Source organism: Pongo pygmaeus, chromosome Y (assembly GCF_028885625.2).
Source record: "Pongo pygmaeus isolate AG05252 chromosome Y, NHGRI_mPonPyg2-v2.0_pri, whole genome shotgun sequence".
NCBI lineage: Eukaryota > Metazoa > Chordata > Mammalia > Primates > Hominidae > Pongo > Pongo pygmaeus.
This window is the reverse complement of record NC_072397.2, coordinates 26,306,405-26,378,493: the sequence shown is the minus strand read 5'-3', so window position 1 is coordinate 26,378,493 and position 72,089 is coordinate 26,306,405. Positions and strand designations below refer to the sequence as shown.

Here is a 72,089-nt window from a genome sequence, read left to right as displayed (position 1 = left end):
GAAAATGGAATCTCCTCTCAGTTGCTGTATGTAGAACCTCTTTTGTAAGCAAGTGGCAGCCAATGTTAACACTTCTCACACTGACCTTAACAGTTCTTAGAATATTAAAAAAATTCTGCACAGAAATTAAGTATTATGTACTTATTTCTAATAATTCCAAGGAGGTAAACATTATTGTACAATTTCAAAGTCTTTTTATAGTGCACATTTAATAGCAAATAAGAGAATATTTTACAGTTTGATTACATAATTTTACATGTGAGTTTTGTAGGGTTTATAGGCCATATTATTTTTTACCCATCTACTATACTTATTTAATAGGCTTCTGGAGAGGATTTTATAATGTTACACTAATTTGTCTTATTTTTATTAGAATACGCTTTTTATTGAAGATTTCCTATATCAAAGAAACAAAGGAGAAAAATAAAATACAAAAATTAGAAATCAGCCATAGCCTCTATGGAGTGCAGTCACCAATATGCCAATTCCAGAGGCAAAGTATTTTTGTTTTATTTATATTGTTATGGCTCATGTGGTGACTTCATTTAAAGACACTGTTCCCAAAGCTGAATTATGTATGAAAGCAAATAAGGGAGACAGGAAGCAGGGAAGGAAAAGAGTAAAATCAAGAAAGCAACATCTCAAATACCATGAATGATCCCGTTACTTTTTCCCCCTCATCAGGACTGACTCAAGGCCAGGGCTGCAAAATACTGAGAAAGACCAATTAAAAACTAAACTGTCTGAAATGACTGTGGTCACACAGGTGAAATTTTGTTTTCTTAAGAGAAAAAAGAAATTTGTCAGCTTCTTGAGGGCAGAAATATTGTTGTAGATCTCTATGTTGCCGACACTTAGTAAAGAGCTAGTATAGTTCTTTTTGAATAAATGAATGGGTAAGAAAAAAATGATGCACAAATGAAAATATGTCATTATTTAAATACCTGGGACTTGTCTGTCTAGTCTTGCTCAGTGGTTCTCGGTGGTTCTCAACATTGACTGCACATTACAATCGTTTAGAGAGTTATTTTTTCTTCACTTTGTACTATGTATTATAAACAGAGAAGTACACATTTCTAGGGGAGCTTTTAGAAACCGCTAATGACCCCTATAATGGTTTAAATTTAAAATACTGACAATATTGGTGTTGTGGCAAAAATGTAGGACAACTGAACACTCACACATCACTGGTGGATGTGCGAAACAGTACAACTACTTTGAAAAATGGTTTGGTGGTTAGGCACAGTGGCTCGTGGCTGTAATCCCAGCACTGTGGTAGGCCGGAGAAGGTAGATTATGAGGTTAGGAGTTGGAGACCAGCCTGGCCAACATGGTGAAACCAACGCCTCTACTAAAAACACAAACATTACCTGGGCATGGTGGCATGTGCCTGTAATCCCAGCTATTCAGAAGACTGAGGCAGGAGAATTGCTTGAACCTGGGAGGCCGAGGTTGCAGTGAACCGAGATCACGCCATTGCACTCTAGTCTGGGAGAAAGAGCAAGACTCTGTCTTGGAAAAAAAGAAAAATGATTTGTAAGTTTCTTATAAAGTTAAACAGACACTTACCATAAGACTCAGCAATTCTACTCCTACACATTTACCCAAGAGAAATGAAAACATATCTCCACACAAAGACTTATATGAACGTACACAGAAGCTCTATTCACGACAGTCAACACGTGGAAACAGCCCAGATATCCATCAACAGGTGAATGGATAAACAAAATGTGGTACCTCCATACAATGAAATACTAATCAGTAGTGAAAAAGAATAAACTATGGACATATGTAACTATATGATGACTCCGAGCCAGACTGTTAGATTCTGTGTATACAAAATTCTCAAATAATCACCATTAATCTATAGTAACAAGCCAGATCAGGGGTTGCCTGAGGTGAAATGTGGGGTATTTGAAGATGATGGAAATATTGTATACTTGATTAGAGTGGTGTTTATACGGAGGATATATACTTGTCAAAACTCATTGAACTGTACACTTAAAATAAATGCATTTTGTTGTATGTAAATCACTACCTTTGAAAGATTGATTTAAGAAAAAAAAAAAAAAAAAAAAAAAACTATTGACACCCAGACTCCACCTCAGACCAATTAAATTAAAATCTCTAATGGAATCCAGACATTAGACCTTATTTAAAAGAGCTTCCTGAGTAGTCTGATGTGTAGGAAGAGTTGAGAACTAGTGGCCTTAACTTTAAGAGAATACTGGAGAGAAAATAAAACAACAAAATAATTTTTTAAAGAGTGACATGAAGGATCATGGATGATTTTTATTTTCTTCTTTAAGCTACTCTTTATTTTTGGATTTGTTTCCATCATGAATTACGTGCATAATTTTCAAAGACAGTGTTATTTTATTTATTTACCTATTCTACTCCTTTCATCCTCTCCAATTTTGCCCTCTCATTCATTTTGGTTCAGATAAGCCATTATCTGACATTCGTTCATCCAAAGCTGATTAGCCATCCTTTTATGCAAAGGACTGTTTTAGGAATTGAAGGTGCAAAAAAGAACAAATAAATCTACTCCAGGCAATCAAACGCATGGGCGACAAAGATGTACACATTTATTTTTAAAAGAACCTCCAAATATTACAGTAGCAACAAAGATGACAAGAGATAAGATTATGTTAATTTATTCTTGTGTGTTTCCAGAAAACAGTGTGGAAATTTCTTTAAAAGCTTAAAATGCACCTAACATAGGACCTTGCTGTTCAATTCCTGGGTGTTTGCCCAGAAGAAATAAAAGCATACATCTACACAAAGACTTACACACTAATGTTAGTAGCAACTTTATTTGCAATAGCCCCAAACTTGAAATAGCCCAAATGCCCATCAGCATAAGAATGGAAGCACAAATTGTGTAAAATCCTTATTATGAAATACTACTCAGCAATAAAAATGAAGAAACTATTGATACATGCAACAACACAGACAAATCTAAAAATCATTATGAGAAATGAAAGAAGTCACAGATCAAAGGGTATATACTGTATGATTCCATTTATATAAACTTCTAGAAAGCTTGAAGTAATTCACAGTGACAGAAAACAGATTATTAGTTGAGGGTGGGTTGGAGAATGAATTACAATGAGATGATGGGAATGTTTCTTATCTTCACTGTTGTGATGGTTTCACAGTTGTATACATATGTCAAAACTCAGCAAGGTGTACAATTTTAATATGTGCAGTCTATGTACTGCACATATTAAATAACAGCAATGAAGCTGTTAAAATTAAAAGGAGGAAGGAAGAAAAAGTGAAACCAACAAGGCTGTGAATGGGCCTGAATGAGACCCATGGCATCCAATTTGTATCCTTGCTAACAACAAAGAACCATTTTGTGGGTCTGGACTAGGGAGAAGAATCTGGTGACTTCCTAAACTTTAGAGTCTGTTACTAATAGGAGAAGCAGCCAGTGGAGAGGAGGACACTTGGGATGGGCCTTCTTTGAACCTTGAGAAGAACCTGCATGGATGACAGACATATCAAGAAAACATGGGGCAGAGTCCCAGCCCTTCCTTGTCTCATTGATTCTTTGGATTAAGCTAAAGTGATTTCAATCACTATTCAACAAACAAAAAGGTACCAAGACCTTTTAGTGGGGGAAAGAATTGTTTTTAATGATGCTGGGACCACTGAATATCCAAATGCAAAAGAAGAAAGACAAGACCCTACTTCATACTATATAAAACGTTAACTCAAGATGAATCAATAACCTAAATATAAAAGCTAAAACTATACCCCTTAGAAGAAACCATAGGTGTAAATCTTCTTGAAAGTGGATTTAGCAATAGATTATTACATATGACACCAAAAGCATGAAAACAAAAATAGATAAATTATATTTTGTCAAAATTTTAAAATTTTATGCATCAAAGCAAGGACATTACCAAGAAAGTAAAAATCCAGCCTACAAAATGGGTGAAAATAATTGCAAATCACATTTTTGATAAAGATCTGGTATTGAGAACATACATATAAACAGCTTTTAACAACTCAACTACAAAAATACCTAACAATCCAATTTAAAAATGAGCAAAGGACTGAATAGGTATTTCTATAAAGAATATATACAAATGGCAAACAAACATGATTTACAAATGTTCAATATCATTAGTCATTAGGGAAATGCAAATAAAAGCCACAACAAAGTATCATTTCACAGCCTCTAGGATAGCCATACTTTTTTTAAACGGAAAATTAACAAGTGCTGGTGAGAAATTAGAACTTGTACATTGCTGGTTATAATGCAATATGGTTCGGCTGCTGTGGAAAACAGTTTGGCAATCTCTCAAAGGATTAAATACAGAATTACCATGTGACCCCCAAGTTCATTTCTGTGTATACACCCAGGAGAATTAAAAATCGGAACTCAATAAAAAATAATAGATGCTAGTGAGGTTGCAGAGAAAAGGGAACCCTTATACACCATTGGTGGAGCGTAAATTCATTCAACCCTTATGAAAAGCGGTATGGCAATTCCTCAAACAGCTAAAAGCAGAACTACCATTCCACCCAACAATCCTATTACTGGGTATATACCCAGAGAAATACAAATCATTCTGCCTTAAAGACAAATGCACACAAATGTTCATTGCAGCAGTATTCACAATAGCAACAACAAGGAATCAACCTAAATACCCATCAATGACAAATTGGATAAAGCAAATGCGGTACACATACACTATCAAATACTATGTAGCCATACGAAAAGAACAAGATCATGTCTTTTGCAGGAACGTGGATGGAGCTGGAAGCCATTATCCTCAGCAAACTAGTGCAGGAACAGAAAACCAAATACTGCATGTTCTCACTTATAAGCGGGAGCTAAATGATGAGGACTTATGAATACAAAGAAGGAAACAACAGGCACTGAGGGGCACTTGAGGCAGGAGGGTGGGAGGAGAGAGAGGAGCAGAAAAGGTAACTGTTGGCTACTGGGTTTAACTCCTGGGTGACGAAATAATCTGTACAACAAACACTCCCATGACACGAGTTTATCTATGTAACACACCTTCACATGTGCCACCAAGCCTAAAATAAAAGTATTAAAAAAGAAGAAAATAGGGACTCATAAATAAGTACATGTGCACACATGTTTATAGCAGCACTATTTATAATAATCAAAAAGTAGAAACAGCCCAAAAGTCCAGCAGGGGGAATGGATAAACATAATGTGGTATATTCATGGAAAGGAATATTATTCAACCATGAAAAGGAATGAAGTATTTGATACCTGCTACAATGTATGCTAAGTGAACAAAACATACTAAGTGAAAGCAGATAAAAGGTCACATACTGCATGATTCAATTTATACAAAATATCCAGAAAAGGTAAGAGTGCACATTGGTGGTTTCCAATGATTGCAGTTGTAGTGGGATGGGGAAAAATTGCTTAAAGGTATTTTTACTTTGGCATGATGAAAACATTTTAGAACTAAGATAGAGGTGCTGTTTGTATGACATTATTAATCTACTTGGTGCTACTTTAAAATGGTTAATTTCATTATTTTAATTTCACCTCAACAAATTATTTTTTAAAAAGATTCTCCATATTCTAAACAAATCAGATCTGTTCTATGTAAACCACTGCCTTCTAAGAAAAGGGCATGGAGTGAGAAAGGATTGAAGTTTAAGTGACAGAGGAATTTAGGGTGGTAAACTGGGGGGCTCTGCAGTCAGACCCCTGACTCTGTAGCTAACTACCTCTGTGACATCAGCTAAGATATTTTATAGTATAAGTATTTGTGTTCTCACATACAAAAAATAAGAATAATATCTAACTTCACTAGGGTGTTGTAAGGATTAAATGAGGGGAGTTACTGAACGCAATTTCGTACAGAGCCTGCTGACACATGGTAAATTTTAGCTCAACCTATTCTAAGTAAATTTTTTTCTCCCTCAAATTTTAAGTTGTCCATTTCACATTATAGTCCTGGTTATAGCTTTTATAAAGCCCAGTCAAAAATATTTCTGTCTCTTGGATTAATTAAGAGCAAGGCTGACTAGAAGCCCCTAGAGCTTGTCTCCACCACAGATGCCAGAAAGACTAAAAAAACACGACATTTTAATGAGAGTAACTGAAGGAGAGTTCCAGAGAAACTCAGAGGAATAGCAGGAACCCTGATGAGCACAGAAACAGAACAGCCACAAAGAGAATGGAAGGAAATTCCAGGCCTTCACCACTCCATCCCCAAATTGAGATAAGCTAGGAACAAAGAGGAACTTCTTCATACAGTGAGGAGGTAAGCAAGAGAACACCAGCAACCCCGATCAACACCTTGGACATCCACAGACCTCACCATGGCAGAGGTGCCCTACGGTCCTCACAGGCACTACCTAAGCCCACCTGAAGGAGCTGTCTAGAGTTCACAAAGCTGTGCTCCCTTCAGAGAAGTAGCTAAAACTATGTTCTCCTCTGTGGCCCACATGTCTACTGTGCTATATACCATCTTGCAGCTAGACCTATGGCTGGAGTGTGTTGTGCTCAGGGTTCAAGTAGGCACAGGTCCCCTTCACCCCTGAGGCTAAACTGCCACCACAACACCCCCAGCCTAGTGACTGAACATCCCCAAGGTGAGCTATAAGCAGCTGTTACACACTTCTCCTGGGGCCAAGTGGAGGTGGAGCTGATCCACCTACTCTTCCCCTGACTCCTCAGGCCAGATCTGAAACAGTACCCTGTCTCCAAGAAAACAATACCTTAGTCACTTTGAGCAGTCATGCCTCCCTGTGCCTAAGTTTTAGCAGTGCCCTGTGTCCCAGAAAATGGTGTCTGGGCCACCTGGGGAATCAGTGCCCTGGCCAAGCTGAACTAAACTGCTGTAGTACCTTGCATCCCAGAGAAGCAAAACCGTGGCTGAACTGAGATAGTCAGCCCTACAGGCCAGACAACTCTAGTATCCTAATTCCCTGGAGAGCTGGACTAGCCACCTAGAGCTGGAGCTGCTGAGACACCCCTCTCCCTGGAAAGTAAAATCATCACGGTGCTGTTTCCTGCCTAACACGGCCCAAAGGACAGCTGTGCTCCACTTGCTACTTGCTACTGCTACACCTGGCCTCAGGGTACTTGCTACTGCTACACCTGGCCTCAGAGAATCTGGAATACTGCTGACTCCACCATCACAATGTCTAGAGTCACTACTACTGCCACTACAACAACTACTACTACTACTACAACTACAACAACTACAACTACAACTACTACTACAACTACTTCTACGACAGCTACAACTACTACCACTACTACTACTACTACTACTACTACTACAATGGGACCCACATTGCCACTGATACCTATGGGCTTAGGTTCCCGAATTGCAGCACTACCCTGCCATCCCTAGGTCCAAACATCCAGAGCACCCCTTCTTCACCAGAGTTCGTCCAGTGCTGCTCCCTGGCCACTAGGGATAGAATCACAGCTGCAACCCAAATCCCTGTAAACAAGCTGCTAGGGGGTACCTCAGAGTCACACATCTTTGGGCAACCTGCATTCAACCTCACCACAGAGAATAAACAAGCACCCCAAGATCCAAGTGCCACAAACAGTTCATGAGACCTTGAGCCTAGGAACCTAGCACCACAGCCATTTGGAACACCTAAACCTGGAACCCAGCACTGCTATAGCTACTTATAGGCCATGTCAGACTTGAATCCAGAAAGGATACTCTAGTCTAAATCTACCCAGTGTGTGGAAAATGAGAATGAAGAAAACCCCCAAAGCCTTTGATACGGAGGATATTAACAACTTATGCTACCATCACTACCACAAATTTTTATGGTCTAGGCAACTGAGGTACCCACAGCTACTGCTGATATTGAATGAAGCCAAAGAAGCTGCATGAGGCCATACCATTTCACCTATCTTGAAAAAGAGTCACTACACCCTTCTCAACTGGCACACTAAAACTCAGATGCACATGAAAGTCTTTCTCTACAAAGGCAAGAGAAAAGCATCAAGTCACATTTAAGGGAATCTCCATTAGACTAGCAGTGGATTTCTCTGCAGAAATCTTACAGGCCAGGAGAAAATGAGATGATATAATTCAAAGTGCTAAAAAAAAAAAAATCAGTCAAGAATGCTATTCCCAGCAAAGCAATCCTTCATAAATGAGGGAGAAATAAAGTCTGCGTAAGGCAAGCAAAAACTGAGGGAGTCCATCACTGCTAGATTGGCCTTACAAGAAATGGTTAAGGAAGTCCTACATCTGGAAGTAAAAAGATGTGTCACTATTTTTTTTCTGTTTTTTTGTTTTGTTTTTATTATTATTATTATTATTATTATTATTATTATTATTATTGAGACATAGACAAGTGTAAAGATCATTGGTAGAGCAGATATACAAAAAAAGGAATAATAATCAAATCTTATCACTATGGAAATGACCAAACTGCAATGATAAACAATGAGACAGAAATAAATGAACAAAGAATATACAAAACAACCAGAAAATAATTAACAAAATGACAGGAGTAAGTCCTCACCTGTCAGTAATACCTTGAATGTAAGCAGATTAAATTCCTCACATAAAAGACTTAGGCTAGCAGAATGGACTGAGAAAAAAAAAAAAAATGACCCAACCGGATGCTGCCTACAAGTAACTGACTTCATCTGTAAAGACACTTGTGTGATTACATAGACTGAAAGTGAAGGAACAGAAAAAGATATTCCATGTGAACAAAAACCAAAAGTGAATTAGAGTAGCTATGCATATCAGATGAAACAGACTTAAAGTCAAAAACTGTAAAAAGAGACCAAAAAGGTCATTATGTAATGATAAAGGGTCCAATTGAACCAGAAGACATAACAATTGTGAATATATATTCACCCAACATCAGAGCACCCAGATATATAAAAACCAAATATTATTAAATCTAAAGGGTGAGACAGACTTCAATATAGTAATTGTTGGGGACTTCAACACTCACTCTCTGCATTAGACAGATATATATATACAGAAACCAACAAAGAAATGTTGAACAGGAAATGAATCTCAGACCAGACAGACCTAACAGACATTTCTAGAACATTTCATCCTATAGTTGCAGAATACACATGCTTTTCATCAGTAAATTTTGCACATGGAATGTTCTTGAGGATAGACCACATGTTCATCCACAAAATGAAGTTCCAACAAATTTAAATAAACTGAAAACATGGTAAGTATCTTCTCTTACCACAATGGAATAAAACTAGAAATCGATAACAAGAGTAACTTTTGAAATTATACAAATACATGGAAATTAAACAGCATGCTCCTGAATGAGAAGTAAGTCAATGAAAAAATTAAAAAGCTAATTTAAAAATTTCTGGAAACAGATGAAAATAGCAACATCTGAAAACCTACGCAATACAACAAAGCCATTTTAGGAAGGAAACTTACAGCAATAAATACCTATATCTGAAAAGTGGAAATAAAATTAAAAACCTAACAATGTATATCAAGGAACTAGAAAAGTAAGAGCAAACCATGACCAAAATTAGTAGAAGAAAAAAATAATGAAGATCAGAGCAGAAATAAAATGGGAGCTACAAAAATACAAAAGATCAACAAAAGAAAAAGTTGGTTTTGTGAAAAGATAAAATTTGCAAATGGTTAGCTACACAAACCAAGAATAAAAGAGAAAAACACCCAAATAAATAAAATCAGAAATGAAATAGGAGACTACCAGAGAAATATAAAGGATCATTAGAGACTATTCTGAACAACTATACACCGAAAAGTTAGAAAACCTAGCAGAAAGAAATAGACAAATTCCTGGACACATAAAACCTACCAAGATTGAACCAGTGAGAAACAGAAAACCTGGGCCGGGCGCGGTGGCTCATGGCTCTAATCCCAGCACTTTGAGAGGCCGAGGCGGGCGGATAATGAGGTCACGAAATCGAGACCTTCCTGGCTAACATGGTGAAACCGCATCTCTACTAAAACTACATAAAATTAGCTGGGCATCGTGACAGGTGCCTGTAGTCCCAGCTGCTCAGGAGGCTGAGGCAAGAGAATGGCATGAACCTGGGAGGAGGAGTTTGCAGTGAGCCAAGATCGCACCACTGCACTCCAGCCTGGGTGACAGAGAGAGACTCCGTCTCAAAGAAAGAAATAGAAAACCTGAACAGACCAATTATGAGTAACAAGACTGAATCTGTAATAAACAGCCTCTCATCAAATAACTGAGGAGCTGAGGGCTTCAATGCTGAATTACACCACAAATTTAAATAAATAATAGCAATTCTTCTCAAACCCTTCCAGAAAGTTGAAGAGGAGAGAATTCTTCAAAGTTCATTATTTCAGGTCAGCATTACTCTAATACCAAATCCAGACAAGGACACAACAAAAAAACAAAACTATAGACCAGTATCTCTGATTAACATAAACGCAAAAAACCTCAACCAAATACTAAGAAACTGAAACCAAATACTAAGCACATTAAAAAGATCATTCCCCATGACCTCAAGTGGGATTTATCCCAGAGATGCAAGGGATTCATCCCAATAGAGCAGATATACAAGGGAGAAAGGAAAAAGAATCAAACTTTGTCACCACAGGAAAATACTAAACTGCAATGATAAACAATAAGAAAGAAATCAACAAACGTTATACAAAACAACCAGAAAATAATTAACAAAATGACAGGATATTTCAACATATGCAAGCCACCTTAAATATGATACATCACATTGACAGAGTGAAGAACAAAAACCATTTGATCATCTCAATAGATGCAGAAAATGCATTTGATAAAATTCAACAGGACTTCATGATAAAAACTCTCCACAGGTCAGAGGTAAAAGGAATATATCTGAACACAATAAAGGCCATATATAACAAACCCACAACCAACATCACACTGAACAGGGAAAAATTCAAAGGTTTTCCTCTAACATATGGAACAGACAAAAATATCCACTTTCACAACTTTTATTCAGCATAGTACCAGAAGTTCTAGCCACAGCAATTAGGCAAGGGGGAAAAAAAAAGAGCATCCAAATTGGAAAGGAAGAAGTCAAATTGTCCCTGTTTGCAGATGACATTATCTTATACACACAAAACCCTTAAAACTCTACCAAAAAACTTTCAGAGGTGATAAATGAATTCTGTAAATTTGCAGTACACAAAATTAATATACAAAACCAGTAGAATTTCTGTGTACCAACAACAAGCCAGCAGGAAAAAATAATCAAGAAAGCGATCCCATTTACAATAGGTACAAAAAATAAAATAAAGTATCTGGGAATAAATTTAACCAATGAGATAAAAACCTCTACAAGGAAAACTATTAAAAAAACTTATGAAATAAATTAAAGATTACACAAAAAAGTAGAAAGACACCCCAACCTCATGTTCACAGGTTGGAAGAATTAATATTGTTAAAATAACCAATTCTGCCAAAAGTGATCTACAGATTTCATGCAATCCCCGTGAAAATACCAAATACTTCTTCATAGAAATTAGAACAAAAAAAAAACTCATAAAATTCTATGGAACCACAAAAGGCTCCAAGCAGTGAAAGCGATCCTGAGTCAAAAGAATAAAGCTGAAGGCATCACACTAGCAAATTTCAAAATGTACTGCAAAACTGTAGGAGTAACCAAAACAGCATGGCGTGTTGAAGGGATCTCTGCACTCTCATGTTCATTGCAGTACTATTCACAATACCCAAGATTTGGAACCAACCTAAGTATCCATCAACAGATGAATGGATAAAGAAAATGTGGTACATCTACACAATGGAGTACGACTGAGCCATTAAAAAGGATGAGATCCTGTCATTTGCAGCAACATGGATGGAACCGAGGACATTATTTTAAGAGAAATAAACCAGGCACAGAAAGACAAATGTCGTTATTCTCACACATATGTGGGAGCCAAAATAATTGATCTCATGGAGGTAAAGTGTAGAACAGTAGTTAACAGAGCCTATAGAGAGGGAGTGTTGGGGTTGGGGGAGGGGAATTAAGAGAGGTTGTTTACTGGATACAAAAATACAGTTAGAAGGAATAAGTTCTAGTGTTTGACAGCACAGGAGGGTGACTATAGTTAACAATAATTTATTGTGTAGTTCCAAATAGGTAGAAAATGCTCCCCACACAAAGAAATGATAAATGTTTGAGGTGATGGATATCCCAATTACCCTGTTTTGATCACCACACATTGTATGGAAGTATGAAATTGTCAGAGATATCCCATAAATGTGTATAATTATTATGTATTAGTGAAAATATTTCTGTATTTTGATTTGGAGAGTCTGCTATCTATGAGATAGTATAAAAAGCAATGGCCCAGATGTAAAGTCTCAGTTTCTTATTGTATAAAAAGCAATGGCCCAGATGTAAAGTCTCAGTTTCTTATTTATCTGAATCCCAGGGTGTGTAAATTTAAGAAAATCACACCTAAAACCTAGACATGTCAAGCACTTCAAAGGAGTTGATGAAGACTGAACAAAATCATATATATGAAGCAGCTCTGAAAACCCTAAAATCCTATACAAATATCAGGGAGTATGCATGTGATGAGAAGAATGGGATATGAAATCCTGCCTGCCACCTCCAGCATTCCATGAAGGAAAAACAGAAATTGGGCTTAGGGAATGCTGGCCTATGTACCGTTATTTCACCCATTTGTTAGTGTTCTACTCATTCAAGGCCCTCTCAGAAAAAGGGAACTATTCTAGAAAATATCCTGAAGAGCCTAGCATAATGAGCTGCTTCCTACCACCAAAGAAGATACACAAAAGACTACATTTCAGGACACAGTCATTCACCAAACCATGGCTGCTCTGTACATAGACCACTTGTGAAGTTCTAGTTACTGAAATGTAAAGGCTACAGAAAACTTAGGTGGGTTTGAGTGGGAGGCAGGTGGGTAGATTTGTGGATGGGAAGCTAACCACATTGATGCGTTGCCCAATATAATCTCATAGTAACACTATAAAGAAGATATTAGTATCGTTGTTTTAAAAAGGAGGAAACCAAGACTCAGGGAGAAGCTCATCCAAGCTTACTCAGGAAGTATTTGGGGCTGGGATTTAAAGTTCACTCTTTATTGTGACATTCAAGTACCTAAGTGATCAGAGGCATTTAACAATGTTCGTAGGAGCATAGTTTGTAACAGCAGTCAACGAATCAACACAATTTACATTTAAAATTTTATAATGAAGAATAAAATTCAATTGTCCCCCAGCAAGGGAAATAATAAGCCATAAAATATTCAACTGATACAACTAAAAAGCAGTGAAAATAAATACAACCTCCAAGTCAACACGGATGAGTCTAACAATGTGCCAAAAAAAAAAAAAAATTCAGTATATGTTCTCTTAAAGTTCAAAATCTTGTGAAAAGAAACATTTTATTCAGTAGATGATTAAACCAAAATTCAATTTAGTGGTTTCTTCTTCTTGGGGAGGAAGAGGGTGTGATCAGGGAGGGCACTTTTTTTAATTAATGAAATTTTCTATTTCTCAAGCCAACTTGGGTATTTATTATTCTTTAAATAAATATTTTTATACTTTTGAGTGAATTTAATGTGAAATTTTAAAACACAAAGACACATACAAAAAGAATATGGGTATCAAATGCCTAAGGCTGTCTCTGGAACTTGATCTCAACATATTTTTTGATACTGATTTGTTATTATCATTCTTGCTTAAAGATGTAAAAGGTAGTAGTTAATTCCACAGCAGGAAAAGGAGCAATGACAGGCCATACTTTTCTAAGAACCATGGGTAATACTATTTGTAAAGTTTGTCAAGTGAGTCAAAGGCATAGTTCTTCACTCCAGGAGGCAGTGTTTCTGTCCTCACGATATCCACTCTGCCCCCTCCCACTGGAGCCTAGTCCCTCACCCTTGGCTTGCCTGCTCTTGGCCTTGGAACCCAGCTTTGCCTCTGTAGTCACTCCCTCCTGTCACTGATTTCTGGCCACAAGTCTTGGTTTTCAAACTTTTTGTTCCATCTATTTCAGCCCACTCATGAATTACTCTTGCCTGTGGACAGATGGCATTCCCAGGCACGGGCTTGGCAGGGAAAGATGAATTCGGTGAATTAAGCCAACGGAATCCTTTCTGAAAGTCATAATTGACCTGACAGGGCCGTTTCTATCCTAAATCCAGGGGTAGCTTGAGATGATATAATGAGAGCTCCACAACTGAGGCCATATTTCTCAAAGTATGTTACACTGGTCAGAATCACCTGGGGCACATGTTAAAAATGCAGATTACTGGGCCCATCCAGAGCATTAGCACAGGAGCATCTGAGAATGGGGCCCAGGATTTGGCCTCTGAAAAACACCCCTTATGATAGCTCTGATGCTCTTTGACTTCCCTGTAAAATTGGTATCTTGAGGAAACCTGCCCTATCAAATATTGAACTGATCTAAACATGGACACAACTTTGGATGGTGAGCATATGGGTTTGTGAAAGACACATCACCAACCAAAATGATGAGCAACAACCAAGTCATGTTCAGGGGGGAAAAAAAAAAGTGCAGGTCACGCTTTTCTCAATATAGCCATTTTACTGCTTAAACACTGTTCAGATTTTACTCACAGTGAAGCTGCTCCAACACTAGGTAGGGGATCAGCATAGGTAAAAACGAAGAGAAAATGTCCTGTGCCTTTTAAATTACCTCTCTCCATTCTTATTGGCCTAGTCAGATTTATGGAGGATGTGAAGGAGGCAGGGAGAGTCATATCAAAATTTTTAAACAAATGTAGAAGGGCAGAGGGGACATGTCCACTTAAAAGAGCTGGCCTGGTTGTATCATTATCAACTGCCTTTCTTCTGAAGTTTCATCTAAGATTGAGCCAGAACGGAGTGTGTCTCTATCCATTTTATTTTGGGCAAAGATAATAGATGTGATTAGAACCTTAGTGTATTTTTGCTAGATTTTTCTATAAAAAGATCTGATTGAGGATTATGAAACCTCCAGTTTTCCAAAGTGCTTAAAACGTTATACTATTGCTTCAAATTTATAAGGAGTGTTCATGACCTGAATATCCCAGTCATGCAAGTATTTCTTCTATTGTTAAAGACCTAGTGAACTGGTTGGTATCTTGAAGTTTCATGTGGAAAAAGGCACATTCCTGGCATACAGCATTAATGAAGGTGCACATAAGATACAAAGCCTTGTCTTGGGAAAACGAACTAGAGACTTTAACTAGAAAACTGTTTCAGATCAGTTAAAAATGTAAAACATAGCGACCATAGAGTTTAATTGTACAGTGGTAGTTTCAACTTCTGTACCAAGAGACAATTTTTTTTTTTTTTTGCATTTTCTTGGGATTGGCCCACAGCTACAGCCATATTGGACAGATGTTTTTAACTCTAAATGCAATGTTGAATTACCTATTATTTATTTGCTATGCAGATTGAATATTTTGCATGAGCATTCAAAAACATCGGTTCGTAGTTTGAACTTATGTCTATTGTTTTCTACTACAAAATGTACTGTCTAAAGATGGAAAGTCCTGTCTTTAATGAGTGGTAAGGAATTGCTCACAACCACCAGTTACATACAGAGACATACTACCCATGTTGGGAAGGGATAGATTACAGTTATCAAAATATGTACATGCTACTTTTCTCTCCCTTATGTTTCCCCACTTTCTCTACTGGCATCTTTGTGAAAGCAGGGTGGCATGCTGCCTTATCGTTGCTGCTCCTTATTACCCTCAACTGACAGCAAGGAAAGTAGGCAAGGCGATTAAGCAATGTGGCAGCCCATTTTTATCAGTTTACCTTTAAAAAAAGCCAAGAAAAATTTCGTGAAGAAGGGCTAGAGGTGCTTTATAACGAGGGAAGTGCTGTGGAGTATTTATTTTTAAGAGTCAATGACTTCCCTGCAAGACAGGTACTATCAATTTTGAAGTTATTTTGAATTAAAGGTAATCTGATTTTACATGAAGAAAAAACCAACACGCAGAATACACTCTTGGAGGTGACCAACCTTTTTAGAGCTGCTTGATTTCGCCATAACTTGAACTTTTTACAAAAAAGTGCTCAACTGTTATTTTTCAATTCCAAAGATTTTTGTGTTAATAATTTAATACGAAACTAGAAACAAGCTGGTGTAAAGCAACTATCTTAACGCATATGTAATCTAGTTTTGGGGTCTGAAAATACTGAAAACTTACTAGCTTCATCAGCTAGAACCAAATATTCTGGATAATCGGTAGTATGTATGTAACCACAGATATATGCAATCATAGATATATGCATATATAGACACATGTATACATATAGACACATATGCACATAAAAGAATTACCAATTTTTAGCCTATTATTGGACACTAAACATCACAATTTAATCTTTGGTGATGCACAAAGCACTGTTTGCTATCCTGCAGATCCTTGGAGTCAACTTTATGGTTATGAATCAGCAAGCTTACTAAGTAATGAAATACGAGAGTGTCTGAGGAGAGTTTCCTCTCCATTGGACTCAGCTTATAGAACTGAGTACCAACACTAGAGCTAGAAGAAGTGGTACTGATTTTTTTGATTGTATCCACATGAAGTACATGCAATATAAAAAATTTAAGCTCCATTAGGCAACTGCAATACCCCGAAATAAATGATCTAGAGACTAGGCCCAAAGTGTACAGTAGACAAAATGCTTCATAGCATCCAAAATGTGAGGGACCTTAGCCGTGAGATAGCAGAGTTGGATGTGTTCATCGGCATTCCTATTCCGCACTGCTGTGGATGCACCTCTTAAATTTATCTTTGTACCTACATTTGATTTTATGGGCTAACTCAGACAGATTAGTAAATTGAACTTTATACTTCTGCATTTTAAGAATTTAAGCTTGTTATACGAATTTAAACCTTGTTACACAGTTCCCACACAACTCCCCACCATTTTAGATTATTACATCAGAAAGCCAGAAACACTTTTGAAGAAAAAAAGTTTATTTTTATTCATTTATGCAAAGACAGTATCAGCAACAGGTAGCAGAAACATTTTTCTAAGTTCAGAATTAATTTTCCATTTTGAAAGGTTTAGGACTTAGTTATCTCTTTTACCTTACGCTTTTAAATACTTCACTCCAACAAAGACAAAAATTTATTCCCTTACTTTTCCTTAAGGTCATATCGGAATAATCCAAATTAGCTCTTTAGAATATAGGTATCATTTATAGAAATCTGGAGATTTAATCACAGAATGATGTACATCAGAATGTTAAAGCACTAAAAAAACTATGGGTGATTTTTAATGGACAAATTCATGGTGCTTTTGATTTCTCAGGTGTAATAAAGCCCTCTTGAGAATTCTAAAGTTAAAATACTCTCTCCTTCAGATTCAGAATGAAAATTTTGAGAAATCATAGACCCCAGTGGGCATTACTAATATGGCCCATAGTAACTACATTAACTTAAGAGTCTCCATGTTTTAGGGAAGAAGCCATTGAAAGAAGGGCCAGAAAGCCACTTTAAACTCATGTCCATGGCAGATCAAATGATACTGACACAAATGTTTCCCTCAGAAAGGTATTATATCCCATTGCTACCATTCCACGGCTTGGCCCTTGAACTGCTCATACAGCTACTTCCATTCTTTACATCACCAGTCCTAAGAGCAAACCTCCTGAAAGACTAGTAAAAGAGGCTGGGAAAAAAAGACTGTGAGTATAGCAAAAGGGCTCTGGTGCTCTAGCTGTGTGGTCACAATATAAAATGAGGACACTACCTAATCTAGAAACAACGTTAACTTTAACTCTAGCAGATTCTTAAGATATACTTACTAAACAACTTTCGTGATTTAGAAATATCAAAACTACCTATTTTGTCTCCTCTGGACATATTTTATTTTACAAAATGAAATATAACAGGCTAAACAACAAAAATAAAAATCTATTTATAGCAAGTAACTAATACTTCAATGTTTTTATAAAAGCAATTCCTGATTAATCTTTGAGTGACATAAAAAAGTTGCAGCGTTCTTTAATACCAGTTATTTTGCAAATTTCACATACAGCCATTAAGTTTAGCATTTCAAGGAACAATTTTTTTTTTTTTAATAAAAACGAAGAATGGTAACTAATTGAGAAGGTTATATACCTAGTAAAGTTTAGTTTGTCTTGGATCCCTTAAAAAAGTAGGCCCAGAATTTTAGTTACCTAATTACTATCCCAATCGAATTGGATATATATATATATATATATACATATATATATATATATATATGTATATATATATATATATATGTGGATTCTAGATAAAAGATAACATACTTTGAACAAACATTATGATTCACTGACTGGACTGTTTGCTTAGAATCTGTTTTACTGGGTTTGGATAAGAAGACTTCAATAAAGCTAATTATACATTGAGTTCCACTGATTAAAAATGCAGTTTTAAAAATTCTGCTTTTCAGGTAAATTTCTAGATAAATCATAAATGCAAAGCTCAATACTGAAATACTGTACTGTTCACAGGTACTTCTTGGAGAAGTGAAATGCTTGTGTTCGGACTATCAAAATTCTTAGCTTTCAAATCAGGTTTTAAAAACTTGTTTTTGAAAATCAGTATTTGCTTTTAAACACTTAAAATGCAAATTTCATTTTTTTAAAAATCCTTGCAGATAAATCTTAACATTCTTTCAGTCTCAATTATTTTTTACTTTAAACTATATATTAAACACAGAACCAGGTTCTAAATAAACATCTAAGGAAGAACAGTTTCAATGTAAGATAAAACTAGAGAGTCTAATAATACAACTTATACAGAAAGTTTCAGTGTGATTTACCAAAATTCAGAATTTCTGGAACAGTGGAAAACTTTTAGCTTAATATTCAAAACCACCAACTTCCCACAAAACTAGACAGCTGAGAGGATCAAACAGATTTAAATACTGTCAAACTTCTTCTGAAGCGATGCACTCTTTTATCCTGGAAAAGACAGAAATAGTCCTTTTATTTTACCGAAAATTTCTGATGACTACTATGGGTCTGAAAGTCGTCAAAACTTAAACCGTTTGTTTTGAGTTTAAACATTACAAATAATAAGAAAAAAAGATGATTCTTTTCAGGAAGCATATTTGAACACTGGGATGATAAATGTACCAAGATGGCTAGTTTTATTAAACAGTTAAAAAAGAAATCAATAATTAAAGAAAACAAATTCCAGTAAACTCAGAAATAACAGGACTTAAACTCAGTATCATTTTATGTACTTCTTAGTTAATAATTTTGCAGTGATGTCCCAAAGACAGCTGGTAGAAAATGTAATTGTAAAAAATCCTTTTTTTCACTAATTGAACTGCATTTAATAGCAACTACAGCTTGCGAACAGCTCTCCAATCTGAAAGTTCACGTTTTTAGATTAAAATATGTAAGTTTTGGCATTTAAAGACGTATCATTAACCTGTGAAGACGTGCCATTCTTTAGAAAGGAAGATAAAACTTTAAAATACATGCAAAACTTTATTTTCACTCTATGTTGCCTACAGACATGCAAAGAGAAGTGAGAGGCCTTACAAGGAGGAATGGGAATGAGTAAACAAGTAATAACATTTCCTTTTCTACAAAGCTGTGCCCTTTTTTTAAGACTTCAGTTTCATTTTCAGCCTTCATTTTTAAGGCTTCAGTTTCATTTCAAGCCATAAAAGTGGCTTCTGGAAGTTACCTCATCTGTCAAAAGAGTGATAATCTATTTAGGTTAAAATCTAGAAAACTGGACACCAACATGTATCTTCAGAGGTCATGTAGGAAGCAAGATTGTGAAAGGGCTGGATAATTAAGACAATGAAGAGTGAAATCAGCTATGGAAATTGTAAATACATTCAAAAATATCTCAGGCATTCTAATTCAATATAACAACATGCAGTCAATCAAAATAGGTCTAGATGTTAGACAACTGCAGGATGCCAACTTCTGATTCCTCTCCCAAATAAGCAGAAAACTCTGCAAGTTTCAAAGGGAGTCTTTTGTCTAACACCAGACTTGAGTTCTCAAGTTTTAAACTTGAGAACTCAAGTTTAAAAAAATATTTTCTGGGCCGGACATGGTGGCACACGCCTGTAATCCCAGCACTTCGGGAGGCTGAGGCAGGAGGATCACTTGAGCCCAGGAGTTGGGCACGGTGGCTCACGCCTGTAATCCCAGCATTTTGGGAGGCCAGGCAGGCATGTCACAAGGTCAGAAGATCGAGACCATCCTGGCTAACAGGATGGAACCCCATCTTTACTAAAAACACAAAAAATTAGTTGGGCGTGGTGGCAGGTCCTTATAGTCCCAGCTACTCGCGAGGCTGAGGCAGGAGAACGGCATGAACCTGGGAGGGAGCAGAGCTTGCAGTGAGCCAAGATTGCACCACTGCACTCCAGCCTGGGTGACAGAGTGGGACTCTATCTCAAAAACAAAAACAAACAAACAAAAAAAACTTTTTAACTAGCTAAGTGTGGTGGTGCATGTCTGTAGTCCTAACTATTCGGGACGCTGAGGCAGAAGGATCCCTTGAGTGCAGGAGTATGAGGTTGTAGTAAGCTGTGATTGCGACACTGCACTCCAGCCTGGATGACCAAATGAGGTCACCTCAAAAAAAACAAAAAAACAAAAAAACACAATCTTTTTAACCAGCTAAGTGTGGTGGTGCAAGTCTGCAGTCCTAACTATTTGGGACGCTGAGGCAGAAGGATCCCTTGAGTGCAGGAGTTTGAGGTTGTAGTAAGCTGTGATTGCGACACTGCACTCCAGCCTGGATGACCAAATGAGGTCAACTCAAAAAGAAAACAAAACAAAAAAACAAAACAAAAACAAAAACAAAAACAAAACAAAACAAAAAAAAAACACACGAAAGACTGTTTTCTGCTTTGAACATCATTTAAGTACTACTGCAGACACCAATGTAATCAGAACTTTGGGCAAGGTAAGCTGATGTACAATTCCAGTTCTTTCTTTTCTAAATTATACTATCTATGTAGAATGAAGCAACAAGAGAACAAATGTCAAATTTAAATATGTTTACTCCCTGTTGCAAAGATGTTAAGAACTTAATTCTGCTATGTGCCTCTACTCTTCTACATTATACAGATGATCCATAATACAACCTTTTAAAAAGTCTTAAGCTTCATCCCATATCCATTCACAGATGAAAAAAAGCTGGTTGTGTTTTAAGACACAAAGCGATGGTTAAACATTTTCTTTCTAATGTAAAGTGTGTAGCCAGTTTTGACAAATCTGGCAGTTCCACTAAAGGTTGAATGTGACTTAGGAATTCCATTCCCAAGTATATACGCAAGAGAAGCAAGCACGTATGTCCACACAATAACTTGTACGTGAATGTTCACAGCATTATTTATAACAGCTAAAAAATGGAAATAATCCAAATGTCTTTAACAGATGAATGCATAAACAGAATAAAGTAATATCTACAAATGAAAAGAAATGATGAAGTTCTGATAAGTGCTAGAATACTGATGAACCTTACAAACATTAAGCTGAGTGAAAACATCCAGTCACAAAATGCCACATCATTATGTGTGATTCCATATACAAGAAATGTCCGCCACAGGAAAATCCTTAGAGGAAAAAAGTAAATTAGTGGTTGCCTGGGGATACACAAGTTCTGGGAAAATAGCAGGTGACTGCTAAGGTAGTGGGGTGATTTTTGGGGTGATTTAAATATTCTAAAATTGATTGTGGACATGGTTGCACAACCTTGAATATACGAAAAAACAGTGAAGTGCACACTTTAAATACATAAATTGTATTACTGCTATTATTTCAATAAAATTGTTACTTAAAAAACACCTTCCCTTTATTAACCATAGTATTTTTCTCCCACTGGGCTGACCAGGTTAGTTCTTTTTCATATTTATAGACTTAAAACCACAAGAACCCAGAAACCTTTAGTCCTGTACCTTCTCATTCTAGACTTGTAAAAACTAGAACCTTAATAAAAGATTTATCTATCCAACATGGATAGAAAGTGGGATCAGAAATCAGATCTTTCTGGAATTCAACTAGCCACATTCTCTTCCACTTCACCAACTCTGAATCAACCTTTCTTTCTTTCTACTGAACTTTTTACTGCTTCATTTTACCCCTTTTCTCCCTTCACACTGTTCAGGTGTATCATCTGAATAAACCATTTCTTTTCTTCTCTTTAGTCCAATACGCATGTATTAAGTTCTACTTTTCTTCTCTTTTTTTTATTTTTATTTTTTTTGAGAGAAAGGTCTCTCACTCTGTTGCCCAGGCTGGACTACAATGGCACGATCACGGCTCGGTGCAGCCTCAACTTTCCAGGCTCAAGCAATCCTCCTGCCTCAGACTCCTCTGGAGTAGTTGGGACTACAGGCATGTACTATCACAACTGGATGATTTTTGTATTTTTTTGTAGAGATGGTGTTTTGCCATGTTACCCAGGGTGGTCTCAAACTCCTGAGCTCAAGCAATCCACCCACCTCAGCCCCCAAGTGTTGGGATTACAGGCGTGAGCCACTGTACCCGGCCAAGATCTGCTTTCTGTATCTAAAATTTTATTTTACTATTTGGTCATGGTAGTCAACTAACTCTCTTCTCTAGTAAACCCTTTCAATTACAAATTTCTGCTGCAGGGTTCTTCCCTAAATTCGACTACATATATATATCAAGGTTTGGCAGCAGAAAATATACTGCCAAGTAAAACCCACACTGGTTTACTGGGTTACAGTCAAATGCCAACAGTTCAATTAAATGCTCTAGGCCGAGCGCGGTGGCTCACGCCTGTTATCCCAGCACTTTGGGAGGCTGAGGCGGGCAGATCACGAGGTCAGGAGATAGAGAACATCCTGGCTAACACGGTGAAACCCCGTCTCTACTAAAAATAGAAAAAAATTAGCTGGGCGTGGTGGTGGGCGCCTGTAGCCCCAGCTACTTGGAAGGCTGAGGCAGGAGAATGGCATTAAGTAAACCCACGAGGCTGAGCTTGCAGCTTGCAGTGAGCCTAGATGGTGCCACCGCACTCCAGCCTGGGTGACAGAACGAGACTCCGTCTCAAAAAAAAAAAAAAAAAAAAAAAAAAAATTCCTCTAAGAAATCTCAAAATACATGTACCACAAGGAAAACAGCTAACTTGAGAGGGAACAAGTGGGCTTTTTAATTATGCATACCATTCCTTTCATACCTTGAAGTAGTCATCTTGAGTAACAACAGAATTTATCAGTCTGCTCTCTGGATTAAACAGACAAGATACCACCATCTGTATGCTTCGGTCCACAGATTTCTGAAACACACAAGTTTTCAGTAATGTAAAGACAACTCGTTCTTTCACTCGCTCTTAATAAGGGTGTGTGTTTCTTTTATTTTGATGGTTTACTGAACATATTAGTTTATTTCTAAAGAAACGCAAAAAATGCTAAAAGAGGCTGGCAACAGTGGCTCACACCTGTAATGCCAGCATTTTGGGAGGCCGAGGCAGACAGATCACCTGAGATCAGGAGTTCAAGACCATCCTGGCCAACACGGCGAAACCCCTTCTCCACTAAAAAATACAAAAATTAGCTGGGTGGCGGGCGCCTGTAATTCCACCTATTCAGGAGGCTGAGGTAGGGAGAATTACTGGAACCAAGGAGACGGAAGTTGCAGTGAGCCGAGATCACACCACTGCACTCCCAGCCTGGGTGACACCGGAAGACCCTGTCTCAAAAAAAAAAAAAAAAAAAAATTTTCATAAAAATGTGATTTGTAATTCCTACCACATATCCTCAGTATGTAAGTTTTCTGACAAATCAAAGAATTATTTTAGAACCTTAGTGATACAATACTGGTTTAAAAAGCTCAGTTTGTTAAATCCCTAAGTGAACTCCAATGTTTCAAGAAAAAAAAAAAAAAAAAAAAAAAAAAAACTCAGGACAAAACCTGCCAATTACACTGTAAGAGTATGTTTTAATATTTATTCACTATTTAAAATCCAATATCAAATAAAGGAATTTACACTCCAATGGGATTTCTTGGGTATTATACCTATTACCAGTATATCAACTACTTCCACACTCCCACCTATTTAACAGAACATATGTGATGCAAGAGTGACAGTATTGTTATTACAGAAATTTGCAGCAATGATAAAAAACAGAAACAACGCTGTCTATTTCAGTATTTGAATAATTACTCCTGACTTCACCACTGTTGGAAACTTCTGCCACATATAATGTTATGGAGAGAATGCTTATTTAAATAATATTTTTCACTGCTTAAGATCAAAACTGTGGTAAAAGAAAAGGGACATATAATTCATACGAATTCTTCTTTTGAGTAGAATTCTAGAGGAAACCCTCCCATAGCATTCTTCCAAATCATATTAATACAGTATTTATTAAAGAATGGCTTTTTAAAATTAGTGGAACTGAAATACAGGAAACGACTGCTGAATCAGAAACTTTATGTATATACTGAATATTTGAGGTATCTGAAATTTCAACAACCTTCACATTAACTTCTGAGTATCGGTCCATTATTTAAGCTCCATGATTTATGGCTAACATCTTAAAATTTGGGCAAAAATGTTTGCTTCTCAAAAAAAGTTATTAAAACTAGAAAAAAACACAAAATACATATTTAAAAAAAATTCAAAGTTAGATGTTTGCCTTCTGTGGGCCATTTCCAGAGAGTGTGGTAGCTTCATGAATTGAGCATTCATTTGGCACAACATCACCTCCTGTATCAACTTCTCCACAGTGATAGTTAAGCGCTGAATAAGGCCTATATTTAAAATAATGAAAGTGTAATTAAACAGATACACAGATACGTTTAAAAGCTACTTATTTATTCCTCAAAAAGGTGAGCTGGTATCAAAAGTTTCAACGTAGGTTGTGTTGAAATTCAATTGTGCTACTTCAGAAACCTTGTTTTAAACGAAAAGTCGAAATACATTAAGGCAGCCTTTGGTTTTAAAATCTCTTCCAGGCATCAACATAATCAGAGGTAGAAGGATTCTAAGAAACAAAGGTAGTACGGGAGTGTTTGAGAATTTTAACACTTATTATATCCTTCAAATATCCGGTCGTGATGTAAGACAGCAGCTCTGGTGTATTCGAGGTAATACTCTAATTCCTCTTTAAGAGGAATTAATAGCAAAACATTTTATTCCGATTCCTCTTTAAGAGAAATTAATAGCAAAACATTTCGGTTTCTCTTCAACAAATTTTTTATGGCTAGTAAAGCCAGAGGCATATTCTAGGCAGATACATGCTAATTCTAAAGCCAAGTTAATACTACCATTCCTGGATTATATGGTCTATCAACAAGTAACTGAACACTTATCATTATGTGGACCAGCTACTGTTTCAGCACACAAAAACCTGAGAGACAAAAAGGCACTGTTGCTCCCATGGGAGTTTACAATTGGGTTAAAGTAACAAAACATAAAACATTAATATAAAGAACCATTTAAAAATATCTATAGGCATATATGGCATAGAAAAAAAAGTCAAGAAAGATGAGGAAGTATATGTTTCATTAATTTCACTTTACTCCATAACCCCTTTTGCTCCCCAACAGGCCACTGTGGTGGCATCTTAAAAAAAAAAAAAAAAAAAAGAAGGAAACCAAAACTATTAAAATATTCTTACACATTTTAAAACACTCATGAGATACACAATATTGAAGCACTTATCATGCTGGCTCCTTTGTTACTAAAATGAAAGAAACAGAGTAGAAAAAAGAAGTACTTTATGTTTCTAACCCCTGACGTTCTTGTTACTTTTATATGTAAAACCTCGCCATTTTCCCAATTTTCTGGAGTTGGCATTGTGGAAATCTCAAGGATACGAGTTCTTTCAATTTATTACTTATCACCATAGATATGATTATGGGTCACAGATATAGTCACATCTATGAAAAGAGGCCCAGAGAACTACTATCATGAAGCAGCAAGCTAAAATAGAAATATAATTGGAATTCTGTGCTCTAAGAATGGGATGATAATTTTATTTCACTCTATCTCCCTAAACAATTGATGAAAGTCAGTCTGGATGTTTCAGCTATTTGACAGTGAAGATGAAAAACTACATGCTGAAATACAGAAGGGGACAATGAATCTCAGAAAACTGTTTCACAGAGAATCTCAGAAAACTGTTTTACAGAAAAGTTATCGCTAACTATATTCCTGTCACAATGTTAATCCATTACTTCTAAATAATACAGAGGGCTTCATTCTAGACCAATTGCAAGTGTTTTCCTAAATTTTAGGTACACTTCACTAGTTTAAAATGACACACTATTCAGGAAATTTGTATAAACAACTTAAAGGGCTCAACAGTATCTGAAAATAAACCATTTTACTCCCTCTTCAGTTACCTGATAATTATATACAGGCAACTGATACCCAGTGGTGACCTGACCTGGTGAATCTGGGTAAGATATGTCTGAAAGTAAGTTTACAGAAAGAATGAATACGGTAAAACATCTTTTTAAATTAGAAAGAAATATTATTCCCAAAATTTAAAAAAAAAATGAAAAACTTTAAAATATTTGTTACTTTTCTAAATACAACAATGCGGAATTCTAAATGAATGAATCACTTTAGGAAGAAAGAAATATTCTCTATCAAGTGCTAAGCCCCTTTGGGTGGGGCAGGGGAACACACAAATGACAAAAGTAGTGACTATTTCACCAGGCAAAGTTTACCTAACTTACACTGTGTACTTACGCCCACCCAGAAGTTATTTCTTACGCTGCTGCTAAGGCTCCATTAAGACAGATGTCAATGTAAGTTAAGTTAATACATTTGCTATTTCTTTGTCAATATACTTCCAGATAGTTTTGTTGTTTGACAATACTACACGGTAATATGTAGTTCTCCTACAGATGTTATGTTTTTTTCTGTACTTCATTTCAAAAAACTAAGGGCAGTATACAATCCAAAACTGGAGAAGGACAGTACAATGTCTTATATGTTTCAATAAATACTTATTGTTTGAAAACATACAGGAAGCAGCATACATGAATACACCCAGATTCAGTAACGGCTCACTGTAAATGTTAGAAACAAGTAGGGCTTTTTCTCTAGCCATTGTTCAGAGAAGAAAAAAGAAGAAGAGGTATAATCCTACACATTTCAAGTACATGCAGAATGTCAATAAATGAGAGACACTGAAGAACTATTTCACTACTATTTTGTTACTTTATTTTCCATCAAAGAAAATGTCTTTTCAACTAACACATAAAGAGAATGGACTAAGAAGAAAATAAACGTTATTTATCACCAATAAGTGATAGAGTATGTCAAATCCTACTTTAAATATCAAAGTAATCAGGATCGGAGAAATTACATGCCAGAAATTCACAGGATTTATAGGTATAGTAAACGACATCAGAAATCTATACATTCCAGAACCAGAATATACCCAGAAGTCAGCAGTTTATATGAGGTGGCATCTGGAAATCATTGCAAGTAAAGAAGAGCTAGATTAATCGCTATCCTTAAAGAATAAACTAGGCAGAAACATCAGAACAGCTGCTTTCTAATATTTTCGGAACTAGGTATAAGGGGGGAAAGAAGCTCAGGTGTTTTAGAGGTAATACTCTTTTTTATTCCTACTCTTATTTAAGAGTAATTAACAGCAAAACATTTCTGTTTCTCTTCAACAAGTTTTTTGTGGCTGGTAAAGCCAGAGGCAGACCCTAGGCAGATACATGCTAATTCTAAAGTAACATTAATACTATCTTTCTTAGATTACACAGTCTATCAACAAGTAACTGAACACTTATTATGTGGACCAGCCACTGCTTAAGCACACAAAAACCTGAGAGAGAAAAAGGCACTGTTGTGCCCATGGGAGACTGCAACTGGGTTAAAAAGAAAGTAACAAAATGTAACACATTAATATAAAGAACCATTTAAAAATACTTATAGGCATATATGATATGGAAAATAATCCAGAAAGAACAGGAAGTGCATGGTAGGCTAATTCACTTTACCCGAGGTACAACCTACCTCCTTTGCTCCGCAACAGGCCACTGCAGTGGCATCTTAAAAAAAAACAAAACAAAAAAAACAAAACAAAAAAAAAACAGGAAATCAAAATTACTCAAATATTCCTAAACATTTTCAAAAACACATGATATATATAATATTGAAGTACTTATACTGCCTCCTTTGTTATTATAATAAAAGACACGGAATGGAAAAAAGAAGTGCTTTATGGTTCTAATCCCTGATATTCTTGTTACTTCCACATATAAATATAAAACCTCACCTTTTCCCCAATTTTTTGGATTTGGCATTGTGGAAATCTCAAAGATGTTACTACTTTCAATTTATTATGACAGATATGATTATTGGTCATAGATAGAGTCCTATCTACTATGAAAAGAGAACCAGACAACAACTGTGGTGAAGCAGCCTGCTAAAATGAAACTATAATTTGAATTACGTGCTCTAAGAATTGGGTAATAATTTTATTCACTCTATATCCCTAAAAAATTCATGAAGGTCATTCTGGATGTTTCATTCAGCTATTTGACAGCAAAGATGAAAACTATATCCTGAAATATAGAAGGGCCAAATCTCAGAAAACTCTTCTACAGAAAAGTTATTGCCAAGTATAGTCCTGTCAAAATATTATTCCATTACTTCTAAGTAATACATAGGTCTTCATTCTAGACTTATTCTAAGTGTTTTCTTAAATTTTACCTATACTTCACTAGTTTAAAATGACAAACTATTCAGGAAATTTGTATCAACAACTTTAAGGCCTCGATAATATCTGAAAGCAAATATTTTACTCCTTACATTACCTGATAATTATATACAGGCAACTGATATCCAGTGGTGACCTGAATTGGTGAATTTGGATAAGCAGGAAATGCCTGAAAATAAAGGTTACAGAAAAAAATGAATACGGTAAACCGTTTTTTAAAATTAGAAAGAAATACAATTCCCAATATAACAAAAATATGAAAAACTTTGAAACAGTAATTGTTTTTCTACGTACAGCAATGCAGATTTCTAAATGACTGACTTTATGAAGAAATAAAAATTCTCTTGTCAAGTGCTACCCTTTGGGTGGGGAGGGGGAAGAGACAAATGACAAAAGAAGTGACTATTTCACCAGCCAAAGTTTACCTTATATATACCGGGTACTTATGCCCACCCAGAAGTTATTTCTTACACTGGTGATAAGGCTCCACTTAGACAGATTGCAATGTAAGTTAAATTAACACATTTGCTATCTCCCTGTAAAAATATTGCTAGACTGTTTTGTATTAGACAATATTATAGGGTAACATGTAGTTCTATAGATGTTATGGCTTTTATTGTACTTCATTCCGAAAAACTAAGTGCAGTCTATAATCCAATAGTGCAGAAGAGAAAGTATGTCTTGTATGTTTCAATAAATTCTTATTGTTTGAAAACATACAGGCAGCAGCATACATGAATACACCCAGATTCAGTAATGGCTCACAGTCAATGACACAAACAAGTAGGGCTTTTTTTCTAGCCACTGTTCAGAGAAGGAAAAAGAAGAGGTATACCATACATGTTTCAAGCACGTGGAAAATGTCAACAAATTAGAGACACTGCACAACTGGTTCACTATTATTTTGTTACTTTATTTTCCATCAAAGAATATGTCTTTTAAACTAACACATAAATAAAATAGACTAAGAAGAATACAAACGCTATTTATCAACAGTAAGTGATAGAGTATGTCAAATCCTACTTTAAATATCAATGTAAGCAGGATCAGAGAAATCAGATGCCAGAAGCTCACGCGATTTATATACATATATCAAACCACATCGGAAATCTACCCATTCCAGAACCAGAATATATCCAGAAGTCAGCAATTTACATGAGGAGGCATCTGGAAATCATTTCAAATAAAGAGTAGCTAGATGAACTGCTAAACTTACGGAAGAATAAAGTGGGCAGACACGTAAGGAGAGCTGCTTTCATGCACTTTAGGAACTGGTTATAAGGGGGGAAAGCAGCTCAGGTGGTTTAGAGGTAATACTCTTGTTTATTCCTATTCTTATTTAAGAGTAATTAACAGCAAAGCATTTCTGTTTCTCTTCTACAAATGTTCTATTGCTGGTAAAGCCAGAGGCAGATTCTACGCAGATACATACTAATTCTAAAGCCACGTGAATACTACCTTTCTTTGATTATATAGTCTATCACTATGTGGACCTGCCATTGCTTAAGCACATAAAAACCTGAGAGCAAAAAAGGCACTGTTGCTCCCATTGGAGTTTATAATCGGGTTAACAAGAAAGTAAAAAAACAAATAAATAAAACATTAATATAAAGAATCATTTAAACATATTTATAGGCACACATGACATGGAAAAAAATCAAGAATGAACAGGAAGTGTACGTTTGGCTAATTCACTTAATGTCAAGTACAACACAATCCCTTTGCTCTCCAACAGGCCACTATGGTGGCATCTTTAAAAAACAAACAAACAAACAAAAAAAACGGACACCAAAACTATTAAAATATTCCTACACATTTTCAAAAACACATGAGAAACACAATATTGAAGTACTTATCCTGCTGTCTCCTTTTCATTATAATAAAAGTAACACAATGGAAAACTTAAGTACTTTATGTTTTTAGTCCATGACATTCTTGTTACTTTTATATATGAAACTTCACCTTTCTCCAAATTTTCTGGAGTTGGCAATGTGGAAACTTCAAAGATAGTAGCTCTTTCAGTTTATCACCATAGATATAATTATGGGTCATAGACATAGTCCTATCTATGAAAAGAGATCCAGAGAATTACCACCGTGAAACAGCCAGCTAAAATGAAAATATAATTGGAATTCTGTGCTCTAAAAAGTGGATCATAATTTTACTTCACTCTATCTCCCTAACAAAATTCAGCAAAGTCAACTTTGGATGTTTCATTCAGTTATTTGACAGCAAAGATGAAAACTACAATCCAGAAATGAAGAAGGGGACACCAAATCTCAGAAATCTGTTCTACAGAAAAGTTACTGCCAAGTATATTCCTGTCAAAATATTACTTCATTACTTCTAAATAAGACAGAGGTCTTCATTCTACACTAATTCTAAGTGTTGCCTTAAATTTTAGGTACACTTCACTAGTTTAAAATGACAAATTATTCAGGAAATTTGTATAAACAAGTTAAAGGCCTCTATAATATCGGAAAGCAAATCATTTTACTTCCTCTTACATTACCTGATAATTATATACAGGCAACTGATATCTAGTGATGACCTGAACTGGTGCATTTGAATAAGTACGATATGCCTGAAAATAAATTATACAGAAAGAATGAAATAATAAGGTAAAACTTTTTTTTTAATTAGAAAGAAATATTCCCAGCAGAACAAAAATATGAAAAACATTGAAATACTAATTATTTTTCTATATACAACAATGCAGAATTGTAAATGACTGACTGATTTATGAAGAACGTATTATTCTCGGTCAAGTCCTACGGTTGGGCGTGGAGGGGGAACAGACAAATGACAAAAGAATTGGCTATTTCACCAGGCAAAGTTAACTTTACTTACATTGTGTACTTATGCCCACCCAGAAGTTATTTCTTACACTGGTGATAAGGCTGCATTAAGACAGAGTTCAATGTAAGTTAAATTAATACATTTCCTATTTCCCTGTAAAAATGCTTCCGGACTGATTTGTGTTTGACAATACTATAAGGTAATATGTAGTTCTACAGAATTTATGGCGTTTTCCGTACTTTACGTTGAAAAACTAAGTGCAGTATATAATCCAATACTGGAAAAGAGACAGTATAAAGTCTCATATGTTTCAATAAATACTAATTGTTTGAACACATATAGGTACGCAGCAGGCATGAATACACCCAGATTCGGTAATGGCTCACAGTAAATGTTAGAAGTAGGGCTTTTATTCTAGCCATTGATGAGGTATACCGTACATGTTTCAAGCACAGGGAAAACATCAACAAATGAGAAACACTGAATAACTATTTCACTACTATTCTGTTACTTTATTTTCCATCAAAGAAAATGTCTTTTCAACTAAGATATAAATAAAATGAACTAAGAAGGAAATAAACGTTATTTATCACCAATACCCGACAGAATATGTCAAATCTACTTTAAATAGCAAAGTAACAAGGATCAGAGACACTACCCGCTAGAAACTGATGGGATTTACAGATATCTAAAACTATCAGAAATCTACCCATTCCAGAATCAGAATATATCCAGAAGTCAGCAATTTATATGCAGAGGCATCTGGAAATCATTTCAAATAAAGAATAGCTGGATTAATTGCTAAACTTAGAGAAGAATAAAGTAGGCAGACACATGAGAAGAACTGCTTTCAAATATTTTAGTTACATGGGGGAAAGCAGCTCAGGTGTTATAGAGGTAATGCTCTTTTTAATCCTATTCTTCTTTAAGGGTAATTAACAGAAAAACATTTCTGTTTCTCTTTATCAAATTTTTTATGCTTGGTAAATCCAGACGCAGATTCTAATCAGATACATGCTCTTCTAAAGCCAAATTAATACTACCGTTCTTAGGTAAAGCCACATTAGGACTACCTTTCTTACATTAAATAATCTACCAACAAGTAACTGAACACTTGTCATTACGTGGATAAGCCATTGCTTAAGCATACAAAACCTGAGAGAGAAAAAGGCACTGTTGCTGCCATGGCAGGTTAAAAAGAAAGTAACAAAACGTAACACATTAATATAAAGGATGATTTAAAATATTTATAGGCACATATGACACACAAAAAGTCAAGAAAGAAGAGGAAGTATATGTTTCACTAATTCGCTTTACCAGAGGAACAACATGACTCCTTTGCGCCCCAACAGGCCAGTGCAGTGGAATCTTTTTTTTAAAAAAAAAAAAAAGTAACCAAAATTATGTAAATACTCCTACACATTTTCAAAAACCCGTGAGTTACATAATATTGAAGTATTTATCATGATGGCTCCTTTGTTATAACGAAAGAAACAGAATAGTAAAAAGAAGTACTTTAGGTTTCCAATCCCTGAAGTTCTTGTTGTTACTTCTACATGGAAAACCTCAATCTTCCCAATTTTCTGGAAATAGAATTGTAGCATCCTCAAAGATATTAATTCTTTGAATTTGTTACCACACATATGATTACGGGTCATAGATAAGAGTTGTATCGTTGAAAACAGACCCAGAGAACTACTACCATGAAGCAGCAAGCTAAAATAAAAATACAATTGGAATTCTGTGCTCTAAGAATTGGGTAAAGCTTTTATTTCACTTTATATCTCTGCAAGATTCATGAAAGTCAGCCTGGATGTTTCAGCTCTTTGACAGCAAAGATAACAAAATACATGCTGAAACAAAGACGGAAACACAAATCTCAGAAATTGTTCTACACAAAAGTTATTGCTGAGTACACTCCTGTCAAAATCTTATTTCATCACTTCTAAGTAACACAGAGGTCCTCATTACACGAATTCTAAGTGATTTCTTAAATTTTAGGTACATTTCACTACTTTAAAATGACAAATTATTCAAGCAAGTTGTATAAACAAGTTGGAAGGCCTCAATAGTAGCTGAAAGTAAAACATTTTACTCCCTCTTCAATTACCTGATAATTATATACAGGCAACTGATATCCAGGGATGACAGAATTTATAGATGTAAATTGACCTGGTGAATCTGGATAAGTAGAATAAGCCTGAAAATAAAGTTGACAGAAAGAATGAATTAATACGGTAAAACGTTTTTTTAAATAGAAAGAAATACAATTCCCAATATAACAAAAATATGAAAAACCTTGAAACAGTAATTGTTTTTCTACGTACAGCAATGCAGATTTCTAAATGACTGACTTTATGAAGAAATAAAAATTCTCTTGTCAAGTGCTACCCTTTGGGTGGGGAGAGGGAAGAGACAAATGACAAAAGAAGTGACTATTTCACCAGCCAAAGTTTACCTTATATATACCGGGTACTTATGCCCACCCAGAAGTTATTTCTTACACTGGTGATAAGGCTCCACTTAGACAGATTGCAATGTAAGTTAAATTAACACATTTGCTATTTCTTTGGCAAAATACTTCTAGATTGTTTGGTATTTGACAACATTATAGGGTAATACTGTAGTTCTTCGACAGATGTTACGGCTTTCTCTATACTTCATTTCCACAAATTAAGGGCAGTATATAGCCGTAACTGGAAAAGAGACAGTATAACGTCTTCTACGTTTCAATAAATTCTTACTGATTAAAAACATACAGGTAGCAGCATTCATGAATATACCCAGATTCAGTAATGGCTCACCGTAAATGCTAGAAACACGTAGGGCTTTTCTTCTAGTCATTGCTCAGAGAAGGAAAAAAGAAGAAGAGGTGTACCCTACACGTTTCAACTACATGGAAAATGTCAACATATGAGAGACACTGAAGAACTATTTCACTACTATTTTGTTACTTTATTTTCCATCAAAGAAAAGGTGTTTTAAACACACACTGAAATAAGAGGAACGAAGAACAAAATAAATGTTATTTATCACCAGTAAGTGACAAACGATGTCAAATCTCACTTTAAACATCAAAGCAACCAGCATCAGAGAAATGACATGCCAGAAACTCACGGGATTTACAGATAGAGTAAAAGAGATCAGAAATCTACCCATCCCAGAACCAGAATATATCCAGAAGTCAGCAATTTATATGACGAGGCATCTGGAAAGCACTGCAAGTAAAGAATAGCTAGGTTAACCGCTAACCTTAGAGAACAATAAACTAGGCAGACACATAAGGAGAGCTGCTTCCAAATACTTTAGCAACTAGTTACATAGGGTGAAAAAGGAAGAGACAGGAAGAGATTTGTTCATGTGTCTAAAGAGGTCATTTCTGAGAGAAAGCCTTGCAAAGTATATAGAAGATTTTTAGCTCAAATAACCAACACTAAGAGTAAGAAATTTCTAACAAAAGTAACAAATTTCCCATTACTCACACTGTTTAAACAGGGATTCCATTGCCACTTACTATGGAAAGTGTAGATACAATTCCACAGACGCAAGGATGACTACAATAAACAAGAGAACAGGACCATAAGCACTTCTTACCTGAACATACTGAGTTATAGGATTCAGCGTGATTAGGGGCTGCAGGCAAGTTTCAGTGTTTGCATTCCTCCAGGTGTTCTGAAACTGTGGTGGAGGAGGAGGATTTAATACCAAAGGACGTGGCTGCACAAGACGAGCGCCTTTTTGAAAAGCAAGAAGAAAAAAGCCTATTTTTAGTTATTTGAAAAGCTACCCGGGTCAAAAAAGAACAATTTCTTTTCCTACTCACAGAACTTTTGTTTCCTGATTGCAGTGCCCAGCTTCAGCTTTTTACCCTGCAGATGTATCTGTGACTGAAAAGAGAACAGTAACAAAACTAGAATCCATTTTCAAGTCTTAGCTTCCAAGACTTGGGTAAACACCTAAAGCTTTCTAAGGTTCCTATCATCATAGACGATCAGTGACAACTACGCACCAAATTAAATGTTGTCATCATGAAGCCACCTTATTTACCCTTGCCACTCTAATCAGTGTCAAGAGGCATCAAGTGAAAGTTGATCAAAAACTTTTCATCACCCTGTCTCCAACCTTTCCTGTCTGTAGTTCATGAACCTAGGTGTGCACTCAAAAATAAACATGATCTATCAAGTTATGGGAGGTTACTCTGAGTTTGGATTTTGCACAGGAAGTCTAACTTTCTCAAAATTTTACACAAGTCTGAGTATATCACTAACACTAAACGTCGTATCAGTAAGATAAATAAGAGACTTTTCCATTGAATTACTTACCTCTACTATCTTCTGGACATCCACGTCATCAACAAATGAAACAAATCCATAGCTATAAAGGCAGACAAATGAAGCATAAAATCACCATCATACAGTACATGGTTCAGAACTTCTACTATTCTATATACAGACGTGATCATGACCAAAGATGAATAATATACCATGATAAGTATTTGCTAACATGCACATGACAGATCCTCTACAAATACTACTTTTTCTTAAGTAGAACTATGTCAAAATGTGCTAGGATTAGGGTACTGTGAAAACTTCACTGATTAACAAAGAATTCACATCTGTGAACCTGAATTTAACTTACTATCTAAGACAAGGTGGTTAAAATTAAAGATGCTGTGCAGTGTATGAAGAAAACAACTATTTGAGAAAACTGATTAACTCACCTGTATGAAATAAAAATTGCAGACATTTCAAAGGAAACATTAGAAAAATGATTAAATAAAAGAACTGGTAATAACCTTTTATCCCCTACGTGAAAGAAATTAACACCGCAAACAGTTTCATTTATACAAGGGTCAGAATATCAGTTTTGAAGTCTTGTCTCATACCTATAGAACAGGGGACTAGAGTTCAGATATTTTTGATAAAATTACTCACCCTTTGGACACACCACTTCGATTTGTGATTATCTTCACTTCTTTCACTGAACCGTATCTACCAAAGCAGCTTCTGATCTCAGTTTCATCCGTCTATGGAACAGAATGGAACGTCAGAGTAAAAATTCAGCATTCAAAAATTTCAACTTTACTACAATTTTACTACCATGAGAGGGAAATTTCTTCCCCATTTATCCCCAAATGACCAGTAGCTCTTTGTCAAAGATATTTTTAGTACCTATGGTTCAAACCTGAAAGCAATTCTAAACCTCCATGAAGTACAAAAACACATTAAGTTTGTAACAGGGCCCAAATCCCACTGTTCATGATGTACTTTAAGGTAACAATGAGGTATGAATACAATACCCTATCATCAATTCCACCAACAAAAACAGTGTTTGGCATGATTTTGCCTTCTGGTAAGACCCAGCCTTGGCTAGCGGCAGCTGATGAAGACTGGGTGCTGGCCTCTCTGCAGATGGTTGAGTTGGGAGTCTCAGGATTTGCAGCAGACTGTAATTTGGAAAGTAGACATCATAATTACGTATGCAGGCAAAACCCATACACAATGTGAAATATCATTTTTGTATTTTAAGTATAATATATTTTATATAAGTTATTTTCATTGGAAATTAGTCACCAGTGCAGCTCAGTTCAGGCTCAGGATTTAAACTAATCAGAGGACATCAGCATGGAATTTTAACCAAAGGATATACTACTTTCTTAAACCTAGTGTCGCTCATCACCGTGTCTTGTATAATGCTGTGGAAGAATACTCATTCAGTATTTGTGAAAATACTCTGTGAAGTAGTTAAAAAAGACACCCAAAACTAGAAAGTTTAGATTTGTAAAAATTAAAGTTTTAAAATCATCCTGTTCTACATTCATAAGCAACTTTTCACTTTACTGAGTAGACTAAAGATAAACCTTAAAAAAAAAAAAGAAGCCGCACCAAAAACAAAATAAACCTCAATGTTTTAAACCAATTTCTTATAATCTTCTTCCCTAACGCTAGGGTGTTCAAAGCATCTTCTGAAATAACATTTTTCTTCCTGAGTAACACGAAATCAGTCCAAGTGATAATTCTAATTTTCACAGTGGCCTGATAGATATAAATGAGTGAATTCATTTTGTACGTATAAAGTGGTAAAAGTGGAAAAGTGGTATGCCAATGTAAGTTAGTGTCCTGTTATTTGAATTTATTTTCAGCAGATTTGTTTTCAAGTTTCTTTTTTGGCTCCACTATTTAGCTGACTTATTTTGAAAAAAAGTTTAATTAAGAACTAATCGAAACACCAGGAAACTATGACACATCATTAATTTAAAAATCACTGGTGAAGTGCTGTTGACTCTGAAAGCACAAAAAGCTGCCTAAGAGAAAGCTATTACACATACAGCTGTCTGAAAGAAAACAAAAGACGAAAGAAACTGTGTATCTTTTTGAACAACACAATAACCTTATAGTAGTAAGAAAGGAGTTCCTACTTTGTTAATTAGATGCTAGAAGTTACTGATTCTACACAGCTTTACTATACATGAAATCTAAATTGTGAAATCAACTGAAGCCGAGGTTACTGCACTTCTCTTTTCTTTCCTGCCTGTACTTGCTATTTTGGGTTTGTAACTAATGCCTAATGCTTTCCTTTAACAGCTTTATTTCATGACAGTGTTGTGGAAGAAAAATTTAAAACACTATTTTTAAGTTTTTCCTTTCTAAAAATGTCTTCCATTATTGTTTTTTCCAAATGACATTAAGCTGCATTATCTTGAACTATTAGGAACCTGATTAGATTTCCCTTCCCTATACACAATTCACCAATTCCTTCTCAGTTCATTCAGAAATCCCAAACAGAATAAAACAAAAGAAATTCTGAAATTCTTGTAGTTCTTCTCTTTTTCAATTCCCCCTTGATTTGTGGATGAACTTTGGCTATGTTTTTCTTTGATAAACAAGCTACATTACAGTATTGTCTCTGCACCATAGTGTTTGGATGTATTTTAATTTAGAAATCTAACATCTGGCAGAAACCTGTATCAGATTATGAGAGGTTATGGAAATGCACTGATTCTCAACTGGGCAAGATTTTTGAGCCCCAGGGGCATTTAGCGACGTTTAGAGATTGGCTGTCACAGCTAAGATGTATTCCTGCAATCTGATGGGCTGAAGCCCAGCCATGCTACTGCACATCCTACAATGCAAAGACAGCCTCCTACAATAAAGAATTATTTGGTGCCAAATTTGCAAAGGGTCTGGTTAAGAAACCTTGTGACAGTGACACAAGAATTGAAGAGGAAAATTCTTGTTTGGGAAGAACCTGATTTCCATTGCTCACGAAAGTGAATCTTTTCATGACCTCAGTTTCAGTTTCCTTGCTTCAAAACAAATGGCTGGAAAAGATCTCTGGTGCCTCTTCTGATTCTCATACTCATTTGGATACCCGAAACAACCGTAGTTTGGTAAAGAAGAAAAAAAAGGCATTTGGTTTTATAAGAAGTTTGACTTTAGCTTGGATCTTATAAACTGGCTGCCTGCTTAACTGGAATCGTACATATAAAATTCACCGAATCTCTTTAATAGAGTCATCATATTTTAAATTAAGGAAGTAATGATCATGTCCTAGTCCTCGGCCAGCAGGTGGCGATCAAAGCAAACAAAGTAAGCAATGTACTTCATTTTTTGCAATGTACTTCATTTTTGCCATGGCTCGATTAGCAGGGATTGTTCAATTCCCACTGTGTGTGTATTTATACATAATTATATAATGTATATATAAAAATCCACAATCAACAGACAACCTTTGGTTACTTCTAAACTATGGCCAAAAATATAAATCAATGCTTAGGATAAGAAAAGTTTAAGTTTAAAGAAAGTGCCAACGTAACCGTCAATGGCATCCTGAAAACAAACTGCATTAAAGAAGTAATTTTCTTAATCATATCTTCAAGCGAGTTGTTGAATTTTGAAATGAGAAATGTTGGAATAGTAAACAGGAGTGAGCTTCAAGACCATCATATACACAACTCTCATTGCCACATAGAGCAAATACATTCCTTGTTACATGTGGACAACCAAGTGACGACGACAGCTAAAAGCTGCAAAAAAATTATCGTTATTTAAACTCCTGGGAGGTCAGCTCCTTTGCCAGTATTATCTAATTCAATTACTGTGTCAACATGTAAGCAAACTGGTATTTATATAAACTGACCAGGAAAAAGCCTATCATCTGTAGTCAGCAAAGTTACATTGGCAGCAAAAGAGGAGGAGCAAATAAAGAGAGTGATAAAATTTAGAAAATACGACGTGAAAATCAGAATGAAAACTTTAGTAAATCAAAGCGCAGATTCTCGGGGAGTGGTGCGTGGGGAGGATGAAATTCAAGCAATAAACAATCCTGGCAAAACAAAGCAAGAAAACACAAGAAAGCAAAAGTATATATGAGACCTGAAAAATGGGTTGTGGCCACAGATAATAAAAGAATGCTATGCCGAAACTCTGTTTTCAAAGAGGAAGAAAGTATTTCTCAAAGCATTTTACAAAGCTAAAAGCATATAAGCAACAAAGCCTCACCCAGATGATCCATCCCTGCCCTCAACACAAATGGGAAATTCCAGCAGTATATAAAGAGTCTAAGTTTATATTGGGAATGCAAGAATACTCAATTTGCAGGACACATTACTTTAATTCATCACTGAAAATCATTTGACAAAATACAGCACTCATTTTTAAATTTTTTTAAAACCCAAGTAAAATAGAGATAAAGGAATCTTCTTTTCGATCAATCTCATTCTACCCTATCATCAAGCTTACAAGTGAACTAGCTGAGTCAACTGAACTGAAAACAGGAATAAGGTAAGGGCACCAGGGCACCTCCTTATTACTCCTATATATTTTTTCCACTATGTATGACAAAAGTGAATACCAATACAAAGTCTTCTATGAATCAGTAAGAAAAATGAAATTAAAAACCTAATTTAAAAAGCTAAAGATCAATGATCAACTTCAATGATGATTTTAAAAAGTGGGCATCAACACAATGTAATATTTTCCAGCTATTAGGCTGACAATTTAAAAAATACTAGTAACTTTCACTGGAATGGGTGTGGAAAAGAGAGCGCTCTACACACCGTCAATGAGAAAATACCAATACGTGATTTACCAAGAGTACTGTGGAAAAGGTGCATCATGATTTGATAAGCGGGGATACTCACCAGTATACTAAAAAGGAGAAGTAGTTATAAAATCGTTATAAAAGGGGCAAAGTGCTTTCACCTAGCTATTTCACTGATAGCAATTCATCTCAAGAAATTAATAGCAGAAGCGTGCCAAGATATTTACACAAAGATATTCATGGCATCGCTTTTTTTAAGACTGAGTCTCTCTTTGCTGCCTAGGCTGGAGTGCAGTGGCACAATCTCAGCTCACAGCAACCTGCGTCCCAGGATCAAGTGATTCTGCTGCCTCAGCCTCCCGAGTAGTTGGGATTACAAGTGTGCACCACCACGCCTGGCTAATCTTTTTGTGTTTTTAGTAGAGACAGGAAACAAAAATCATTCAAATATTCCTTCACATTTTCAAAAATACATGAGATAACACAATATTGAAGTACATACGCTGGCTCCTTTAATTTGTTATTATAATAAAAGAAACGGAACAGAAAAAAGAATTACTTTAGGTTTCTAATCTCTGACGTTCTTGTTGTTAACTCTATTATGTAAAACCTCAACTTTTTCCCAATTTTCTGGGGTTGGTATTGTGGAAATCTCAAGGATATTAGTTCTTGGAATTTATTACCACAGATATGATTATGGGTCATATACACAGTCATATCTATGAAAAGAGACGCAGAGGACTATTATTGTGAAGCAGCCAGCTAAAATACAAATATAATTCAAATTCTGTGCTCTAAAAGGTGGGTAGTAATTTTATTTCACTCTGTCTTTCTAAAAAATTGATAAAAGTCAGTCTGAATGTTTCAGCTATTTGACGGCAAAGATGAAAAAAAACCACGCTACAATATAGAAGGGGACACCAAGTCTCAAAAAACTGTTCTACAGTGAAGTTTTTGCGAAGTACATTCCTGTCAAAATATTATGCAATTACTTCTAAATAATACGGAGGCCTTCATTCTAGACTAATTCTAAGTGTTGTCTTAAATTTTAGGTACATTTCACTACTTTAAAATGGCAAACTATTCAAGCAATTTGTATAACAAAGGGCTCAATAATATCTGAAAGTAAATGATTTTACTCCCTCTTAAATTACCTGACAATTATATACAAGCAAATGACATCCAGTGATGACGTGAACTGCTGAATTTGGATAAGTAGGATATGCCTATAAATAAAGTTTACAGCAAGAATGTATGAATACGGTAAAACATTTTGTTAATTAGAAATACTATTCCCAATATAAAAAACTATGAAAAAGTTTTAAAACATTACTTTTCTATATACAGCACCGCAGATTCTAAATGAGTGACTGATTTTATGAGAAAGAAATATTCTGTCAAGTGAGGCCCTTTGGCTGGGGAGGAGGAACAGACTAATGAAAAAAGAAGTGACTATTTCACCAGACAAGTTGACCTTATTTATACTGTGTACTTATGCCCACCCAGAAGTTATTTTTTACGCTGGTGATAAGGCTCTATTAAGACAGACTTCAATGTAAGTTAAATTAATGCATTTGCTTTCTTTCTTTCTTAAAATACTTCCAAAGGGTTTTGTATTTGACAAGACCACAGGGTAATATGAAGTTCTCCTATAAATGTTACGGCTTTTTCTGTACTTCATTTCAAAAAACTAAGGGCGGTATATAATCCGCAACTGGAAAAGAGACAGTATAATGTCTTCTACGATTCAATAAATACTTAGTGATTGAAAACATATACATAGCATCACACATGAATACACCCAGATTACGTAATGGCTCACAGTAAATGTGAGAAACAGGGCTTTTTTTCTAGCCATCGTTCACAGGACGAAAAAGAAGCAGAGGTATACCCTACCCGTTTCAAGTACATGGAAAATGTCAACAAACGAGAGACACTGAAGAACTATTTCACCACTATTTTCTTACTTTATTTTCCATCAAAGAAAATGTCTTTTAAACTAAGACATGAATAAAACAAACTAAAAAGAAAATAAACGTTAGTTATCACCAGTAAGTGACAGAGTATGTCAAATCCTACTTTAAATATCAAGGTAACCAGGATCAGAGAAATTACATGCCAGACACTCACGGGATTTATAAATATAGTAAAACACATCAGAAATCTCCCCATTCCAGAACCAGAATATACCCAGAAGTCAGCAATCTATATGAGGAGGCATCTGGAAAACACTGCAAGTAAAGAATAGCTGGATGAATTGCTAACCTTAGAGAAGAATAAACTAGGCAGACACATGAAGACAGCTGCTTTCAAATACTTTTGGAACTAGTTATTTGGCGGGAAAGCAGTTCGGGTGTTTTAGAGGTAGTATTCTTTTTTCTTCCTATTCTTATTTAAGAGTAATTAATAGCAAAACATTTCTGTTTCTCTTGAACACATTTTTTTTTTTTTTTTTTACGGAGCGTAAGGCCAGAGGCAGATTCCAGGCAGATACACGCTCATTCTAAGGCCACATTAATATTACCTTTCATGGACTGTATAGTCAATCAAAAAGTAACTGAATTCTTATCATTATGTGGACCAGCCATTGCTTAAGCATGCAAAAACCTGGGAGAGAAAAAGGCACTGTTGCTCCCATAGGAGTTTAAAATTGGGTTAAAAAGAAAGTAACAAAATGTGCCACATTAATACAAAGAACGATTTAAAAAAACTACAGGCACGTATGAAATAGAAAAAAATCAAGAAAGAACAGGGAGTGTACGTTTGGCGCATTCACTTTACCTGAGGTACAGCATAACTCCTTTGCTCCCCAACAGGCCGCTGTGGTGGCATCTTGGGGGGGGGAAAAAAAAAAAAAAGGAAACCAAAATTATTCAAATATTACTACACATTTTCAAAAACACGTGAGACAGACAACATCGAAGTACTTCTCATGCTGGCTCCTTGGTTAATAGAACAAAAGAAACAGAATAGAAAAAATAAGTACTTTAGGTTTCTAATCCCTCAACTTCTTGTTCTTCCTTCTACATAGAAAATCTCACCTTTTTCCCAATTTTCTGCAAATCGCATTGTGAAACTCTCAAAGATACTAATTCTTTGAATTTGGTACCACACATATGATTATCGGTCACAGATATAGTTGTATCATTGAAAAGAGACCCAGAGAACTACTATCATGAAGCAGCAAGCTAAAATAAGAACACAATTGGAATTCTGTGCTCTAAGAATTGGGTAAAGCTTTTACTTCACTCTGTATCTCTAAATTCATGAAAGACAGTCTGCATGTTTCAGCTCTTTGACGGCAAACATAACAAAATACATGCTAAAACAAAGATGGGAACACCAAATCTCAGAAATTGTTCTACAGAAAAGTTATTGCCAAGTACCCTCCTGTCAAAATATTATTTCATCACTTCTAAATACTACAGAGGCCTTCATTACGCTAATTCTAAGCGTTTTCTAAAATTTCAGGTACACTTCACTAGTTTAAAATGACAACCCATTCAGGCAATTTGTATAAACAAGTAGAAGGCCTCAATGGTAGCTGAAAGTAAATCATTTTACTCCCTGTTCAATTAACTGATTATTATATAAAGGCAACTGATATCGAGTGATGACCTGACCTGGTGAATTTGGGTAAGTAGAATAAGCCTGAAAATAAAGTTTACAGAAAGAATGGATTAATACGGTAAAACACTGTTATTTTAATTAGAAGGAAGTATCATTCCCAACGTGACAAAAATAGGAAGAACATTGAAATAGTAATTGTTTCTCTACCTACAGCAATGCAGATTTCTAAATGAATGACAGACGTTAGGAAGAAACAAATATTCTCTGTCAAGTGCTACCCTTTGGGTGGGGAAGGGGAAGAGACAAATGACAAAAGAAGTGCCTATTGCACCAGCCAAAGTTTACCTTATTTACACTGTCTACCTATGCCCACCCAGAAGTAATTTCTGACACTGGTGATAAGGCTCTATTAAGACAGATTTCAACGTAAGTTAAATTAATATATTTGCTATTTCTTTGGCAAAATACTTCCAGACTGTTTTGTATTTGACAATATTATAGGGTAATACTGTAGTTCTTCGACAGATGTTACGGCTTTCTCGGTACTTCATTTCCACAAATTAAGGGCAGTATATAAGCCACAAATGGAAAAGAGACAGTATAATGTCTTCGACGTTTCAATGAATACTTACTAATTAAAAACATACAGGTAGCAGCATTCATGAATACACCCATATTCAGTAATGGCTCACCGTAAATGCCAGAAACAAGCAGGGCTTTTATTCTAGCCATTGCTCAGAGAAGGAAAAAGAAGAGGAGGTGTACCCTACACGTTTCAAGGACATGGAAAATGTCAACAAATGAGAGACACTGAAGAACTATTTCACTACTATTTTGTTACTTTATATTCCATCAAACAAAAGGTCTTTTAAACACACACAGAAATGAAAGGAACGAACAACGAAATAAACGTTATTTATCACCAGTAAGTGACAGAGGATGTCAAATCCTACTTTAAATATCAAAGCAACCAGCATCAGAGAAATGACATGCCAGAAACTCACGGGATTTATAGACAGAGTAAAAGAGATCAGAAATCTACCCATCTCAGAACCAGAATATATCCAGAAGTCAGCAATTTATATGAGGAGGCATCTGGAAAGCATTGCAAGTAAAGAAGAGCTACAGAAATCTACCCATCCAAGAACCAGAATATATCCAGAAGTCAGCAATTTATACGAGGAGGCATCTGGAAATCATTGCAAGCAAAGAATAGCTAGGTTAACTGCTAACCTTAGAGAACAATAAGCTAGGCAGACACATAAGGAGAGCGGCTTCCAAATACTTTAGGAACTAGTTATATGGGGTGAAAAAGGAAGAGATAGGAAGAGATTTGTTCATATGTCTACAGAGATCATTTCTGAGAGAAAGTCTCACAAAGTATATAGAAGATTTTTAGCTCAAATAACCAACACTAAGAGTAAGAAATTTCTAACAAAAGTAACAAATTTCCCATTACTCACACTGTTCAAACAGGGATTCCATTGCCACTTACTATGGTAAGTGTAGATACAATTCCACAGACGCAAGGATGACTACAATAAACAAGAGAACAGGAACATAAGCAGTTCTTACCTGAACGTACTGAGTTACAGGATTCAGCGTGATTAGGGGCTGCAGGCAAGTTTCAGTGTTTGGATTCCTCCAGACGTTCTGAAACTGTGGTGGAGGAGGACGACTAACTACCAAAGGACGCGGCTGCACATGATGAGCACCTTTTTGAAAAGCAAGAAGAAAAAAGCCTACTTTTAGTTATTTAAAAAGCTACCCGGGTCAAAAAAGAACAATTTCTTTTCCTACTCACAGAACTTTTGTTTCCTGATTGCAGGGCCCAGCTTCAGCTTTTTACCCTGGAGATGTATCTGTGACTGAAAAGAGAACAGTAACAAAACTAGAATCCATTTTCAAGTCTTAGCTTCCAAGACTTGGGTAAACACCTAAAGTCTTCTAAAGTGCCTATCATCATAGACGATCAGTGACAACTACGCACCAAATTAAAATTTGTCATCATGAAGCTACCTTACTTACCCTTGCCACTCTAATCAGTGTCAACAGGCATCAAGTGAAAGTTGATCAAAAACTTTTTATCACCCTGTCTCCAACCTTTCCTGTCTGTAGTTCGTGAACCTAGGTGTCCACTCAGAAATAAACAGGATCTATCAAGTTATGGGAGGTGACTCTGAGTTTGGATTTTGAACAGGAAGTCTAACTTCCTCCAAATTTTACACAAGTCTGAGTATATCTCTAACACTAAACGTCGTAGCAGTAAGATAAGAAAGAGATTTTTCTATTACTTACCTCTACTATCTTCTGGACATCCACATCATCAACAAATGAAACAAATCCATAGCTATAAAGGCAGACAAATGAAGCATAAAATCACCATCATACAGTACATGGTTCAGAACTTCTACTATTCTATATACAGACGTGATCATGACCAAAGATGAATAATATACCATGATAAGTATGTGCTAACATGCACATGACAGATCCTCTACAAATACTACTTTTTCTTAAGCAGAACTATGTCAAAATGTGCTAGGATTAGGGCAGTGTGAAAACTTCATTGATTAACAAAGAATTCACATCTGTGAACCTGAATTTAACTTACTATCTAAGACAAGGTGGTTAAAATTTAAGATGCGGTGCAGTCTATGAAGAAAACAATTATTTGAGAAAACTGATTAACTCATCTGTATGAAATAAAAATTGCAGACATTTCAAAACAAACATTAGAAAAATGATTAAATAAAAGAACTGGTAATAACCTTTTATCCCCTACGTGAAAGAAATTAACACCGCAAACAATTTCATTTATACAAGGGTCAGAATATCAGTTTTGAAGTCTTGTCTCATACCTATAGAACAGGGGACTAGAGTTCAGATATTTTTGATAAAATTACTCACCCTTTGGACACACCACTTCGATTCGTGATCATCTTCACTTCTTTCACTGAACCGTATCTACCAAAGCAGCTTCTGATCTCAGTTTCATCCGGCTATGGAACAGAATTGAACGTCAGAGTAAAAATTCAGCATTCAAAAATTTCAACTTTAGTACAATTTTACTACCATGAGGGGGAAAATTTCTTCCCCATTTATCCCCAAAATGACCAGTAGCTCTTTGTCAAAGATATTTTTAGTACCTATGGGTCAAACCTAAAAGCAATTCTAAACCTCCATGAAGTACAAAAACACATTAAGTTTGTAAGAGGGCCCAAATCCCATTGTTCATAATGTATTTTAAGGTAAAAATGAGGTATGAATACAATACCCTATCATCAATTCCACCAACAAAAACACTGTTTGGCATGATTTTGCCTTCTGGTAAGACCCAGCCTTGGCTAGCGGCAGCTGATGAAGACTGGGTGCTGGCCTCTCTGCAGATGGTTGAGTTGGGAGTCTCAGGATTTGCAGCAGACTGTAATTTGGAAAGTAGACATCATAATTACGTATGCAGGCAAAACCCATACACAATGTGAAATATCATTTTGTATTTTACGTATATTTTATATAAATTACTTTCATTGTAAATTAGTCACCAGTGCAGCTCAGTTCAGGCTCAGGATTTAAACTAATCAGAGGACATCAGCATGGAATTTTAACCAAAGGATATAGTACTTTCTTAAACCTACTGCCGCTCATCACCGAGTCTTGTATAATGCTGTGGAAGAATACTCATTTAGTATTTGTGAAAATACTCTGTGAAGTAGTTAAAAAAGACACCCAAAACTAGAAAGTTTAGACTGGTAAAAATTAAAGTTATTAAAATTATCCTGAGTTGAAAATTTAGGGGAGGAGCCAAGATGGCCGAATAGGAACAGCTCCGGTCTACAGCTCCCAGCGTGAGCGATGCAGAAGACGGGTGATTTCTGCATTTCCACCTGAGGTACTGGGTTCATCTCACTAGGGAGTGCCAGACAGTGGGCGCAGGTCAGTGGGTGCGCGCGCTGTGCGCGAGCTGAAGAAGGGCGAGGCACTGCCTCACTCGGGAAGCGCAACGGGTCATGGAGTTCCCTTTCGTAGTCAAAGAAAGGGGTGACAGACGGCACCTGGAAAATTGGGTCACTCCCACCCGAATACTGCGCTTTTCCGGCAGGCTTAAAAAACGGCGCACCAGGAGATTATATCCCGCACCTGGCTCAGAGGGTCCTACGCCCACGGAGTCTCGCTGATTGCTAGCACAGCAGTCTGAGATCAAACTGCAAGGCGGCAGCGAGGCTGGGGGAGGGGCGCCCACCATTGCCCAGGCTTGCTTAGGTAAACACAGCAGCTGGGAAGCTCGAACTGGGTGGAGCCCACCACAGCTCAAGGAGGCCTGCCTGCCTCTGTAGGCTCCACCTCTGGAGGCAGGGCACAGACAAACAAAAAGACAGCAGTAACTTCTGCAGACCTAAATGTCCCTGTCTGACAGCTTTGAAGAGAGCAGTGGTTCTCCCAGCATGCAGCTGGAGATCTGAGAACGGGCAGACTGCCTCCTCAAGTGGGTCCCTGACCCCTGACCCCCGGTCAGCCTAACTGGGAGGCACCCCCCAGCAGGGGCAGACTGACACCTCACACGGCCAGGTACTCCAACAGACCTGCAGCTGAGGGTCCTGTCTGTTAGAAGGAAAACTAACAAACAGAAAGGACATCCACACCAAAAACCCATCTGTACATCACCATCATCAAAGACCAAAAGTAGACAAAACCATAAAGATGGGGAAAAAATTGAGCAGAAAAACTGGAAACTCTAAAAAGCAGAGGGCCTCTCCTCCTCCTCCAAAGGAACGCAGTTGCTCACCAGCAACGCAACAAAGCTGGACGGAGAATGACTTTGACGAGCTGAGAGAAGGCGGCTTCAGACGATCAAATTACTCTGAGCTACGGGAGGATATTCAAACCAAAGGCAAAGAAGTTGAAGCCTTTGAAAAAAATTTAGAAGAATGTATAACTAGAATAACCAATACAGAGAAGTGCTTAAAGGAGCTGATGGAGCTGAAAACCAAGGCTCGAGAACTACGTGAAGAATGCAGAAGCCTCAGGAGCCGATGCGATCAAATGGAAGAAAGGGTATCAGCGATGGAAGATGAAATGAATGAAATGAAGCGAGAAGGGAAGTTTAGAGAAAAAAGAATAAACAGAAACGAGCAAAGCCTCCAAGAAATATGGGACTATGTGAAAAGACCAAATCTACGTCTGATTGGTGTACCTGAAAGTGACGGGGAGAATGGAACCAAGTTGGAAAACACTCTGCAGGATATTATCCAGGAGAACTTCCCCAGTCTAGCAAGGCAGGCCAACATTCAGATTCAGGAAATACAGAGAACGCCACAAAGATACTCCTCGAGAAGAGCAACTAACTCCAAGACACATAATTGTCAGATTCACCAAAGTTGAAATGAAGGAAAAAATGTTAAGGGCAGCCAGAGAGAAAGGTCGGGTTACTCTCAAAGGGAGGCCCATGAGACTAACAGCGGATCTCTCGGCAGAAACTCTACAAGCCAGAAGAGAGTGGGGGCCAATATTCAACATTCTTAAAGAAAAGAATTTTCAGCCCCGAATTTCATATCCAGCCAAACTAAGCTTCCTAAGTGAAGGAGAAATAAAATACTTTACAGACAAGCAACTGCGGAGAGATTTTGTCACCACCAGGCCTGCCCTAAAAGAGCTCCTGAAGGAAGTGCGAAACGTGGAAAGGAACAACCGGTACCAGCCGCTGCAAAATCATGCCAAAATGTAAAGACCATCGAGACTAAGAAGAGACTGCATCAACTAACGAGCAAAATAACCAGCTAACATCATAATGACAGGATCAAATTCACACATAACAATATTAACTTTAAATGTAAATGGACGAAATGCTCCAATTAAAAGACACAAGACTGGCAAATTGGATAAAGGGTCAAGACCCATCAGTGTGCTGTATTCAGGAAACCCATCTCACGTGCAGAGACACACATAGGCTCAAAATAAAAGGATGGAGGAAGATCTACCAAGCAAATGGAAAACAAAAAAAGGCAGGGGTTGCAATCCTAGTCTCTGATAAAACAGACTTTAAACCGACAAAGATCAAAAGAGACAACGAAGGCTATTACCTAATGGTAAAGGGATCAATTCAACAAGAAGAGCTAACTATCCTAAATATATATGCACCCAATACAGGAGCACCCAGATTCATAAAGCAAGTCCTGAGTGACCTACAAAGAGACTTAGACTCCCACACATTAATAATGGGAGACTTTAACACCCCACTGGCAACATTAGACAGATCAACGAGACAGAAAGTCAACAAGGATACCCAGGAATTGAACTCAGCTCTGCACCAAGCGGACCTAATAGACATCTACAGAACTCTCCACCCCAAATCAACAGAATATACCTTTTTTTCAGCACCACACCACACCTATTCCAAAATTGACCACATACTTGGAAGTAAAGCTCTCCTCAGTAAATGTAAAAGAACAGAAATTATAACAAACTATCTCTCAGATCACAGTGCAATCAAGCTAGAACTCAGGATTAAGAATCTCACTCAAAACCGCTCAACTACATGGAAACTGAACAACCTGCTCCTGAATGACTACTGGGTACATAACAAAATGAAGGCAGAAATAAAGATGTTCTTTGAAACCAACGAGAACCAAGACACAACATACCAGAATCTCTGGGATGCATTCAAAGCAGTGTGTAGAGGCAAATTTATAGCACTAAATGCCCCCAAAAGAAAGCAGGAAAGATCCAAAATTGACACCCTAACATCACAATTAAAAGAACTAGAAAAGCAAGAGCAAACACATTCAAAAGCTAGCAGAAGGCAAGAAATAACTAAAATCAGAGCAGAACTGAAGGAAATAGAGACACAAAAAAACCCTTCAAAAAATTAATGAATCCAGGAGCTGGTTTTTTGAAAGGATCAACAAAATTGACAGAGAAGAATCAGATAGATGCAATAAAAAAATGATAAAGGGGATATCACCACCGATCCCACAGAAATACAAAAGGAATTTGTATTTAAATTCCTAGAAATTTCAAAAGAAATTTGAAAGGATCAACAAAATCGACAGAGAAGAATCAAATAGATGCAATAAAAAATGATAAAGGGGGTATCACCACCGATCCCACAGAAATACAAACTACCATCAGAGAATACTACAAACAGCTCTACACAAATAAACTAGAAAATCTAGAAGAAATGGATAAATTCCTCGACACATACACTGTCCCAAGACTAAACCAGGAAGAAGTTGAATCTCTGAATAGACCAATAACAGGATCTGAAATTGTGCCAATAATCAATACCTTACCAACCAAAAAGAGTCCAGGACCAGATGGATTCACAGCCAAATTCTACCGGAGGTACAAGGAGGAACTGGTACCATTCCTTCTGAAACTATTCCAACCAATAGAAAAAGAGGGAATCCTCCCTAACTCATTTCATGAGGCCAGCATCATCCTGATACCAAAGCCGGGCAGAGACACAACCAAAAAAGAGAATTTTAGAACAATATCCTTGATGAACATTGATGCAAAAATCCTCAATAAAATACTGGCAAACTGAATCCAGCAGCACATCAAAAAGCTTATCCACCATGATCAAGTGGGCTTCACCCCTGGGATGCAAGGCTGGTTCAATATACGCAAATCAATAAATGTAATCCAGCATATAAACAGAACCAAAGACAAAAACCACATGATTATCTCAATAGATGCAGAAAAGGCCTTTGACAAAATTCAACAACCCTTCATGCTAAAAACTCTCAATAAATTAGGTATTGATGGGACGTATCTCAAAATAATAAGAGCTATTTATGACAAACCCACAGCCAATATCATACTGAATGGGCAAAAACTGGAAGCATTCCCTTTGAAAACTGGCACAAGACAGGGATGCCCTCTCTCACCACTCCTATTCAACATAGTGTTGGAAGTTCTGGCCAGGGCAATTAGGCAGGAGAAGGAAATAAAGGATATTCAATTAGGAAAAGAGGAAGTCAAATTGTCCCTGTTTGGAGACGACATGATTGTATATCTAGAAAACCCCACTGTCTCAGCCCAAAATCTCCTTAAGCTGATAAGCAACTTCAGCAAAGTCTCAGGATACAAAATCAATGTACAAAAATCACAAGCATTCTTATACACCAACAGACAAACAAACAGAGAACCAAATCATGAGGGAACTCCCATTCACAATTGCTTCAAAGAGAATAAAATACCTAGGAATCCAACTTACAAGGGACGTGAAGGACCTCTTCAAGGAGAACTACAAACCACTGCTCAAGGAAATAAAAGAGGATACAAACAAATGGAAGAACATTCCATGCTCATGGGTAGGAAGAATCAATATCATGAAAATGGCCATACTGCCCAAGGTAATTTACAGATTCAACGTCATCCCCATCAAGCTACCAATGACTTTCCTCACAGAACTGGAAAAAACTACTTTAAAGTTCATATGGAACCAGAAAAGAGCCCGCATCACCAAGTCAAAAGAACAAAGCTGGAGGCATCACACTACCTGACTTCAAACTATACTACAAGGCTACAGTAACCAAAACAGCATGGTACTGGTACCAAAACAGAGATATAGATCAATGGAATAGAACAGAGCCCTCAGAAATAACGCCGCATATCTACAACTATCTGATCTTTGACAAACCTGAGAAAAACAAGCAATGGGGAAAGGATTCCCTATTTAATAAATGGTGCTGGGAAAACTGGCTAGCCATATGTAGAAAGCTGAAACTGGATCCCTTCCTTACACCTTACACAAAAATCAATTCAAGATGGATTAAAGACTTAAACATTAGACCTAAAACCATCAAAACCCTAGAAGAAAACCTAGGCATTACCATTCAGGACATAGGCATGGGCAAGGACTTCATGTCTAAAACACCAAAAGCAATGGCAACAAAAGCCAAAATTGACAAACGGGATCTAATTAAACTAAAGAGCTTCTGCACAGCAAGAGAAACTACCATCAGAGTGAACAGACAACCTACAAAATGGGAGAAAATTTTCGCAACCTACTCATCTGACAAAGGGCTAATATCCAGAATCTACAATGAACCCAAACAAATTTACAAGAAAAAAACAAACAACCCCATCAAAAAGCGGGCGAAGGACATGAACAGACACTTCTCAAAAGAAGACATTTATGCAGCCAAAAAACACATGAAACAATGCTCACCATCACTGGCCATCAGAGAAATGCAAATCAAAACCACAATGAGATACCATCTCACACCAGTTAGAATGGCAATCATTAAGAAGTCAGGAAACAACAGGAGCTGGAGAGGATGTGGAGAAATAGGAAAACTTTTCCACTGTTGGTGGGACTGTAAACTAGTTCAACCCTTGTGGAAGTCAGTGTGGCGATTCCTCAGGGATCTAGAACTAGAAATTCCATTTGACCCAGCCATCCCATTACTGGGTATACACCCAAAGGACTATAAATCATGCTGCTATAAAGACACAAGCACGTGTCTGCTTATAGTGGCATTATTCACAATAGTAAAGACTTGGAACCAACCCAAATGTCCAACAAGGATAGACTGGATTAAGAAAATGTGGCACATATACACCATGGAATACTATGCAGCCATAAAAAATGATGAGTTCATGTCCTTTGTAGGGACATGGATGAAATTGGAAATCATCATTCTCAGTAAACTATCGCCAAGAACAAAAAACCAAAATCCGCATATTCTCACTCATAGGTGGGAATTGAACAATGAGAACACATGGAAACAGGAAGGGGAACATCAGACTCTGGGGACTGTTGTGGGGTGGGGGGAGTGGGGAGGCATAGCATTGGGAGATATACCTAATGCTAGATGACGAGTTAGTGGGTGCAGCGCACCAGCATGGCACAAGTATACATATGTAACTAACCTGCACATTGCGCACATGTACCCTAAAACCTAAAGTATAATAATAATAAATAAATGAATAAATAAATTTTTTAAAAAAACATCCTGTTCTACATTCATAAACAACTTTTCACTTTACTGAGTATACTGAAGATAAACCTTAAAAAAAAAAAAAAAAGGCCGCACCAAAAAGAAAATAAGCCTCAATGTGTTAAATCAATTTCTTATAATCCTCTTCGCTAACGCTAGGGTGTTCAAAGCATCTTTTGAAATAACACTTTTCTTCCTGAGTAACACGGAATCAGTCCGACTGATAATTCTAGTTTTCAAAGTGGGCTGATAGATATAAATCATACCATCTTTATTTTCAGATCAAAAAAACACATACATATAACTCATTCATTTTCTAGATTCTGATCAGAACTGTCTTTATTCTTTCCACTGTTGACTCTAAGGTTAATGTAAAATTTTCTGAAGTAGTATTCATAACTAATATATATGTTGGACAAACAATATAGCACAGTGAAACAAAAATTAATTTAGTCAGGAGATCTAGGTTTATGTCCCTTACAGGTAAGTGGTTATAAGCCACCTACTTACTTACCAGCTATGTATCTGTGGGCAAACTGCTTTGAGAATGAAATGAGATAACCTCTGTGAATTCATTTTGTATGTATAAAGTGGTAAAAGTGGTAATGCCAATGTAAGTTAGTGTCCTGTTATTTGAATTTATTTTCAGCCGATTTGTTTTCAAGTTTCTTTTTTGGCTTCACTATTTAGCTGACTTATTTTGAAAAAAATTTTAATTAAGAACTAATTGAAACAACATCAGGAAACTATGACACATCATTAACTTAAAAATCATTGATGAAGTGCTGTTGACTTTAAAAGGTAAGTACAAAAAGCTGCAAAAGACAAAACTATTACACATACACCTGTCTGAAAGAAAACAAAAGACGAAAGAAACTGTGTATCTTTTTGAACAACACAATAATGTTATCGAAGTTAATAAGAAAAGTGGGTTCCTGCTTTGCTAATTAGATGCTAGAAGTTACTGAGTCTAATTAGATGCTAGAAGTTACTGATTCTACGCAGCTTTACTACACACGATATCTAAATTGTCACATCAACTAAAGCCGAGGTTACTGCATTTCTCTATTCTTTTGTGCTTGTACCTGCTATTTTGGGTTTGCAACTCATTCCTAATTCTTTCCTTTAACAGCGTTATTTCATGACAATGATGTGGAAGAAAAATTTACAACACTATTTTTAAAGTTTTTCCTTTCTAAAAATGTCTTCCATTATTGTTTTTTCCAAATGACATTAAGCTGCATTATCTTGAACTACTGGGAACCTGCTTAGATTGCCCTTCCCTATAGACAATTTACCGATTCCTTCTCACTTCATTCAGAAATCCCAAACAGAATAAAACAAAACAAAACAAAAGAAATTCTGAAATTCTTGTAGTTTCTTTCTCTCCTTTTCAACTCCCCCTTGATTTGTGGATGAACTTTGGATATGTTTTTCTTTGATAAGCAAGCTATATTACGGTATTGTCTCTGCACCACAGTGTTTGGATGTATTTTAATTTAGAAATGTAACATCTGGCAGAAACCTGCGTCAGATCATGACAGGTTATGGAAATGCACTGATTCTCAACTGGGCAAGATTTTTGAGCCCCAGGGGCATTCAGCGACGTTTAGAGATTGGCTGTCACAACTGAGATGTATTCCTGGAATCTGATGGGCTGAAGGCCAGGCATACTACTGCACATCCTACAATGCAAAGACAGCCTCCTACAATAAGGAATTATTTGGTGCCAAATTTGCAAAGGGTCTGGTTAAGAAACCTTGTGACAGTGACACAAGAATTGAAGAGGAAAATTCTTGTTTGGGAAGAACCTCATTTCCATTGCTCACGAAAGTGAATCTTTTCATGACCTCAGTTTCAGTTTCCTTGCTTGAAAACGAAATGGCCGGAAAAGGCCTCGGGTGTCTCTTCTGATTCTCATACTCTATACACAAATAGTAAAATGGATACTTAGTTTGGTAAAGAGGAAAAAAGGCATTTGATTTTATAAGAAGTTTGACTTTAGCTTGGATCTTACAAACTGGCTGCCTGCTTAACTGGAATCGTACATATAAAATTCACTGAATCTCTTTAACAGCGTGGTAACATTTTAAATTAAGCAAGTCACCATCACGTCCTAGTCCTCAGCGAGCAGGTGGCGCTCAAAGCTAACAAAGTAAGCCACGTACTTCATTTTTTGCAATGTACCTCATTTTTACCATGGCTTGACTAGCAGGGACTGTTCAATTCCGACTCTGTGTGTATTTATACATAATTATGTAAGGTATATATATCTATATAAATATTATATATCTATACAAATATTATGTATATATAAATATTATATATATAAATATATCTATAATTATATATATCATATAAATGTTATATATATAAATATTATATAAATGTTATATATATTTTATATAAATGTTATATATATAAATATTTTCTACATCTATTTTTATATATATTTATTTATATATAAATATTTTATATGTATATATATATGTATATATATAAATCCACAATCAATAGATAGCCTTTGGTTATTTCTAAACTATGGCCAAAAATATAAAGGAATGCTTAGGATAAGCTAAAGTTTGATTTTAAAGAAAGTACCATCGTAACTGTCAATAGCATCCCGCAAACCAACTGCATTAAAGAAGTAATTTTCTTAATCATACCTTCAGTGAGTTGGTGAATTTTGAAGTGAGAAATGTTGGAATAGTAAACGGGTGAGCTTCAAAACCATCATATACACAACTCTCACTGCGATTTCTAGCAAGCGTATTCCTTGTTATATGCAGACAATCAAGTGACAAAGACAGCTAAAAGCTGGAGAAAATTATCATTAAACTCCAGCGATGTCAGCTCCTTTGCCAGTATTATCTAATGCAATTACTAAGTGAACATGTAAGCAAATTGATATTTACATAAACTGGCCAGGAAAAAGGCTAGAATTTGTAGTCATCAAAGTTACATTCACAGCAACAGGAAGAGGAGCAAATAAAGACAATGCTAAAATTAAGAAAATATGACGGGAAAATCAGAAGTTAATGCAGCAGCAGATTCTTGGGGAGTGCTGCGTGGGAAGGATGAAATTCAAGCAATACGCAATCCTTGCAAAACTATGCAAGAAAAAGCAAAAATATATACGAGACCTGAAAAATGAGTCGTGGCCAGTGGTTACAAAAGAATGCTACGTGCAATCTCTATAGGAATAAATTTATATTATATATATTATTTTTCTATAGGAATAAATATTTACATAAACTGATCAGGAAAAAGCCTATCATCTGTAGTCAGCAAAGTTACATTCACAGCAATAGGAAGAGGAGCAAATAAAGAGAGTGATAAAATTAAGAAAATATGACGTGAAAATCGGAATGAAAACCTTAAGTAAATCCAAGAGCAGATTCTCGGGGAGTGGTGCGTGGGGAGGATGAAATTCGAGCAACAAACAATCCTGGCAAAACAAAGCAAGAAAACACAAGAAAGCAAAAGTATATATGAGACCTGAAAAATGGGTTGTGGCCACGGATAATAAAAGAGTGCTATGCAGAAACTCTGTTTTCAAAGAGGAAGAAAGTATTTCTCAACGCATTTTACAAAGCTAAAAGCGTATAAGTAACAAAGCCTCATCCAGATGATCCATCCCTGCCCTCAACACAAATGGGAAATTCCAGCCGTATATAAAGAGTCTAAGTTTATATTGGGAATGCAAGAATACTCCATTTGCAGGATACATTACTTTAATTCACCACTGAAAATCAATTGATAAAATACAGCACTCATTTTTAAATTTTTTAAAACCCCAAGTCAAATTTCAGAGAAAGAGGAATCTTCTTTTCGATCAATCTCATTCTACCCTATCATCAAGCTTACAAGTGAACTAGTTGAGTCAACTCAATTGAAATTAGGGATAAGGTAAGGGCACCAGGTCACCTCCTTATCACTCCCATATGTTTTTTCCACTATGTATAACTAATAGTGAATACTATTAGTATTAGAATAGTGAATACTAACAAAAAGCTTTTTATGAATCAGTAAGAAAAATAAAATTAAGAAGGTAATTTAAAAAGCTAAACATCAATGACCAACTTCAACGATGATTTTAAAAAGTGCCCATCAACATAATGTAGTATTTTCCGGCTATTAGGCTGACAATTTAAAAAATACTAATAACTTTCACTGGAATGGGTGTGGAAAAGACAGCATTCTACACACCATCAGTGAGAAAACACTAATACGTGATTTACCAAGAGTACTTTGGAAAAGGGGTATCATAATTTGATAAGCGGGGATACTCACCAGTATACTAAAAAGGAGAATTAGTTATAAAATTGTTATAAAAGGGGCAAAGTGCTTTCACCTAGCAATTCCACTGATAGCAATTCATCTCAAGAAATTAATAGTACAAGCGTGCCAAGATATTTACACAAAGATATTCATAGCATCTTTTTTTTTTTTTTTGAGACTGAGTCTCTCTTTGCAGCCTAGGCTGGAGTGCAGTGGCACAATCCCACCTCACAGCAATCTGCATCCCAGGATCAAGTGATTCTGCTGCCTCAGCCTCCAGAGTAGCTGGGATTACAAGTGTGCGCCACCACGCCTGGCTAATTTTTTTGTACTTTTAGTAGAGACAGGAAACAAAAATCATTCAAATATTCCTTCACATTTTCAAAAACACATAAGATACACAATATTGAAGAACAGATGCTGGCTCCTTTAATTTGTTCTTCTAATAAAAGAAACAGAACGGAAAAAAGAATTACTTTAGGTTTCTAATCCCTGACGTTTTTGATGTTACCTCTGTATGTAAAACCTCAACTTTTTCCCAATTTTCTGGGGTTGGTATTGTGGAAATCTCAAGGATATTAGTTCTTGGAATTGATTACCATAGATATGATTATGGGTCATATATACAGTCACGGCTATGAAAAGAGACCCAGAGGACGACTAATGTGAAGCAGCCAGCTAAAATACAAATATAATTCAAATTCTGTGCTCTAAAAGGTGGGTAGTAATTTTATTTCACTCTGTCTGTCTAAAAAATTGATAAAAGTCAGTCTGGATGTTTCAGCTATTTGACAGCAAGATGAAAATAAACATGCTACAATATAGAAAGGGACACCACATCTCAAAAACCTGTTCTACAGTAAAGTTTTTGCTAAGTACATTCCTGTCAAAATGTAACGCAATTACTTCTAAATAATACAGAGGCCTTCATTCTAGACTAATTCTAAGTGTTGTCGTAAATTTTAGGTACATTTCACTACTTTAAAATGGCAAACTATTCAAGCAATTTGTACAAAAAAAGGGCTCAATAGTATCTGAAAGTAAATCATTTTACTCCCTCTTAAATTACCTGATAATTATACACAGGCAAATGATATCCAGTGATGACGTGAACTGCTGAATTTGGGTAAGTAGGATGTGCCTAAAAATAAAGTTTACAGTAAGAATGAACGAATATGATAAAACATTTTGTTAATTAGAAATACTATTCCCAATATAAAAAACTATGAAATAGTTTTAAAACATTATTTTTCTACATACAGCGTTGCAGAATTCTAAATGAGTGACTGATTTTATGAAGAAAGAAAGAGTCTGTCAAGTGCTGCCCTTTGGGTGGGGAGGGGGAACAGACAAATGACAAAAGAAGTGACTATTTCGCCAGACAGGTTTACCTTATTTATACTGTGTACTTATGCCCACCCAGAAGTTATTTTTTACGCTGGTGATAAGGCTCTATTAAGACAGACTTCAATGTAAGTTAAATTAATGCATTTGCTGTTTCTTTGTTAAAATACTTCTAAAGGGTTTCGTATCTGACAATATTATAGGGAATTATGAAGTTCTCCTACAAACGTTATGGCTTTTTCTGTACTTCATTTCAAAAAACTAAGGGCAGTATATAATCCGCAACTGGAAAAGAGACAGTATACTGTCTTCTACGTTTCAATAAATACTTACTGACTGAAAACACATATGCAGCATGACACATGAATACACCCAGATTACAGAATGGCTCACAGTAAATGTGAGAAACAGGGCTTTTTTTCTAGCCATCGCTCAGAGGACGAAAAAGAGGCAGAGGTATACCCTACCTGTTTCAAGTACATGGAAAATGTCAACAAACGAGAGACACTGAAGAACTATTTCACCACTATTTTCTTACTTTATTTTCCATCAAAGAAAATGTCTTTTAAACTAAGACATGAATAAAACAAACTAAAAAGAAAATAAACGTTACTTATCACCAGTAAGTGACAGAGTATGTCAAATCCTACTTTACATATCAGGGTAACCAGGATCAGAGAAATTACATGCCAGACACTCACGGGATTTATAAATATAGTAAAACACATTAGAAATCTACCCATTCCAGAACCAGAATATATCCAGAAGTCAGCAATCTCCATGAGGAGGCATCTGGATATCACTGCAAGTAAAGAATAGCTGGATGAACTGCTAACCTTAGAGAAGAATAAACTAGGCAGACACATGAGGACAGCTGCTTTCAAATATTTTCGGAACTAGTTATATGGGGGGAAAGCAGTTCGGCTGTTTTAGAGGTAATACTCTTTTTTCTTCCTATTCTTATTTAAGAGTAATTAATAGCAAAACATTCTGTTTCTCTTTAACAGATTTTTCTTACGGAGGGTAAAGCCAGAGGCAGATTCCAGGCAGATACATGCTCATTCTAAAGCCACATTAATACTACCTTTCATAGATTGTATAGTCTATCAAAAAGTAACTGAATTCTTATCCTTATGTGGACCAGCCACTGCTTAAGCATGCAAAAACCTGGGAGAGAAAAAGGCACTGTTGCTCCCATAGGAGTTTATAATTGGTTTAAAAGAAAGTAACAAAACGTGCCACTTTAATACAAAGAATGATTAAAAAAATTTACAGGCATATATGACATAGAAAAAAATCAAGGAAGAACAGGGAGTATACGTTTGGCGCATTCACTTCACCTGATGTACAGCATAACTCCTTTGCTCCCCAAAAGGCCACTGTGGTGGCATCTTGGGGAAAAAAAAAAAAAAAAAAAGAAAGCAAAAAAAAAGGAAACCAAAATTATTCAAATATTCCTGTACATTTTCAAAAACACATGAGATACACAATATTGAAGTACTTCTCATGCTGGCTCCTTGGATAATAGAACAAAAGAAACAGAATACAAAAAAGAAGTACTTTAGGTTTCTAATCCCTGAAGTTTCTTGTGGTTACTTCTACATACAAAACCTCACCTTTTCCCCAATTTTCTGGAAATGGCATTGTGGAACTCTCAAAGATATTAATTCTTTGAATTTGTTACCACACATATGATTATGGGTCACAGATATAGTCGTATCGTTGAAACGACACCCAGAGAACTACTAACATGAAGCAGCAAGCTAAAATAAAAATACAACTGGAATTCTGTGCTCTAAGAATTGGGTAAAGCTTTTATTTCACTCTGTATCTCTATAAAATTCAGCAAAGTCAGTCTGTATGTTTCAGCTCTTAGCAAACAGAACAAAATACATGCTGAAACAAAGACGGAAACACAAATCTCAGAAATTGTTCTACAGAAAAGTTATCGCTAGGTACCCTCAACAGCAAACATAACAAAATACATGCTGAAACAAAGACGGAAACACAAATCTCAGAAATTGTTCTACAGAAAAGTTATTGCTAAGTACCCTCCTGTCACAATACTCTTTCATCACTTCTAAACGATACAGAGGGCTTCATTACGCTAATTCTAAGTGTTTTCTTAAATTTTAGGTACATTTCACTAGTTTAAAATGACAAACTATTCAGGCAATTTGTATAAACAAGTGGGAGGCCTCAATAGTAGCTGAAAGTAAATCGTTTTACTCCCTCTTCAATTACCTGATAATTATATACAAGCAACTGATATCCAGTGATGACCTGACCTGCTGAATTTGGGTAAGCAGGATAAGCCTGAAAATAAAGTTTACAGAAAGAATGGATTAATAGGGTAAAACATTTTTTTTTTAATTAGAAAGAATTATCATTCCCAATATAACAAAAATACGAAAAACTTTGAAATAGTAATTACTTTTCTATACACAGCAATGTAGAATTCTAAAAGAATGACTGACTTCATGAAGAAACAAACATTCTCTGTCAAGCGATACCCTTTGGGTGGGGAGGAGGAAGAGACAAATGACAAAAGAAGTGACTATTGCACCAGCCAAAGTTTACTTTATTTATACTGCGTACTTATGCCCACCCAGAAGTTATTTCTTACACTAGTGATAAGGCTCTATTAAGACAGATTTCAACCTAAGTTAAGTTAATACATTTGCTACTTCTTTGGCAAAATACTTCCAGACTGTTTTGTATTTGACAATACTATAGGGTAATACTGTAGTTCTTCGACAGATGTTACGGCTTTCTCTGTACTTCATTTCCTAAAAGTAAGGGCAGTATATACACCACAAATGGAAAAGAGACAGTATAATGTCCTCGACGTTTCAATAAATACTTACTAATTAAAAACACACAGGTAGCAGCATTCATGAATACACCCACATTCAGTAATGGCTCACCGTAAATGCTAGAAACAAGTAGGGCTTTTCTTCTAGCCACTGCTCCGAGAAGGAAAAAGAAGAAGACGTGTACCCTACACGTTTCAAGTACACGGAAAATATCAACAAATGAGAGACACTGAAGAACTATTTCACTACTATTTTGTTACTTTATTTTCCGTCAAAGAAAAGGTCTTTTAAACACACACAGAAATGAAAGGAACGCAGAACAAAATAAACCTTATTTATCACCACTAAGTGACAGAGGATGTCAAATCCCACTTTAAATATCAAAGCAACCAGCATCAGAGAAATGACATGCCAGAAACTCATGGGATTTATAAATAGAGTAAAAGAGATCAGAAATCTACCCATCCCAGAACCAGAATATATCCAGAAGTCAGCAATTTATATGACGAGGCATCTGGAAAGCATTGCAAGCAAAGAATAGCTGGGTTAACTTCTAACCTTAGAGAACAATAAATTAGGCAGACACATAAGGAGAGCGGCTTCCAAATACTTTAGGAACTAGTTATATGGGGTGAAAAAGGAAGAGATAGGAAGAGATTTGTTCATGTGTCTAAAGAGGTCATTTCTGAGAGAAAGCCTTGCCAATATATACTTGGCAAGATTTTTAGCTCAAATAACCAACACTAAGAATAAGAAATTTCTAACAGAAGTAACAAATTTCCCATTACTCACACTGTTCAAACAGGGATTCCATTGCCACTTACTATGGAAAGTGTAGATACAATTCCACAGACGCAAGGATGACTACAATAAACAAGAGAACAGGAACATAAGCAGTTCTTACCTGAACGTACTGAGTTACAGGATTCAGCGTGATTAGGGGCTGCAGGCGAGTTTCAGTGTTTGGATTCCTCCAGACGTTCTGAAACTGTGGTGGAGGAGGAGGATTAAATACCAAAGGACATGGCTGCACATGACGAGCACCTTTTTGAAAAGCAAGAAGAAAAAAGCCTACTTTTAGTTATTTGAAAAGCTACACGGGTCAAAAAAGAACAATTTCTTTTCCTACTCACAGAACTTTTGTTTCCTGATTGCAGGGCCCAGCTTCAGCTTTTTACCCTGGAGATGTATCTGTGACTGAAAAGAGAACAGTAACAAAACTAGAATCCATTTTCAAGTCTTAGCTTCCAAGACTTGGGTAAACACCTAAAGTCTTCTAAAGTGCCTATCATCATAGATGATCAGTGACAACTACGCACCAAATTAAAATTTGTCATCATGAAGCTACCTTACTTACCCTTGCCACTCTAATCAGTGTCAACAGGCATCAAGTGAAAGTTGATCAAAAACTTTTCATCACCCTGACTCCAACCCTTCCTGTCTGTAGTTCGTGAACCTAGGTGTCCAGTCAAAAATAAACAGCATCTATCAAGTTATGGGAGGTTACTCTGAGTTTGGATTTTGAACAGCAAGTCTAACTTGCTCCAAATTTTACACAAGTCTGAGTATATCACTAACACTCAACGTCGTATCAATAAGATAAATAAGAGATTCTTCTATTAGACTACTTACTTCTACTATCTTCTGGACATCCACGTCATCAACAAATGAAACAAATCCATAGCTATAAAGGCAGATAAATGAAGCATAAAATCACCATCATACAGTACATGGTTCAGAACTTCTACTATTCTATATACAGAAGTGATCATGACCAAAGTTGAATAATATACCATGATGAGTATTTGCTAACATGCACATGACAGATCCTCTACAAATACTACTTTTTCTTAAGCAGAACTATGTCAAAATGTGCTAGATTAGGGCAGTGTGAAAACTTCATTGATTAACAAAGAGTTCACATCTGTGAACCTGAATTTAACTTACTATCTAAGACAAGGTGGTTAAAATTTAAGATGCGGTGCAGCGTATGAAGAAAACAATTATGTGAGAAAACTGATTAACTCATCTGTATGAAATAAAAATTGCAGACATTTCAAAGCAAACATTAGAAAAATGATTAAATAAAAGAACTGGTAATAACCTTTTATCCCCTACGTGAAAGAAATTAACACCGCAACAATTTCATTTATACAAGGGTCAGAATATCAGTTTTGAAGTCTTGTCTCATACCTATAGAACAGGGGACTAGAGTTCAGATATTTTTGATAAAATTACTCACCCTTTGGACACACCACTTCGATTCGTGATCATCTTCACTTCTTTCACTGAACCGTATCTACCAAAGCAGCTTCTGATCTCAGCTTCATCCGTCTATGGAACAGAATTGAACGTCAGAGTAAAAATTCAGCATTCAAAAATTTCAACTTTACTACAATTTTACTACCATGAGGGGGAAATTTCTTCCCCATTTATCCCCAAAATGACCAGTAGCTCTTTGTCAAAGATATTTTTAGTACCTATGGGTCAAACCTAAAAGCAATTCTAAACCTCCATGAAGTACAAAAACACATTAAGTTTGTAACAGGGCCCAAATCCCATTGTTCATAATGTATTTTAAGGTAACAATGAGGTATGAATACAATACCCTATCATCAATTCCACCAACAAAAACACTGTTTGGCATGATTTTGCCTTCTGGTAAGACCCAGCCTTGGCTAGCCGCAGCTGATGAAGACTGGGTGCTGGCCTCTCTGCAGATGGTTGAGTTGGGAGTCTCAGGATTTGCAGCAGACTGTAATTTGGAAAGTAGACATCATAATTACATATGCAGGCAAAACCCATACACAATGTGAAATATCATTTTTGTATTTTAAGTATATTTTATATAAATTACTTTCATTGTAAATTAGTCACCAGTGCAGCTCAGTGCAGGCTCAGGATTTAAACTAATCAGAGGACATCAGCATGGAATTTTAACCAAAGGATATAGTACTTTCTTAAACCTACTGCCGCTCATCACCGAGTCTTGTATAATGCTATGGAAGAATACTCAGTTAGTATTTGTGAAAATACTCTGTGAAGTAGTTAAAAAAGACACCCTAAACTAGAAAGTTTAGATTTGTAAAAGTTAAAGTTATTAAAATCATCTTGTTCTATATTCATGAACAACTTTTCACTTTACTGAGTAGACTAAAGATAAACCTTACAAAAACAAAACAAACAAACAAACAAAAAAAGCCGCACCAGAAAGAAAATAAGCCTCAATGTTTTAAACCAATTTCTTATAATCCTCTTCCCTAACGCTAGGGTGTTCAAAGCGTCTTTTGAAATAACATTTTTCTTCCTGAGTAACACGAAATCAGTCCATCTGATAATTCTAATTTTCACAGTGGGCTGATAGATATAAATCATGCCATCTTTATTTTCAGATAAAAAAACACATACATATAACTCATTCATTTTCTAGATTCTGATCAGAACTGTCTTTATTCTTTCCACTGTTGACTCTAAGGTTAAGGTAAAATTTTCTGAAGTAGTATTCGTAAGTAATATATATGTTGGACAAACAATATAGCACAGTGAAACAAAAATTAATTTAGTCAGGAGATCTAGGTTTATGTCCCTTACAGGTAAGTGGTTATAAGCCACCTATTTGCCAACTGCGTATCTGTGGGCAAACTGCTTTGAGAATGAAATGAGATAACATCTGCGAATTCATTTTGTACGTATAAAGTGGTAAAAGTGGTAATGCCAATGTAAGTTAGTGTCCTGTTATTTGAATTTCTTTTCAGCCGATTTGTTTTCAAGTTTCTTTTTTGGCTTCACTATTTAGCTGACTTATTTTGAAAAAAATTTTAATTAAGAACTAATTGAAACATCAGGAAACTATGACACATCATTAACTTAAAAATCACTGATGAAGTGCTGTTGACTTTAAAAGGTAAGTACAAAAAGCTGCGAAAGACAAAACTATCACACATACACCTGTCTGAAAGAAAACAAAAGACGAAAGAAACTGTACATCTTTTTGAACACCACAGTAATGTTACAGAAGTTAATAAGAAAGGTGGGTTCCTGCTTCGCTAATTAGATGCTAGAAGTTACTGAGTCTACACAGCTTTACTACACATGAAATCTAAATTGTCACATCAACTAAAGCCGAGGTTACTGCATTTCTCTATTCTTTCGTGCTTGTACCTGCTATTTTGGGTTTGCAACTCATTCCTAATTCTTTCCTTTAACAGCGTTATTTCATGACAATGATGTGGAAGAAAAATTTACAACACTATTTTTAAAGTTTTTCCTTTCTAAAAATGTCTTCCATTATTGTTTTTTCCAAATGACATTAAGCTGCATTATCTTGAACTACTGGGAACCTGCTTAGATTGCCCTTCCCTGTAGACAATTTACCGATTCCTTCTCACTTCATTCAGAAATCCCAAACAGAATAAAACAAAACAAAACAAAAGAAATTGTGAAACTCTTGTAGTTTCTTTCTCTCCTTTTCAACTCCCCCTTGATTTGTGGATGAACTTTGGATATGTTTTTCTTTGATAAGCAAGCTATATTACGGTATTGTCTCTGCACCACAGTGTTTGGATGTATTTTGATTTAGAAATGTAACATCTGGCAGAAACCTGCGTCAGATCATGACAGGTTATGGAAATGCACTGATTCTCAACTGGGCAAGATTTTTGAGCCCCAGGGGCATTCAGCGACGTTTAGAGATTGGCTGTCACAACTGAGATGTATTCCTGGAATCTGATGGGCTGAAGGCCAGGCATACTACTGCACATCCTACAATGCAAAGACAGCCTCCTACAATAAAGAATTATTTGGTGCCAAATTTGCAAAGGGTCTGGTTAAGAAACCTTGTGACAGTGACACAAGAATTGAAGAGGAAAATTCTTGTTTGGGAAGAACCTGATTTCCATTGCTCACGAAAGTGAATCTTTTCATGACCTCAGTTTCAGTTTCCTTGCTTGAAAACGAAATGGCCGGAAAAGGCCTCGGGTGTCTCTTCTGATTCTCATACTCTATACATAATTAGTAAAATGGATACTCAGTTTGGGAAAGAGGAAAAAAGGCATTTGACTTTATAAGAAGTTTGACTTTAGCTTGGATCTTACAAACTGGCTGCCTGCTTAACTGGAATCGTACATATAAAATTCACTGAATCTCTTTAACAGCGTGGCAACATTTTAAATTAAGCAAGTCACCATCACGTCCTAGTCCTCAGCGAGCAGGTGGCGCTCAAAGCTAACAAAGTAAGCCATGTACTTCATTTTTGGCAATGTACCTCATTTTTACCATGGCTTGACTAGCAGGGATTGTTCAATTCCGACTCTGTGTGTATTTATACATAATTATATAATGTACATATATATATATATAAAAAAAACACAATCAATAGATAGCCTTTGCTTATTTCTAAACTATGGTCAAAAATATAAAGGAATGCTTAGGATAAGCTAAAGTTTAATTTTAAAGAAAGTACCATCATAACCGTCAATAGCATCCTGCCAACAAACTGCTTTAAAGAAGTAATTTTCTTAATCATACCTTCAAGTGAGTTGGTGAATTTTGAAATGAGAATTGTTGGAATAGTAAACAGGGGTAAGCTTCAAGACCATCATATACACAACTCTCATTGCAAATTTCTAGCAAGCACATTTCTTGTTATATGCGGACGGACAATCAAGTGACAAAGACAGCTAAAAGCTGGAAAAAATTATCATTAAACTCCTGCGACGTCAGCTCCTTTGCCAGTATTATCTAATGCAATTACTATGTGAACATGTAAGCAAACTGATATTTACATAAACCGGCCAGGAAAAAGCCCATCATTTGCAGTCATCAAAGTTACATTCACAACAATAGGAAGAGGAACAAATAAAGAGAATGCTAAAATTAAGAAAATACGACGTGAAAATCAGAAGTTAATCCAAGAGCAGATTCTCAGGGAGTGCTGGGTGGGAAGGATGAAATTCAAGCAATAAACAATCCTTGCAAAACTAAGCAAGAAAAAGCAAAAATATATATTGAGACCTGAAAAATGGGTTGTGGCCCGTGGTCATTAAAGAATGTTATGCACAAACTCTATAGGGATAAATTTTGAAATCAACGACATGGTCAACTTGTACAGAAATTTTAATTTTTCCCAAACAATCTTGAAAAAGAACACCCAATGGTATTTGGCTTAGTTTCCCTGGGAGTTTTTTCAACTTGTGAAGAAACAGGCAACTTGGGTGTATGTGGTGTTTCAGAGAGAGGTGCACACAGATACCAGAAACCTGAAGTAAAGATAGAAGACACAGAAGAAGAGATTAAGAAATTTAAACTCTTTTCTTCAATTTTCAAAGAGGAAAAAAGTACTTCTCAATGCATTTTACAAAGGTCAACAGCATATAAGCAACAAAGCCTCATCAAGATGGTCCAACCCTCTCCTCAACACAAATGCAAAACTCCAGTAGTAAAGAATACAGTTTATATTGGCAATGCAAGAATACTCCATTCGCAGGATACGCTACTTTAATTCATCATTGAAAAAGTATTTAATAAAATACAGCATTCATTTTTCAATTTTTTAAAAACCTAAGTAAAATAGAAATAGAGGATTCTTATTTTCTATCAATCTAATTCTACCCTATCGTTAAGCTTACAGTGAAATACTACAGCCATCTCCGCTGAAAATAGGAATAAGGTAAGGGCACCACGGCTCCTCATCGTTACTACTATATGTATTTTCCCACTATGTATGACAACTGCGAATATTAATACAGAGTTTTTATGAGTCAATAAGGGAAATAAAATTAAAAAGGAAATTTAAAAAGCTAATGATCAATGATCAACTTCATTGATGATTTAAAAAAGTGCACATCAACATAGTGTAATATTATCCAGCTATTAGGTTGACAATGTAAAAAATCCTAATACCGTTCATTAGAAAGGGTGTGGAACAGAGATCACTCTACCCACCATCAGTGGGAAAATACTGACACATGCTTTACCAAGAGTACCTTGGAAAAGGTGTATCATAATTTGATAGGGGGATACTCACCACTATACTAATGAGGAGCATAATTTAAAATTGTTATGAAATGGCAAAGCACTTCCACCCAGCAATGCCACTTACAGCAATTCATCTCAAGGAATTAATAGTACAAGTGTGCCAAGATTAATTTACACAACGACATTCACAGCATTTTTTTTTTCTTTTTTTTTTTTGAGACTGAGTCTCCCTTTCTTGCCTAGGCTGGAATGCAGTGGCACCATCTCAGCTCACTGCAACCTGCTTCCCAGGTTCAAATGATTCTCCTGCCTCAGCCTCCCGAGTAGCTGGGATTACAAGTGCACGCCACCATGCCTGGCTAATTTTTCGTATTTTTAGTACAGATGGGGTTTCACCATGTTAATCAGGCTGTTCTCGAAATCCTGACCTCCAGTGATCTGCCCACCTCAGTCTCCCAAAGTGTTGGGAATACAGGCGTGAGCCACGGCGCCCAGCCCATGATAGTTTCAATACTGAAAAAGTATTCATCATAAGGGAATTCAGTAAAACAACAGCATAATTTTTAACATGATATACTGAAAGTTATCTTCAGAATAATACCCACATTAACTGAAAGCTGCAAGTTGTAAAATAGTATTAAGCAGTACTATGTGACTTTTGTAAAAGTTGGCCTATCTATATGCAATCGCAATACACGCACAAAAATAAGCTGGAAGGGCATTCATGCATCAAAATTTAACTGTGGTTTTATGTGTTGGTATTAAGATGGACTGCTATTTTCTTACTGTGACTGTTTTCAAATGAGTAAATATACTACTTTTATAATCAGGAAAAAAACCTAATGAAACTGTAAGCATTTCTTCCCTTTACCTCTAAAAATGAAAAGTATTATTGTAAATAATTGTAACTTATAAATCAAGGTGACTTTTTATTAGCATGGATAACATGTTGCACACTTATGACACATAATAGTTGCTTATATATATTTAATGTTTATACATGGTAATATAAACCGTGTGTAAAACTCCTTTTATCTCTAAAAATGAAAAGACAGAATTATCAATGCAGACACACACACACAGAGCATGTAACACGTGTGTTTGACTCAGTGTTTGGTCAGCGTATTCAGAGCCACATCTGTGACGGCGCTCAACGAACGCTGGGCATTTACCAAACTCGCAGGAATGCACACCCAACATTATCTACCAATTGGACATTTTGTCAAAGATTCCTGGTTTATCTAGAAGGGAAAAATTGTGCCTGGAGTTTAAAAATTCTAAAATTCTCAACGGTAACTACTGAAGCCAACCTCTTGCCACAAAGATAGCGTCGAGTGAGCTTTTGTGCCTGTCGCCGCCGCAGGAGGGAGCCGCCATCAGCAAGTCCCCAGCAGCCGCTAGCCGCGAAAGGACCAGAGGCACTTCCCACCCAGCCCCCTCAGCTAGTGGGCCATGCCTTCAGGCCCCCACAAACCCCACCAACCCACCCCACCCAGTACAAGCACACTCAGGCCCCCACAAACCCCACCAACCCACCCCACCCAGTACAAGCACCAGGAGGGAACCACTTCCTGAAGAAGTTCCGGCCCTCCCAATTGAAGGGAGCCAAGTCCCTCAGCAGGCCCGCGGCCATCTTGCAGAGCCACCGGGAGAGCATCAGAAACGAAGTTGGCGGGGTGGGGGCGCATGGGAGTGGGGGAGGGGGAAAGGGCGCCTAGGAGTGGAGGTGGGGACGCGTGGGGGTGGGGAACCCACACCCCAAATCGCTACCAGGAGAGAACCTGGGGCAGGAAATGGGTTCTGCACGAAGGCTGTGGCCCTTGCAAGCGAACTGTGAGGCAGCGCGTCCTGGGGACCCACGCCATGCTCGCTGTCCCGCCACTTCTGTGCCTGCCTCTCTCTGTGTGTGGGCCGCACTGCTGCCAGGCCGCCTCGCCCCACCCTGCGGGTCACGGCTCCTAATGCGTCCAGGCGGGTGGCCCCGAAACAGGAAAACCGAGGATAAGGCGCAGCCTGGTTTCACCCACCGGTGAAAACCCCACAGGCCTCGCCCCTCAGGTCTTTCCTTCAACTCACCATGATGGCGGCAGGCAGCAGCTCCCCACAGGCTCAAGGAGGAACAGAGGCTGTGTTTCACCCACCACTTCTGGGTCCGCTGGTGAAGTCCGCTGGAACCCGCTGTGGGGCTTCGAGTGGTCAAAGGAGCCAAAGGCGAAGGTGTAAGGAAAACCAAGGGCGGGTGAACCCTCGGAGGTAGAACCGCCAGGCTGAGGCGCGCAGGCCGACTGAGGCGTGGACCGGGGGTCTCTGGGAGGTGGCTCCTGTGCCGGGTATCGGGGCGCGTGGTATCGGCCTCAGCCAATGGGTGGCAGCGCTCACGCCCCCTGGAGGGTGGAGGCCTGCGGGGGATGACGGCGTCCCCCACGCTGTGGGTGGGTAGAGGACGCAGGGTACGCAGTGCGTGTGTGCTGGTCCCAGGCAGGCACCGCCCTCACGTAGACCGACAGGCACACGCATCGCCTCCAAAACACCCTTGAAATAAGTATGCATACTGAAATATATGGTGTAGTTTTAAAAAACGAGAATGTGTCTGGGCTGTAGTTTCAAAATGGCTTCTGGAATGCACAGGTTTAGCACAATCACTGTTAGCGTCACACCCACCCCAAAATCT

General features: G+C 36.6%; 1 protein-coding gene across 1 annotated transcript; it reads right to left on the bottom strand.

The window, feature by feature from the left end:
• Positions 1-18,616: 18,616 nt before the first annotated feature.
• LOC129025963 (deleted in azoospermia protein 4-like) lies at positions 18,617-71,689 on the bottom strand. Its single transcript, XM_054473500.2, has 26 exons — positions 71,495-71,689; positions 65,052-65,198; positions 64,686-64,777; positions 64,076-64,127; positions 63,577-63,640; positions 63,348-63,487; positions 61,872-61,943; positions 59,353-59,424; positions 47,336-47,482; positions 46,969-47,060; positions 46,357-46,408; positions 45,863-45,926; positions 45,634-45,773; positions 44,053-44,139; positions 43,270-43,320; positions 41,658-41,714; positions 36,746-36,892; positions 36,381-36,472; positions 35,769-35,820; positions 35,270-35,333; positions 35,041-35,180; positions 28,745-28,816; positions 25,486-25,520; positions 24,592-24,706; positions 23,130-23,228; positions 18,617-18,910 (listed from the first exon to the last, which is right to left on the bottom strand). The coding sequence occupies exons 1-26, from the start codon at positions 71,495-71,497 to the stop codon at positions 18,857-18,859; spliced, it is 2,202 nt and encodes a 733-aa protein (XP_054329475.1). The 5' UTR covers positions 71,498-71,689; the 3' UTR covers positions 18,617-18,856.
• Positions 71,690-72,089: the final 400 nt, after the last annotated feature.

Coding starts and splice junctions, on each gene's coding strand:
- LOC129025963 (XM_054473500.2), bottom strand. Junction 36,893..41,657: donor TCACTGGATGTCATTTGCTT/GTATATAATTGT, acceptor TCCAAATTACAG/TCTGCTGCAAATCCTGAGAC. Junction 25,521..28,744: donor TGCCTGTATATAATTATCAG/GTAATGTAAGGA, acceptor TTTTTTTTTAAG/ATGCCACCACAGTGGCCTGT.